The 71,887-nt window shown below is 45.8% G+C and overlaps 2 protein-coding genes and 1 long non-coding RNA gene across 6 annotated transcripts; 1 reads left to right on the top strand and 2 right to left on the bottom strand.

Moving 5' to 3' along the window:
• The first annotated feature begins 12,203 nt into the window (after positions 1 to 12,203).
• Positions 12,204 to 14,067, top strand: LOC119365264 (probable phospholipid hydroperoxide glutathione peroxidase). Its single transcript, XM_037630877.1, has 6 exons — positions 12,204 to 12,390; positions 12,676 to 12,752; positions 13,041 to 13,102; positions 13,282 to 13,400; positions 13,574 to 13,741; positions 13,836 to 14,067. The coding sequence occupies exons 1-6, from the start codon at positions 12,343 to 12,345 to the stop codon at positions 13,866 to 13,868; spliced, it is 507 nt and encodes a 168-aa protein (XP_037486774.1). The 5' UTR covers positions 12,204 to 12,342; the 3' UTR covers positions 13,869 to 14,067.
• A 191-nt stretch (positions 14,068 to 14,258) lies between these two features.
• On the bottom strand, positions 14,259 to 17,442 carry LOC119365263 (AT-hook motif nuclear-localized protein 1-like). The gene is made up of 5 exons (XM_037630876.1): positions 17,115 to 17,442; positions 16,412 to 16,471; positions 15,380 to 15,517; positions 14,982 to 15,143; positions 14,259 to 14,804 (listed from the first exon to the last, which is right to left on the bottom strand). Exons 1-5 carry the CDS (start codon positions 17,244 to 17,246, stop codon positions 14,601 to 14,603), a joined length of 696 nt encoding a protein of 231 aa, XP_037486773.1. The 5' UTR covers positions 17,247 to 17,442; the 3' UTR covers positions 14,259 to 14,600.
• Positions 17,443 to 26,263: 8,821 nt separating this feature from the next.
• Positions 26,264 to 35,599, bottom strand: LOC119365262. Of its 4 annotated transcripts, none has more exons than XR_005175423.1 (4): positions 29,128 to 29,167; positions 27,911 to 28,094; positions 27,241 to 27,761; positions 26,264 to 26,544 (listed from the first exon to the last, which is right to left on the bottom strand). It is a non-coding gene; the product is annotated as an uncharacterized LOC119365262 (long non-coding RNA). The 4 variants fall into 4 exon arrangements; XR_005175424.1 differs by having other exon boundaries at positions 26,264 to 26,541; XR_005175422.1 differs by lacking the exons at positions 26,264 to 26,544; positions 29,128 to 29,167 and adding an exon at positions 35,403 to 35,599 and having other exon boundaries at positions 26,830 to 27,761.
• Between the last annotated feature and the right edge of the window lie 36,288 nt (positions 35,600 to 71,887).

Below are 71,887 nucleotides of genomic sequence, written 5' to 3'. Positions count from 1 at the left end.
AGGTCGGTGTTCCTCTTCTTCGCGGCAACGTTGGTCCAGAGCAGGTCGAGTTTGACGGCGCTGTTCGCCATCAACGGCGACCATCGCGCCTCAGTTTTCTCTTCCCTCTGGGCGGCGCGGGTCTTGGCGTCAGCGATGCAGTGTTTGATGAACTCTTGCAAACGCGTGGTAGCCGGCGCGGCGTCCTTCGCCGACTTGGCTCATTAGTTGCTGTCAGGGCGCCCATCAGCCGCGCCCAGCGTGGGCGCGTCCGGCTTGTACTTCTCCTTGGTGTTGGCGAGGGTGCGTCAGACCTTCGCCCACTTCTCGCACTTCTCGATCCAGAAACACGTGGAGGTACTTGAAACTCTTGATCAGAACTGCTGTCCTGACGATACATGACGAACATCCGGACCATCTGCGCCGAGGAACAAGTGTGAGCGACGCACATGGTGAAAAATGAGTGAGAGACCGGCATCATACTTGACTCTCGTAGTTGACGCCGCTCTCCGGGCGACCCGCGATCTCCTCGACGATCCCATGCCATTTGTTACACGCAGTTTGGATGAGCGCCCAATGGTTGGCCATGGCCTTAGAGCCGTGCTGCATGTGGACGTCGACGAAGTAGGGATCGACTAGCTTGCGCTGGGACTCCGACTTGATGCGCTCCCAGTGTTGGGTTTCGTAGTAATTTCAAAAAATTTCCTACGCGCACACAGGATCATGTGATGCATAGCAACGAGAGGAGAGTGTTGTCTACGTACCCAACGTAGACCGACTGCGGAAGCGATGACACGACGTAGAGGAAGTAGTCGTACGTCTTCACGATCCAACCGATCAAGCACCGAAACTACGGCACCTCCGAGTTCGAGCACACGTTCAGCTCGATGACGATCCCCGGACTCCGATCCAGCAAAGTGTCGGGGAAGAGTTTCGTCAGCACGACGGCGTGGTGACGATCTTGATGAACTACAGCAGCAGGGCTTCGCCTAAACTCCGCTACAGTATTATCGAGGAATATGGTGGCAGGGGGCACCGCACACGGCTAAGGAATCGATCACGTGGATCAACTTGTGTCAACTTGTGTGTTTAGAGGTGCCCCTGCCTCCATATATAAAGGATCCAAGGGGGAGGAGGCGCCGGCCAGGAGGAGGTGGCGCAGGAGGAGTCCTACTCCTACCGGGAGTAGGACTCCCCCCCCCCCAATCCTATTCCAACTAGGATTCCCAAGGGGGAAAGAGGGAGAGGGGTGGCCGGCCACCTCTCCTAGTCCTACTAGGACTAGGGGAAGGGGGGAGGCGCGCAGCCCCCTTGGGCTGCCCCTTTCACCTTTCCACTAAGGCCCATGATGGCCCATATGGCTCCCGAGGGGTTCCGGTAACCTCCCGGTAACCCGGTAAAATCCCGATTTCACCCGGAACACTTCCGATGTCCAAACATAGACTTCCAATATATCAATCTTTATGTCTCGACCATTTCGAGACTCCTCGTCATGTCCGTGATCACATCCGGGACTCCGAACAACCTTCGGTACATCAAAATGCATAAACTCATAATATAACTGTCATCGTAACCTTAAGCGTGCGGACCCTACGGGTTCGAGAACAATGTAGACATGACCGAGACACGTCTCCGGTCAATAACCAATAGCGGGACCTGGATGCCCATATTGGCTCCTACATATTCTACGAAGATCTTTATCGGTCAGACCGCATAACAACATACGTTGTTCCCTTTGTCATCGGTATGTTACTTGCCCGAGATTCGATCGTCGGTATCCAATACCTAGTTCAATCTCGTTACCGGCAAGTCTCTTTACTCGTTCCGTAATACATCATCTCACAACTAACATATTAGTTGTAATGCTTGCAAGGCTTATGTGATGTGTATTACCGAGAGGGCCCAGAGATACCTCTCCGACAATCGGAGTGACAAATCCTAAACTCGAAATACGCCAACCCAACATCGACCATTGGAGACACCTGTAGTACTCCTTTATAATCACCCAGTTACGTTGTGACGTTTGGTAGTACCCAAAGTGTTCCTCCGGTAAACGGGAGTTGCATAATCTCATAGTCATAGGAACATGTATAAGTCATGAAGAAAGCAATAGCAACATACTAAACGATCGGGTGCTAAGCTAATGGAATGGGTCATGTCAATCAGATCATTCTACTAATGATGTGACCTCGTTAATCAAATAACAACTCATTGTTCATGGTTAGGAAACATAACCATCTTTGATTAACGAGCTAGTCAAGTAGAGGCATACTAGTGACACTCTGTTTGTCTATGTATTCACACATGTATTATGTTTCCGGTAAATACAATTCTAGCATGAATAATAAACATTTATCATGATTATAAGGAAATAAATAATAACTTTATTATTGCCTCTAGGGCATATTTCCTTCAGTCTCCCACTTGAACTAGAGTCAATAATCTAGATTACACTGTAATGAATCTAACACCCATGGAGCTTTGGTGCTGATCATGTTTTGCTCGTGGAAGAGGCTTAGTCAACGGGTCTGCAACATTCAGATCCGTATGTATCTTGCAAATCTCTATGTCTCCCACCTGGACTAGATCCCGGATGGAGTTGAAGCGTCTCTTGATGTGTTTGGTCCTTTTGTGAAATCTGGATTCCTTTGCCAAGGCAATTGCACCAGTATTGTCACAAAAGATTTTCATTGGACCCGATGCACTAGGTATGACACCTAGATCGGATATGAACTCCTTCATCCAGACTCCTTCATTTGCTGCTTCCGAAGCACCTATGTATTCCGCTTCACATGTAGATCCCGCTACGACGCTTTGTTTAGAACTGCACCAACTGACAGCTCCACCGTTTAATGTAAACACGTATCCGGTTTGCGATTTAGAATCGTCCGGATCAGTGTCAAAGCTTGCATCAACGTAACCTTTTACGATGAGCTCTTTGTCACTTCCATATACGAGAAACTTATCCTTAGTCCTTTTCAGGTATTTCAGGATGTTCTTGACCGCTATCCAGTGATCCATTCCTGGATTACTTTGGTACCTCCCTGCTAAACTTATAGCAAGGCACACATCAGGTCTGGTACACAGCATTGCATACATGATAGAGCCTATGGCTGATGCATAGGGAACATCTTTCATATTCTCTCTATCTTCTGCCGTGGTCGGGCATTGAGTCTTACTCAATTTCACACCTTGTAACACAGGCAAGAACCCTTTCTTCGCTTGATCCATTTTGAACTTCTTCAAAATTTTGTCAAGGTATGTGCTTTGTGAAAGTCCAATTAAGCGTCTTGATCTATCTCTATAGATCTTAATGCCTAATATGTAAGCAGCTTCACCGAGGTCTTTCATTGAAAAACTTTTATTCAAGTATCCCTTTATGCTATCCAGAAATTCTATATCATTTCCAATCAGTAATATGTCATCCACATATAATATCAGAAATGCTACAGAGCTCCCACTCACTTTCTTGTAAATACAGGCTTCTCCGAAAGTCTGTATAAAACCAAATGCTTTGATCACACTATCAAAACGTTTATTCCAACTCCGAGAGGCTTGCACCAGTCCATAAATGGATCGCTGGAGCTTGCACACTTTATTAGCTCCCTTTGGATCGACAAAACCTTCTGGTTGCATCATATACAACTCTTCTTCCAAAAATCCATTCAGGAATGCAGTTTTTACATCCATTTGCCAAATTTCATAATCATAAAATGCGGCAATTGCTAACATGATTCGGACGGACTTAAGCATCGCTACGGGTGAGAAGGTCTCATCGTAGTCAATTCCTTGAACTTGCCGAAAACCTTTTGCGACAAGTCGAGCTTTGTAGACAGTAACATTACCATCAGCGTCAGTCTTCTTCTTAAAAATCCATTTATTCTCAATTGCTTGCCGATCATCGGGCAAGTCAACCAAAGTCCATACTTTGTTCTCATACATGGATCCCATCTCAGATTTCATGGCTTCAAGCCACTTTACGGAATCTGGGCTCACCATCGCTTCTTCATAGTTCGTAGGTTCATCATGATCTAGTAGCATGACCTCCAGAACAGGATTACCGTACCACTCTGGTGCGGATCTTACTCTGGTTGATCTACGCGGTTCAGTAGTATCTTGATCTGAAGTTTCATGATCATTATCATTGGCTTCCTCACTAACTGGTGTAGGTGTCACTGAAACAGTTTTCTGTGATGAATTACTTTCCAGTAAGGGAGCAGGTACAGTTACCTCATCAAGTTCTACTTTCCTCCCACTCACTTCTTTCGAGAGAAACTCCTTCTCTAGAAATGATCCATTCTTAGCAACGAATGTTTTGCCTTCGGATCTGTGATAGAAGGTGTACCCAACAGTTTCCTTTGGGTATCCTATGAAGACACATTTCTCCGATTTGGGTTCGAGCTTATCAGGTTGAAGCTTTTTCACATAAGCATCGCAGCCCCAAACTTTAAGAAACGACAACTTTGGTTTCTTGCCAAACCACAGTTCATAAGGCGTCGTCTCAACGGATTTTGATGGTACCCTATTTAACGTGAATGCGGCCGTCTCTAAAGCATATCCCCAAAATGATAGCGGTAAATCAGTAAGAGACATCATAGATCGCACCATATCTAGTAAAGTACGATTACGACGTTCGGACACACCATTACGCTGTGGTGTTCCGGGTGGCGTGAGTTGCGAAACTATTCCACAGTTTTTCAAATGTACACCAAACTCGTAACTCAAATATTCTCCTCCACGATCAAATCGTAGAAACTTTATTTTCTTGTTACGATGATTTTCAACTTCACTCTGAAATTCTTTGAACTTTTCAAATGTTTCAGACTTATGTTTCATTAAGTAAATATACCCATATCTGCTTAAATCATCTGTGAAGGTGAGAAAATAACGATATCCGCCACGAGCCTCAATATTCATCGGGCCACATACATCGGTATGTATGATTTCCAACAAATCTGTTGCTCTCTCCATAGTACCGGAGAACGGTGTTTTAGTCATCTTGCCCATGAGGCACGGTTCGCAAGTACCAAGTGATTCATAATCAAGTGGTTCTAAAAATCCATCGGTATGGAGTTTCTTCATGCGCTTTATACCGATATGACCTAAACGACAGTGCCACAAATAAGTTGCACTTTCATTATCAACTCTGCATCTTTTGGGTTCAACATTATGAATATGTGTATTACTACTATCGAGATTCAATAAAAATAGACCACTCTTCAAGGGTGCATGACCATAAAAGATATTACTCATATAAATAGAACAACCATTATTCTCTGATTTAAATGAATAACCGTCTCGCATTAAACAAGATCCAGATATAATGTTCATGCTCAACGCTGGCACCAAATAAAAATTACTTAGGTCTAATATTAATCCCGAAGGTAGATGTAGAGGTAGCGTGCCGACTGCGATCACATCGACTTTGGAACCGTTTCCCACGCGCATCGTCACCTCGTCCTTTGCCAGTGCCCGCTTATTCTGTAGTCCCTGTTTCGAGTTGCAAATATTAGCAACAGAACCAGTATCAAATACCCAGGTGCTACTGCGAGCTCTAGTAAGGTACACATCAATAACATGTATATCACATATACCTTTGTTCACCTTGCCATCCTTCTTATCCGCCAAATACTTGGGGCAGTTCCGCTTCCAGTGACCAGTCTGCTTGCAGTAGAAGCACTCAGTTTCAGGCTTAGGTTCAGACTTAGGTTTCTTCTCTTGAGCAGCAACTTGCTTGCCGTTCTTCTTGAAGTTCCCCTTTTTCTTCCCTTTGCCCTTTTTCTTGAAACTAGTGGTCTTGTTAACCATCAACACTTGATGCTCCTTCTTGATTTCTACCTCCGCAGCTTTCAGCATTGCGAAGAGCTCGGGAATAGTCTTGTTCATCCCTTGCATATTATAGTTCATTACGAAGCTCTTGTAGCTTGGTGGCAGTGATTGGAGAATTCTGTCGATGACGCAATCATCCAGAAGATTAACTCCTAATTGAATCAAGTGATTATTATACCCAGACATTTTGAGTATATGCTCACTGACAGAACTGTTCTCCCCCATCTTGCAGCTATAGAACTTATTGGAGACTTCATATCTCTCAATCCGGGCATTTGCTTGAAATATTAACTTCAACTCCTGGAACATCTCATATGCTCCATGACGTTCAAAACGTCGTTGAAGTCCCGATTCTAAGCCGTAAAGCATGGCACACTGAACTATCGAGTAGTCATCAGCTTTGCTCTGCCAGACGTTCATAACATCTGGCGTTGCTCCAGCAGCAGGCCTGGCACCCAGCGGTGCTTCCAGGACGTAATTCTTCTGTGCAGCAATGAGGATAATCCTCAAGTTACGGACCCAGTCCGTGTAATTGCTACCATCATCTTTCAACTTTGCTTTCTCAAGGAACGCATTAAAATTCAACGGAACAACAGCATGAGCCATCTATCTACAATCAACATAAACAAGCAAGATACTATCAGGTACTAAGTTCATGATAAATTTAAGTTCAATTAATCATATTACTTAAGAACTCCCACTTAGATAGACATCCCTCTAATCCTCTAAGTGATTACGTGATCCAAATCAACTAAACCATAACCGATCATCACGTGAGATGGAGTAGTTTTCAATGGTGAACATCGTTATGTTGATCATATCTACTATATGATTCACGCTCGACCTTTCGGTCTCCGTGTTCCGAGGCCATATCTGCATATGCTAGGCTCGTCAAGTTTAACCTGAGTATTCTGCGTGTGCAAAAACTGGCTTGCACCCGTTGTAGATGGACGTAGAGCTTATCACACCCGATCATCACGTGGTGTCTGGGCACGACGAACTTTGGTAACGGTGCATACTCAGGGAGAACACCTCTTGATAATTTAATGAGAGATCATCTTATAATGCTACCGTCAATCAAAGCAAGATAAGATGCATAAAAAGATAAACATCACATGCAATCAATATAAGTGATATGATATGGCCATCATCATCTCGTGCTTGTGATCTCCATCTCCGAAGCACCGTCATGATCACCATCGTCACCGGCGCGACACCTTGATCTCCATCGTAGCATCGTTGTCGTCTCGCCAATCTTATGCTTTCACGACTATCACTACCGTTTAGTAATAAAGTTAAGCATTACATCGCGATTGCATTGCATACAATAAAGCGACAACCATACGGCTCCTGCCAGTTGCCGATAACTTGGTTACAAAACATGATCATCTCATACAATAAAATTCAGCATCATGCCTTGACCATATCACATCACAACATGCCCTGCAAAAACAAGTTAGACGTCCTCTACTTTGTTGTTGCAATTTTTTACGTGGCTGCTACGGGCTTAAGTAAGAACCAATCTCACCTACGCATCAAAACCACAACGATAGTTTGTCAAATAGACTCCGTTTTAACCTTCGCAAGGACCGGGCGTAGCCATACTTGGTTCAACTAAAGTTGGAGAGACAGTCGCCCGCAAGCCATCTCTGTGCAAAGCACGTCGAGGGAACCGGTCTCGCGGAAGCGTACGCGTAAGGTTGGTCTGGGTCGTCTCGTCCAACAATACCGCCGAACCAAAATATGACATGCTGGTAGGCAGTATGACTTGTATCATCCACAACTCACTTGTGTTCTACTCGTGCATATAACATCAACATCAATAACCAGGCTCGGATGCCACTGTTGGGTTTCGTAGTAATTTCAAAAAATTTCCTACGCGCACACAGGATCATGTGATGCATAGCAACGAGAGGAGAGTGTTGTCTACGTACCCAACGTAGACCGACTGCGGAAGCGATGACACGACGTAGAGGAAGTAGTCGTACGTCTTCACGATCCAACCGATCAAGCACCGAAACTACGGCACCTCCGAGTTCGAGCACACGTTCAGCTCGATGACGATCCCCGGACTCCGATCCAGCAAAGTGTCGGGGAAGAGTTTCGTCAGCACGACGGCGTGGTGACGATCTTGATGAACTACAGCAGCAGGGCTTCGCCTAAACTCCGCTACAGTATTATCGAGGAATATGGTGGCAGGGGGCACCGCACACGGCTAAGGAATAGATCACGTGGATCAACTTGTGTCAACTTGTGTGTCTAGAGGTGCCCCTGCCTCCGTATATAAAGGAGCCAAGGGGGGAGGGGGCGCCGGCCAAGAGAGAGAGGCGCAGGAGGAGTCCTACTCCTACCGGGAGTAGGACTCCCCCCCCCCAAATCCTATTCCAACTAGGATTCCCAAGGGGGAAAGAGGGAGAGGGGTGGCCGGCCACCTCTCCTAGTCCTAATAGGACTAGGGGAAGGGGGGAGGCGCGCAGCCCCCTTGGGCTGCCCCTTTCTCCTTTCCACTAAGGCCCATGATGGCCCATATGGCTCCCGGGGGGTTCCGGTAACCTCCCGGTAACCCGGTAAAATCCCGATTTCACCCGGAACACTTCCGATGTCCAAACATAGGCTTCCAATATATCAATCTTTATGTCTCGACCATTTCGAGACTCCTCGTCATGTCCGTGATCACATCCGGGACTCCGAACAACCTTCGGTACATCAAAATGCATAAACTCATAATATAACTGTCATCGTAACCTTAAGTGTGCGGACCCTACGGGTTCGAGAACAATGTAGACATGACCGAGACACGTCTCCGGTCAATAACCAATAGCGGGACCTGGATGCCCATATTGGCTCCTACATATTCTACGAAGATCTTTATCGGTCAGACCGCATAACAACATACGTTGTTCCCTTTGTCATTGGTATGTTACTTGCCCGAGATTCGATCGTCGGTATCCAATACCTAGTTCAATCTCGTTACTGGCAAGTCTCTTTACTCGTTCCGTAATACATCATCTCACAACTAACATATTAGTTGTAATGCTTGCAAGGCTTATGTGATGTGTATTACCGAGAGGGCCCAGAGATACCTCTCCGACAATCGGAGTGACAAATCCTAATCTCGAAATACGCCAACCCAACATTGACCATTGGAGACACCTGTAGTACTCCTTTATAATCACCCAGTTACGTTGTGACGTTTGGTAGTACCCAAAGTGTTCCTCCGGTAAACGGGAGTTGCATAATCTCATAGTCATAGGAACATGTATAAGTCATGAAGAAAGCAATAGCAACATACTAAACGATCGGGTGCTAAGCTAATGGAATGGGTCATGTCAATCAGATCATTCTACTAATGATGTGACCTCGTTAATCAAATAACAACTCATTGTTCATGGTTAGGAAACATAACCATCTTTGATTAACGAGCTAGTCAAGTAGAGGCATACTAGTGACACTCTGTTTGTCTATGTATTCACACATGTATTATGTTTCCGGTAAATACAATTCTAGCATGAATAATAAACATTTATCATGATTATAAGGAAATAAATAATAACTTTATCATTGCCTCTAGGGCATATTTCCTTCACCCAGTACGTACGTGTCGGCGTTCTGGTTCGTGCCGGTGATCGGGTCGAGGCAGACGATCTTCCACGCTTCGGCTCGCCGGTTCTGGCCGCCCGCCTCTTCTTTTACCCTTTCCTCGTCGGAGCAGGCGCCGGCTCCTCCTCCTCGCCGTCCTCCTCCTCCTATGGCTCCTCCTCGCCGTAGTCGAGCCTGTCGTCCATGTCGTCGTTGAGGTCGATTGTATCTTCTTGGGCATTGAACCCGGGGAAGGTGGCGGCGACTGAGCCGGTCTTGATGATGTCGTCCATGTCGGCCTCCGTCCCGTCGGGGTTGCCGAGATGCGACGGTGAGGCTTGTGAGAAGAGCAGCACGCCACGGTGCAGAGGTGGCGTCGGGGAGGATGCGTAAGCCGGCGCGAGTAGGTGTATGGGGGGTACTGGACGCCGGCGAACGCGAGTGAGGGCGTGCGCTGGGCGGGGTGGCCATGTGGAAAGGTGATGTTGGGGTTGAACCCGCCACGCGCGTCGCCGTCGGCGTAGCCAGGCGAGGGCGCGCACCCCTAGGGGTGTGTCGATGACTAGAAGCTGGACGCTCTGCTGGCTCCAGGGAACGTGCGGGCCGTGGCCGCCGGGCGGATTCATCGTCCCTGCGCGAGACGCCTCTGCTTGTTCCGCCGCGTGATCTACCTGCTCTGCCACGCCCGCCGCCGCCGCCCTGTCCCGGGCCTTCTTGGTGTTGAGCTTGTTCCACTGGTCGGTGGTGACAGCCTCCTGGCGCTGAACCTCCGCCTTCCAGTCGACGTTTGACATGCCTAGGGGCTTGGACGGCGGCGCCCTCGGCTTCCTCTGCTTTGGCTGGGTGGCATCGGCATCGGCAGCGGCGCGAGGGGCGGCGTACTTCTTCGGAGGCATGGCGGCCGGATGGAGGGGAGAGGGAGGAGAATGGCGGGAGAAGGGGGGGTGGAGGGAAACGGAGGGGGAAAAGCAGGGGGGTCGGTGGGAAAAGGAATTTCTCTAGCCGACAGAGCAGACCCACGCGCCTTTTTGCTTCGGCCGGCGCCTCCAGGCAACCCCCGGGGGCTTGGGTTCGGCTCGAGTTCGCCGACTGTTATTTTGGCCTAATCCGGCAAAAAATGAGACCCTGGGGCGCGACCGGGACGTTTTTTGGACGCCGACGCTAAAAAAATGGCCTTGGGGGCTGTTGGGGGCGTGGCTGGAGTTGCTCTAAGCCGGATCTGGCCCCATCCGAAAGTATTTCGGGATCAGACCCTTTTGCTAAGCCAGAGTCGAGACGGTAGAGTATAATAGCCTACCGCCAGTCTCTGAAGGTATGCAACTTATGCACGTCAGGGCAATGTTGCCCTACCGCCAAACAAGCTGACGGTAGCCTGTGTACCCATACCGCCGATGTGTCCGACGGCAGGTGAGTACACACAATGTATTTGTTACTTAGAAAAAATTTACGATAGGGTGTGCGCGTCTATCATCAAGACCCTTAGCGGTGGATTGTTATACCCTGCAATCAGACGCTAGAAAAAGGACAGATCTTGCTAAACTTTCGCAAAAGAGTGAAAACATGAAGGCCCTGTTTGATAGCTCTGTATTTTCGAAGTATTCTGGAAATACTACATTTTTAGGATTACCATGGTTTTAATTACTTTGAGCTGTTTGACAATCACTAAAAACTATGCTATTAATACTACAGTTTTTCCAATACTATGGTATTTTCTCTGTTTTAAAAAAAGAGCCTCGGACCCATTTTAAAAAAACCGAGCACGCGAAAAGAACGAGAGCTCATCGTTATCTTCGCTCGCTCCCAAGCCGCCGCCCTATTGTCTGTGGAGCTCGTCTTGATCGGGCAGCCATGAACAGATCAAGGAACGGCAGTACAAGTACAGTGCACTGCGAACTGCCATGGTCGATGGGGCGGAGCAAGCTGGTAGACTTGTCTCTTTCCACGCCGACGGCAACGCGGATGAAGGCCAAGCTGTTTTGGTTCACGAGCAGCTTCGCCGTATGGTCCACTGCCTCCATGCGCAGCTCCTGATTATCCCAGATGTGAAAGAAAACCAAGCGGCTCCGGCAACGTGCAGCTCTGCCATTGACCGCCTCCTCCTATTTGTTACTCCATCGGTAAACTAATATAAAAATGTTTAGATCACTATTTTAATAATCTAAACGCTCTTATATTAGTTTACGGAGGGAGTACTTTGGTAAGCGTAAGAGCGAGATTGTGCATGGCACGTTTAGCTTGGCCATTCAGTTAGTGCATGATCGTACGTCGGTGCCGTGCATAGCAGTTCATCAGTTTGCAGATGTCTAGCTAGCTCAACGCATAATTCGAAACTGCTTCCAATGGCTCTTGCCAAACAGGTCCAATGTATTCTAAATACTTCAAAATACTCTATTATGGCAAAACCGTGGTATTATGTACCTATAGACTAAATTATTGTAGTTTTCAATACTTTAGTTTTTTTAATGCTTTGTTATCAAACGGGGCCGAAAATCGGCCTCCAGTAGCGCTTGTGCGACATTTGCGGATTTGCCTTCCCACCACCGCCAGTTCCGCGTACGAGATGAGCGATCCGCCGAGACCACCCGATCCGATCGGACGGCGAGGCCTCAGCCGCCCTAAGTTGACCCCAGCGCCTCGATTCCGTTCGCACGGACGGGTCCCGGCGGCTACGTGCTTCCTCCGTCGCGGGCCACGCGCATTCATTATTTACTGCCGCGGGCGTTCACACCTCTGTCCATAACAAGATTCCAAGCCCCAACCTCCCCCCTGGCCGTGGGCCTGGCCCTATAAATCTCCCGGTGACGTCCCGGCCCACCTTCCCATCTCGTCGTCTCCACGCTAACGCCTCCTCCCCCCAAACTCCCAACTACCCGCTTACTCCTGAGTTCTGAGCCCGGTCGATCCCCGCCGCAGCCACCGACGCCGCCTCCGTCAACTCGCACGGGGAACCTCGCCATGGCCGCCGCGTCGTCCGCCACCTCCGTCCACGACTTCACCGTCAAGGTCATCCCCGCTCTCCCTCCCATCCCCTTCGGTCTCTGTATTTTGTTCACGCGCTGCTAGATCGCCTGCTCGGCCTGCTCCAGACTCCGGGCTAGCTCGAGGTGTGCCTAGTTTGCGCTTTGCTTGCTCGGGTGGATCTTCGTGTGAATTCCGCTGCCGATCCGTTGGATTTAGACTGCTGAACCGTCTGAATTCGCTGACCGGTATTTCGTTGCGCCTGATTTCTAGAAGCCGCTTAGGTGAATTGTGCAGTAGTACGACTGTATTGAACGAGTTATCGTGCAGGATGCAAGCGGCAAGGACGTCGACCTCAGCGTCTACAAGGGGAAGGTTCTTCTCATTGTTAACGTCGCATCCCAGTGGTACGTACGACCTGTAAACCTGGCATTCCAACTTCACTTTCAGCTCGGCTATGAGATATCTCCAACTTGCAAGCAGTGCGTTGAATCAAATTATTTTGTCTGGTCCGCAGCAAATGAAAAATAAGCACAGTCGAAATCAATAGGTTATTATATGCCGTGTCCTGCTTGATTGTCCAAAATAATGATCGTCTACGCCATTAAACATCGACTCTTTATTAAATGAATTCCATAGAAGACCTTACTTCTTCAGCTACGCTGCTAATTATTGTCTGTGACCAATTGTTCCAGTGGCTTGACCAACTCCAACTACACCGAGCTGAGCCAGCTGTACCCGAAGTACAAGGACCAAGGTTTTTTTCTTCATCCATGTTTTTTGTTCCCCTTTACCTTGTTATTATATCTATGTCATATGGATTACTGGGTTTAATCTACATATTGCTTCATGATGTACTAGTTAGTCGATTTACACAACAAACTCTGGTTATTGGATGCTAACCTCTGTGTTCTATTGCCAATTTGTGGTTTACAGGCTTTGAGATCTTGGCTTTCCCATGCAATCAGTTTGGTGGGCAGGAGCCTGGCACCAATGATGAGATCGTTCAGTTTGCCTGCACCCGCTTCAAGGCCGAGTACCCCATTTTCGACAAGGTACATTTGTGCTGTGATCTTCCTAGGCGAAAGCAATGCATTTATCTGTTTCAGTGTGATAATGTTGCAAATGTTTCAGTGGGATGCCCATGAATCTCCATTTTATCTTAAGAATAATCCATCCGAGAAGGTTTATGCTGCAGTATTGAGCCCTAGTTTGTATTGTCTGTCAGGTTGATGTCAACGGCAGCAATGTTTCCCCCCTGTACAAGTTCCTGAAGTCTAGCAAAGGTGGCCTTTTCGGCGACAGCATCAAGTGGAACTTCTCCAAGTTCTTGGTTGACAAGGAGGGTCACGTTGTTGACCGCTATGCCCCGACCACTTCCCCACTAAGCATTGAGGTAACTAACAGCACTGTGATTCACATCCCCTTGCACATGTTGACTCTTGAAGCGCTAGGCGGTCAACATAACACTTGCTTTGTATAATCTGCAGAAGGATATCAAGAAGCTGCTTGGGAGCTCTTAGACCCGCCGCTGGCTGGAGCCTCGAGAGAAATCGGCACTCTGTATTCTAGAAACAAGAATAATGTCGTATTGAAATAAAATCTGTACCCAGCATTTCAGAGGATGCATCTGCTATATTTTCAGCATCCTACTCTGTACTTGTTGTATATGTTGTGTTAATGAATGCATTCAAATATTGTAGCTGTTCGGTGTGCCTTTCATTGGATCGTGTTGTTGTCTGGTCAAGTTTCTGAATAACATAATTTCTCACATTGCTGCATCAGCTTGATAGCATGATTCATCTCTGCATTTAATAGCGGCAACTACCAATAGGTGGTAATGCGTAGCACAGAAACTTAGCCTAATTTTGTGCCAAGATCATGGATAGCATAGGTAAATCCCACGTATCGCAAATGTTCAGAAGGCGCTTCTGTCATCTGAATGTGCATTTCATAATCCTTCGACATAAAATGACTTGCTATTACTAGTTTATAGCTCCCGCTGATATAAGTCTGCGGAATTACACCGTTGTTCCCGACTTAGCAAACGACATATCAATTTTACATGTCTCTAGAAGTCTTGGTTAGAATTTAGAACTACTTTTCCTCCGCGAATTTGAGTTTGGAAGTACACTTCCGCCCACAAAATATCTTTGGAAATCAAAGTTTTTAATAGCTTGCCCTTACAACTGTTATGTTATATCTCCATCATGTATTATCTTCATGCATATGTCGCAGCATAGTGAAGCCAAGAGCTAACCATTGGTCAGGTCGAAGTCGTGGCGATCAAGTTTGACATCTTCAATCCTGGACCACCCAAACAGAGGCAAAGGTGAAAATGGTTCATAAGGCATTGCATCCAGCTCCCAAGGTACTTTCAGCTCATTAAGTTGGCTGTCACTGGTCTTTGGCTCCTTCTTTTCCTCTGTCACCGTGTAATTGAAGCTTCCAGCAATTACCTGAGGTAGCAAAACACTGTGTGAGCTTCTACACAAGAGAGAACAAAGGCGGAAAAGAACATCAGGAAGATGTCATCGACAGTGTCACCACAACTGTTTGGAGAATTTACGCATTAGTATTTTTTACTGTGGCATGTGCCTGCAGTTCCACTTGGTAAGTGGCAAAATTATATGTACCTGCACAGGGTCAGCAGCGATCAGCGGCCCTCCAACGCTACCTCCAAACAAGCTGCCGCAAGGAGTAGAAACCATAATGCTTAAACCCCCACTGCTGTTTCCTGAGCCACCCTCATCAGACAGCAGATAAGAGCCTTTTAGTGAAATTATCTCAAACTGACCCTGCAAAATCAGTTCAAAGTAAGACCAAGAGATGGAAATGCTTTGTTTTAGGATATAAAATGGACTGAAGGAGGGGAACCATTTTTTTTCCACGCTACATAAGCGGATTAGGAATTTGTACTGGTCTATTAGCACACATTGAACTGATATAAGACAAGCAATTCATTAATTGCTGAAAATGGGGTAATAGTAGTAGCCGCTAGCCAATGTTGGACACTGAGAACACTGAGGCGAACCTGGTAAACTGCATTGTCAAGGCCACCTGAATGTGAAGATAGACGGAGAGTTATAGCTGATAATGGGCCATTGGCTGATAGAATGCAGATGGATTTGGAGTGCAGCTCTGATAACAGCATAATCTTGGAGGTAATATCCTGTGCATAAAGGTACTTTCAGTATTGCTATTAAATTATCTACAACATATGAACAGTGTGTACTCAATGTATGGCCACGCTCATTTTCTTTAGAAAAAGGAACTGAGTGATAAAAGTAGAAAGCAAGTGATTTTTCTATCACATATTGAGACCAAACACAGCCACATCAAAGATCTGTGCAGAAGCCTGACAAGAGCAAAATTCTTTAGTCCATCATATACGGATCAAGGACCTACCCAGTGCATAAAACACGATGAACGGAAGATCCCGTACAGACTGCACTTCACTGCACGAGAACATACAGATAGAAGTACACTGAAGTTCTGTTTGAAATGCTATGGGCCTTATGGTAGTCAAATAAATATGTATTACGTTAATGTTGAGATCCTGCAGTTTGGTAGAATGAAGTTCACACTTGTCTAAATTTGGAAATTTGCTACTCCCTCCGATCTGAAATAAGTGCCATGGTTTTAGTTAAAATTTGAACTAAAACACCACACTTATTTTGGACCGGAGGGAATAGTGAACAAGGAGAGTGGACAAACATCAACGTTGATCATCTTGCAGACAATACACTCCAAAGAGCAGTAAACTAAAAATAGTACATGGCACTCTTTTCACACATCAGTGACATCACATAGTAAATTATCGCAAAGTAATTTTGTAATTTATTCACATCATACAGTAAATTATTTACAGGTTCAAGACCCAGAGAAACAGAAACAGAATAAACCAGGTAAGATGGAAAAAATGGGAACATTTCTCAGCAGCTGAAGCGCCATATTAATCTAACGTAATGAATAGTAAAACAACAAACATACACAAAGCAAAATAAAAGTTGGTATTGTTCTTGTAATTTGCAACTTAGATGGGTAGGTGCCTGAAGCTGCATACCTCTCCCCGATTGATAAGCAGTATATGTGGAGCAAATGCATTTCCAGGTGAGCACCCCCCCTGTTGATCATCAAAACATAAATTCAGGGGCACTTGATGAGCACACAGAAGGTCAAGCCTTCTATCGAAGGAGATGAAATTCTCGAGCAGTAAACTTCTGCGGCACCATGTAACATCCAGTTATACACAAGCACAAACACATCACGTGCTTTGACTGTCAAATTTCTAGACATTTAGAGTTGACACTCGTACCCGTTCTACTGTGCGAGAAGAAGCTAGACGACATTTATGATCACGTGGCGTTTGCACATCTCTTGGACATCATGGTGATACATTGCACATGGAAAAGGAGCACCTTTTATTCAGAACAGTTGCTGAGAACATTGTCCATGAACAATGTCATCTTATTACTTTGACAGTGGCAACCATTACATCTCGGCAGTAAAAAGCACGCGACAGGAAGCTCTAGTAGTTAGGATGTCGTTCTCTCGGTTCGCTTCCAAGATCACCTTTTCTAATTAAGGGCCCTCTAATTAATTCCCCAGGCACCACACCACATCCAAATCATCCCCACATCCTAACAACTCTAAATAAAGACTACAGGCACAGCACCAAAACAAGGTCCCGCCACTAAAATATGGAGCTCCAAAGCCGAAAGAGCGCAAACAAATCAAGTGGAGAGCGAGCAAACAAGGGGGCTCACTGTTCCTCGCGAACGGCACTCACCGAGGAGGGCGAGCTGCGACTTCCTCCCTCGGGGCCTCGGTGGTCCGCTCCGCTTCGCCGCCTTCTTCTCCGACGAGGAGGCCGTCATCACCGCGGGCGGCGGTCGCATTGCTGCGGGGAGGGGCGCCGACGCCGCCGCCGATTTCGATGGAGGGCGGTGCCGAACCCTAGGCGCGTGATCTTTTCGCCGTCTGCGTGCGGAACAGTGGCGTTGCAGAGAGCTGCAGGGTTTTCAGGCTGATGGTGGTGGGGGGTTAAAGCTGTGCGGTGTTTGCTGGTTCTGGATGGTTAAGTACAAGAAGGTGGTTAGCGTGAGTCTATCATCTCCGTGACGAACTAGTACTTAGGATGCGTTTGGTTGAAGGTGTCGTATGAATGGGTTGGGACCGTTCAATTTTTTTGGGATTGAACCATTCAATTCATGTGTTTGGCTGAATATAAGTGGTGAGCTAATTATTTAGGACGGGACCACCAGTCATGCTCACATAGTCATGCATGCAAAGGGTGGCCATTTGATTCGACCGATTTGGTTGGGTGGAACGGTTCAGGATCTTCATGGCATATTCTCTTTTTTTGGCTCGAACCATTCATGTGCTTTATAACCAAACATGTTTATTTTCTGAACGATCCCAACCCATTCATGACCGCCCTTGCAACCAAACGCACCCTACTGTCTGAGAGGGAGTACAAGAAAAATTACCGCTGAGAAGTCATGGGCATGGGTCTCGGCCATTTCTTATTTTGGGCTTCGTTGGGCTCATGTCCATCATGTATGTCCCCCCAAAAGAAGTCCATCCAATATCATACCACATGTTTCTCAAAATTGTGTAAAAAAACATGTTCCTCAAAAAAAAAAAGTCTTACCACATGTAAGCAGCCTCGATACCTAGCCGCCACCGCCTCTAAAAAGAAGCCTAGGATTCCTCTGCCTCCTGCCAGCATTGTCGTTGGTCCGCCTCATCTTCGATGGCCCTAGGGGCCATGGAGGCATGCTGGATTCCGGCCCTTATCGATCGGCGGGAGGGCTCCATTTTAAATGTTTCTTTGAGTTCTGTTAAGATTTGTGTCTGGCTCAGGAAGACGGTGGTTGCTTTCTGAAGATGGAATGATGTTCTCCTCGCCTAGCCCGTCTCAATGGTGCATCTAGCATCATCGAGGGCGTGTGGAGGTGTGTCTCTGGCGAATCTCGCGGGATTCAGCCGGTGGTTGTCTTTGGTGGATCTACTCGGACTCGATCTTTGTTTGTCCGTTCTTTTGTTTTCAGGTTTGATCCTTCCTATCTACGTGTTTCTTCATCGGCGGTGGTTGTTATTCTGTTGTGTTGGTCCTATGAGGCCTTAGCACGATGACTTCCCGACTGTCTATTACAACAAATTTTTCTAGCTCCGGTGAGGGAGGGCGATGACAGTGGCGTGCCTTCAGCTCACTTCAGTGCTTCTAGTCGTCGCTAGGTTGTCTATGAATCTGGATATAATTTTTATATTTTTTTATGTTTGTTGTCCTATCATGATTGAAGATGAATAAGTTGTAAGTTTCTCAAAAGAAAAAGAGAAGCAAAGTAAGCAGCGACAATTAATATGGATCAGAGGGAAGGGAAATTGGGCTTGGTGATGACTCAATATTTTGCCACTTTTATAAGAGGGTTGTGATGTGGTTTTCAACGGGTTTCAATATTTCTTGCGTCTTTCTAAAGCTAATTTTTGAGAAAGAAAAAAACTCATATTTTCCCTACTGTTGTGCAGAAATGGATGGAAACCAATCAAGATCCCATCAAATGAAGTCGAATGAAGCAACTTCCCTTTTTGGCAAAATTGCATCAGAGTGCAAGATGGTGCATGGTACGTGTGCATGAACTCATACCACCTGCCGCCAGCACCACCTCATCTACAGGAACAACATTCCTGAAGCCTCCCTACTTCTACACCACCAAACAACTCGGTAGGTAGTCCCCGGCATCCTCCATAGGGAACCTGCCTAATTGCGTCGACGTCATCGTGGCGCTGCTGATTTTCTCGGAGTCTGCATCACGCCACTTGTTTGGTTCTAGATGTTGGGTGTGGAATATCTCGGTGCCTGCATGTTGTTCACTGGTATGCCTCAAGAGGGATAGCCGTCATGTGATGACGTAGACAGACATATGTTTGAGATGATCCACGATAAAGGCGGAGGCTACTACGAGGACGGGTGGATGGATGGCTCGGATTCCACGTAGTCAGGCATGTACACCCAGTCCGACACATACAACTACTCGGGCACGGAGATGAGCACTTGGGCCACCGTCTAGCAGGAGCAAGAGGAGGACGGCGATGATGACCTTGATTCGGATGAATTTGTTGCCAATCTAAAGAAGAAGGTAGAGGAGAAAGCTTCAACATGAGGAAGGAAGAGTTGTTGTGCGATGCATGGTTGGCCAATAGCATCGATCACGGAGCAAACAGGCTCAACATTTTGAGCCAACATTCACACTTGGTTCAATGAGCACAAACATTTCGAGCCCTATGTCGACGAAATCATCTGCAACCATGGAGTGAAGTCTCTCAACCATCAATGGTACGTCATCCAAGAGGTTGTTGTCCAAATATTGCGGACACTTGAAGCCACTCATCATACGATGGCCAAGTGGTGCACAAATTTTTTAGCAAGTAAGTTGTTCTATGTGTTGATCATTTGGTTGGATATGCAACTTGTTGGCTAGACATGCTCTATGTGTTGGTCATTTGACCGGATCAGATATGCAACTTCTTGACAATGTTTTACTTTGTAGTCTTCTCGTGTGTTCAGTTTGTTCTCGAAGTTGGAGAAGAAGAACTTCATCGTCATGCATTGTTGGATGAAGTTGAATTGGCAACCCAAGTGGAATGTATTTAGTGCCAACTCCGTCAAGACCACCGGCATGGGCACCGAGGAAGAAATGGCTGATCCAACCAACCTAACAAAAGATTCGCCCAAGAAGGTCAGAAGAGGTTTCCAGGGAAAGAAGTGGGAGGAGGAGAAGGCGAGGCGAGAGGGGTGGTGGACAAGATGACAAAGAGGTTCAAGGACATCTTGGTGAAGAATAAGGAGGCGTGTGTCAAGCGCTCCGAGATCAGGGAGGCATGTAAGGCCAAGAGGTCTAACATGTTGATGGCGGCAACCGAGAAGAAGCTCAAGCTTGAAGAGAAGAAGACCGTGCTCGAAGAGAAGAAGGTTGAGAGTCGCTTCGAAGAAGGCGAAGATGTTGACCTTGAAGATGGAGAATTTGGTTGACGATGCAAGGATGATTGTGCAAGTCATCCATCTTAAGATGTTGAAGCGCACGAAGGGTCGACTGGAGAGGGCGGAGAAGGAGGCATTGGCAGAGTGAGCGTGGAGGCTCGGATTTATGTGAGGCATATGTGACTCCTTCCGGCAAGCAACTGGCGATGGAGTGGTAGCAAGACCACCGCCCCAAGTGGTTTCGTCCCCGAAGGCGATGGGCATGGTTCATGGTGGAGATGTTGTTCAGTACCGAATTGCGTTTCTATTTCATGTTCTTTCGTCCTTTTCTTTACAATGCATGGATTGGTTTGTAATTTTTGTTTTCTCTTGGGTCTTGTTGCTTGCTCTAATATGACATGTGTGATCTAATAACTTGTGCTAAAATGATGTCCAATCAAGTCCTTCGGGACCCTCCATGTGTTATCAACTCGTTGCTGGCAACCATTGTAGTAGTGGTATATCATATGCTTTCCTTGGATCTGTGGCAGTGTGTGTTCAAGTGCATCAACAAAATCCATCGAGGTTTCTTTTGGACGGGATCAGACAATGCAAATGGTGGTCAGTGATGTGCCTCAGAGCAAGTTTGAAGACCGTATCAATTGGGACACCTTGGAATTCAAAATCTTAAATACCTGAACGATGTGTTGTAGATTCGTTGGTTCTAGTTGGAAAGAGTAGGGCTGGTGTGTGTATGGTCTTGTACATCGGTCCAGATTAATGCACATGTGAGATCCTTATTCTTAGCGGCCACACGTTGACCATTGTTCTCTTGGCAAAGGGGTGGCATCAATTTCTGGCATGATTAATGGTTAGATTGCAGAAGCTCTAATGACATTGCATCAAATTTGCTTACCTTCATTAAGGCTCGAGGGGTAAGGCGACAGACTGTGGCAGAAGGGCTTGATAATGACGGATGTATTAAGGATATTCGAGGAACACCCTCGACGCGGGCTTTAGCGGAATTTCTTGAACCATGGAGAGTAATTCATGATGCTCCGACTCTATGGATGAGGATTGCTTCCTGTGGAGGTTCTCGATGAATGGGCAGTACTCTACTAGCTTTGCTTATTCTATCGTCTTTCTTGGATCTGAGGAGGGGATTATGCCAAGATGTTATGGAAGAACAAGGCACATTTAAAGGAGAAGTTATTCATTTGGTTAGCAATGAGAGACAAATGTTGGAATACAGATCGTCTGGAGCGTCGCAGGTTTCCTTGATGCATGATACGTCTCCAACATATCTATAATTTATGAAGTATTCATGTTGTTATATTATCATTCTCAGATGTATTACAATCATTTATAGAAACTTTATATCATTTTTTGGGACTAACCTATTGACCCAGTGCCCAGTGCCAGTTGCCATTTTTTGCTTGTTTTTTACATCGCAGGAAATCAATATCAAACGGAGTCCAAACACCACGAAACTTTTTGTGGATTTTTATGCACCAGAAGACATCCAATGGGCCAGAGAAGCACCTGGGGGTGCCCCGAGGGGGGCACAACCCACCAGGGCACGCCTGGGCCCCCAGGCGTGCCCCGGTGGATTGTGCCCACCTCGGTGGCCTCCCGCACCCCTCTTCACCCTATAAATCGTCAAATGTTCCAAAAACCCTCGCGGAGAACCTAGATCAGAAGTTCCACCACCGCAAGCCTCTGTAGCCACCGAAAACCAATCGGGAGCCCGTTCCGGCACCCTGCCGGAGGGGGAGATCATCACCGGTGGCCATCTTCATCATCCCAGCAGCCACCATGATGAGGAGGGAGCAGTCCACCCTCGGGGCTAAGGGTTTGCACCAGTAGCTATGTGTTTAATCTCTCTCTCTCTCTCTCATGATCTTGAGATGTCACGATCTTGATGTATCATGGAATTTGTTAACATAGATGGATCATATGATGTTTCTCCCCTCTCTACTCTTGTTGTGATGAAATGAATCTTTACCCTTTGAAGTTTTGTCTTGTCAGATTGGATGTTCAGATATGAGAACACATGATGTATGTCTCGCGGTATGAATACTTGAGGTGACAATGGTGTATCATATTGATTCACTTGATGTATGTTATGGCATTCAACTTGCGGATTCCCGAGGTGACATTGGAGGAATCTATGCATAGGGGTTGATGAATGTTTTTATTATCTTTTCTCCGGTAGAAACTTTGGGGTCTCCTTGTAGTTCTTTGTGTGGATTGAATATTATGATCATGAAGTTGTTTGATGCATATCGTAGAATTAACTCACAGATACTTGTGGTGACATTGGAGTATCTAGGTGACATTAGAGTTGGTTGATGTGTGTCATATGTGTTATTTTAGTACAAACTCTTGGTTAGATTGATCGGAAAGAATAGCTTTGTGTTATTTTAGTACGAACTCTATGATAGATTGATCAGAAAGAATAGGTTTGAGGTGGTTTCTTACCCTACAAACAATTTCTATCTTTTGTTCTCCGCTAATAGGAACTCGGGAGTGAGTCTTTATTGCACTTTGAGGGATAATCATACGATCCAACTATGTTAGCATTGTTGAGAGATTGCACTAGTGAAAGTATGCACCCTAGGCCTCATTTTCCATCATTGAAATACCATTTGTGCTTTGTTTTACTATTTACTACCTTGCTGTTTTTTATTGTTCGCACTACAAAAACTCATATCTACTATCCATACTACACTTTTATCACCATTTCTTCGCCGAACTAGTATTTGATTGCAGGGTTGCTTGAGAGAGACTATCTTCATCCTACACCTCCCATGGACTGATAAACCTTAGGTCATCTACTTGAGGGAAAATTGCTACTGTCCTACAAAACTCTACGCTTGGAGGCCCAACACGAGTCTACAAGAATAAAGTTGCGTAGTAGATATCAAGCTCTTTTCTGGCGCTGTTGCCGGGGAGGTGAGTGCTTGAAGGTATATCTTTAGATCTTGCAATCAAATCTTTTAGTTTCTTGTTTACCACTAGTTTGGTTTATAAAAGAAAACTACAAAAAAATGGAATTGAGGTGGCATCATATTATTCGTCTTTATCATGTCTTTCTCAAAAATAATGGAAAGGAAAATTGTGCTCAATTGATAGAGGAAGAGTTCTATAAAATGTTTGACAAAAAATCTTTGAATGATGAGCATGATTGCAATATTGTTGGTATGAACTCTTCGAATATCCATGATGCTAACGATATGCAAAGCCATAAGCTTGGGGATGTTATGTTTGATGAAGATGATATTTTTAGTCCCCCAAGTTTTGATGTGCAAATTTGTTATAATGATTGCATGCCTCCTATTTATGATGATTATATTGATGAAAGTGGGTTTGTAAGAGTGTCAACTCTAGGTAGTGATCCCACTATTTTGGAGGGTGTTGAATCTTGTTACAATATTGAAAAAAGTGGATTTGGAGAGGTCATGACTTTATTTAGTGATGAATCCACTATTTTGGAAGAGGTTTCAATTGATTATTAGAACAAAGTCGCTATCTATGATGATTATGACGATGACATGTTTGCTATAAAGAATAATGATAATCATGAAACTTGTCATCATGATTTTAATTTTCAATCTCATGATAGTTATTTTGTTGAGTTTGCTCCCACTACAATTTGATGAGAATAAATTTTCTTATGTGGAGAGTAAGAAAATTTCTATGCTTGTGTGGATCATGAAAAGAATCCTTTATGTGATAGTTATATTATTGAATTCATTCATGATGCTACTGAAAATTATTATGAGGGAGGAACATATGCTTGTAGGCTTCTCACTAATATCAAGTTTCCTCTCTTTATGTTGAAAGTTTTGAAGTTGCACTTGTTTTGCCTTCCTATGCAAGTTGATTCTTGTTTCCATAAGTTGTTTGCTCAAAAAATCCCTATGCATAGGAAGTGGGTTAGACTTAAATGTGCTAGTCATATGCTTCATGATGCTCTCTTTGTGTTTCAATTCTTATTTCCCATGTGAGCATCATTGAACTCATCATGCCTAGCTCAAAAGGCATTAAAGAAAAGCACTTGTTGGGAGACAACCCAACACTTTTACCTACTGTTTTTGTGTATCCACATGATTATGCTACTGTAGTAATCATGTTTTATTGCTTTTGTTTCAATAAAGTACCAAGTAAAGCCTTTGGGATAGTGTGGATGATAGTTGACTTGATTCTGTGCAAAAACAGAAACTTTTGCGCTCAGTCCAGGAAATTTGAAAATTCATTGGAACGTGCATTTGATCTGAAGTATTTACATGTGGTAGATATACAAATTCTCCGTGTTGTCCTAATTTTCAGAATTTTTGGAGTAGCAGAAGTATGGTTGGAGTACAGATTACTACAGACTGTTCTGTTTTTGATAGATTCTGTTTTCCATGCTTAGTTTGCTTGTTTTCTAGTTTCTATGGCTTATATTGCTCAATATAAATTGTGGAAATGATAGGCTATAGTGGGAGTTGTGTGAAAACAATTATGAATCTTGTCTTTGGCAGTACCAAAGTGAAATGGTTTGCTCTTTATCATACTAACATATCTCACGAAGTTCCGTTAAGTTTTGTGTGACTGAAGTTTCAAGTTTTGGGTGAGATGTCGATATGAGGAGAATAAGGAGCGAGAAGACCCTAAGCTTGGGGATGCCCAAGGCACCCCAAGATAATATCCAAGCAACTAAGCTTGGGGATGCCCCGGAAGGTATCCCCTCTTTCGTCTTCAACATTATCGGTCAACCTGGGCGTTCGGTCTTTTTGGTTTGTTCGGTTCGGTCTTTTCGTTCTTTCAAGAATTTGGTCCTCCATAATTGAAGACCGGAATAATTTCAGTCTTTTCAGTTTTCCACTATTCGGTCTTCAGTCTTTACATACCAATGTTCGGTCCCGACCAAACAAACCAAATTTAGTGACACAACTCAGATTCATATACATTACTTCCAGTATCTGTACATATTTATTTATGCAAATTTGAGACAACAAATGTATGTACAGAGGTGCGTGTGTGTGTAAGAAAAATTAGACAAGTGTTAGACAACAAAAGTATGTAACGGGCTAACATCACAAATTCTGAACAATATAGCTTTGCACATACATAAGTATGCGTTAACATAGGTACGCATACACATTCAATAATCTGGACATGACACAAGGCTCTGCACTTAGGCATTATTGGCCGATCTGATGCACTCATGCACATACATAAGAGTCACTTGCTCATCTTCAAGCTTTAGTTATGAGGTGAAGCACCGGAAAAGGAGAGTAGGCGGCGGCCAGCTTGGAAGAGACTGTGGCGACGGATTGACGCCAGTGCAGCAGCGTGGAAGGGGACGGGATCTGAAGCACCGCTGGCGGATGGCGATTCGCAGGCTGTGGATCGATGTATGGGAGGTTGGGTTGCTGGGCGGTCGTCACCGGTCACGGCAGCGGATCAACACGGACCGCGGATCTCACCGCTCATGGCCGCGGATCGGAGCGCTCCTTGGGGAGGTGGTCGTCACGGGGCCTTGGCTTTATGGACGGCTAGGGTTGGTCCTTGGCAGAGAAGGGGGAGGAACGAGAGTGAGGCTGCGGTTCGTGCCTCTGTGTCGCTCGTCGTGAGGAGGTGAGGTAGTGTCTCGCTCGTGAGGACTGGGCTAGCCAGTTGGGCCTTAGGTAAACATTGTTGTGCGTGTGTGCTTTTAAAATAGACTAGTAAAGTGCCTGTGCGTTGCCACGGGCCTTAAAAAATTAAGAATATTCTTTTGTTGATATTGGGTTATTCATAGCATTAGTATGTCTTCCTATTCGTTGTAGGTTGGTTGTTACTGATTGCATATCAAATTTCGCATGTATAGAAAAGATAGCCAATAACATACAAAAAACAATTGGAATCCTCTTCACTTGTAATCTATTTCAATAAAAACGTAATTCATTAACATATACTGTCAGATCTAATGCAGAAAATAAAGAAAGTGGTACAAAAACATAGAACTCGGTATTGTGCATTACAAATGATAGGTGGCACATGGATGGCTTTTTATGCTTAAGACCAATCATCCCATGAAAGAATACAGGTTCCGACACATACCTAACCATTTAGAACCATGGCATCACAAAATATTTTAACATTCCCCCATCTACTATTTAAAGCTTGGACAGGCCCCATCTACTTTTCTTGGCTCAGAAGGACTAAGGCCCCTCCAACTGCACTCAACTTCTAGTATATCTCTTCTTTGAAGGCCATGAGAACGTCATTCAGTAAGATCATTCGTGATCATAAATGGCAAATATAATAACTTTGCATAAATTTTTTTAAGTAGGCTTTTAACCTAGTGTTTTCCTAAAAAAAGATACTTAAGTGAATAAAGCATTGCTCGAGATAACATTGTGAGTTGGTTCGTGCTAAGATCATGCGAACTTTCACAAGGATGTCGACAACGACCACCTCATCTAGTAGATTCTCAAGGAAAAATATCCTGTTCTACACATATACCAAACCTATATTATTTTTAGTATTAATTAAGGCTTGAGATTCAACTTTGGCTTATATTTTGTTCAATCTATAATTCCGTATACATGGAAGAATATTGCATTTACAAATCAGAACTTTCTCATTATTAGCAGCAAATATTTTCCGTACAAAATTAAACAGGTCAAACTCTCGGCATGAAATTATGTGTTGGGTCTTGCTTTATTTAGCAAGCTACCATCGACCATATTGAAGTCCATAACAAAAAGACACAAACTATCATGTTCAGCTGAAAAACAACAAAGTGAAGTTTATGGATATACGATATTTCTCATTGCAATTAATGCCACTAAATTTATTGATCCATCAAAATCATGCATAATTACAAAATAAAATTAATCTGAGTTGAGAGGAATAAGGAAGGATCAAACGGAAGAATGAATGGATCGCGCACATACCGTTCATAAGTTCTCTCTGGTTGGAAATGGAACCCAGTACGTGTCGGTGTCGCTGCAGCATCCTTCTCTTCGGTGCCGAGGAACCCCATTTGGCCATTACCTCCGGTGCCACCCTCAACATCTTCTATAACATGTCCGCTTCCACCACTGACATCTTCGCCAGCTCAGTCACGAAGCCCTGTCCCCCATGTTTCATTTTGTATTACATTACTCTCACATATGACACATAGTACTATTCAACCATGCATATCAGTGAAAATATCGGAATGGATCTCTAGTACAACAATAACTACACACTTTTTCCAGAGTGACTTATATGCTTGCTAACTATCTTCTACACACCACCCTTGCAGCAGAATCGGCTGCGGTCTCAGGTTCCTTCTCCCACTAACCACCTGTGTCACAATTTTGTTGTGGTTATTCTGAATAGTTGTCGCTGTCTGCCTCTCTGAGACTTGTGCGTGAGAAGAGGCTACCCCAATGAACACGCATTGTTATACGCCAGGCAAGAAATCTCCGCACTGCACCATGCATCGCCGACCACAATGTCAAGTCCATGATCAAAATTAAGAAGTGTTCTTGGCTTCCAGCCTTGGCCAAAAACTGCCACCAGAACGTCATGTGGTCTCTCAAGAGGCGGGAAAGATTCTGGGGAAGCACCAGGACATACCTTGTACAACTCGGTGGTCGTGGTGGGTGGCGTTGATCTCGTCGCCCCCTAGCAATGGCTCCATGGAGGGTTAGGGATTTTTTGGAGCGTGCTTTTCCATTGGATGAGATGTGTGCCTCCCTCCGGTGAGCTTGCGACAATGCGCTCGTGACCGTCGTCCTCCACGCGTCATTGCCACATGAAACTGAATGAAGAAAAAGTAAGCATATTGCTTCATGAAAAATCAAATACTATTGCAACTAAATATATAACGCATTAATGAGAGTTTCGAGGTTCTTGTGTGTATAGTCAGCCAGCAATAAGGTACAAATATGTTCTTCTTTCATCAGTTTTACGTTTGTAGCACCGACAATACTTTTAAGCCACAGACTATTATAATCTATGAGAGAAACCTCCTGAGCAAACAAACTCGAGCCATGTGAGTCTATTTTAATTTTTATTTTGCAAGAAACCATGTAAAGTCCATTGATATTTGATAGATGAAAAATTGGAAACTAAACATTAACATATTCTAGGGGACCAACACAAGTGAGATATGTGGCCAGTGGTAAAGAATATTTACCACACTCACAACATAAACAAAATTGTTCAACCTGATGTAGCAGGAAATTATCGGCTTGGACGATGTCTGTTCAAATTTTCCTAGAGCACAAATTCAAATTCCTAGTATACTGCTTACTGGAGAAATCATAATATTAGATTATTCTATAATTAAGGCATGTAAAGGTTGGAACACGCTGAATAAATGTCACTTTAAACAAATAGCCTTGATTTTTTCTATAGTTAATTGCCTGTGCGTTGCAACAGAGACATACACATTTGAGTGGCTCAACAACAATTGTCCTGTAAATCTCCCCTCCCTCTCTGATCTTCCTCTCTCTACATATATGCCCATCTCCCTTCTTTTGATCTCCCTCTCTCTACATATATCCCCATCTTCCTTCCTCCGCTCTCCCTTCCTTCCACCCTCTCTCGCTCATTGTAGGCGTCACAGGGGACAGACATTTTGTAGAGTACTAATAATTTCCAAGGACCATTGTTCGCCTACATCTATAGCACAAGCCTCCCTTCCTCCCACCCGCTCTTCCTAAGGTCTTCCTACCTTCCTAAGGTATTCCCTGCCGATAACTATTTTAACCAATTTGCCTGCCCATGACAAATGAAAGGGAACAGAGAAGTAGCAGAGGTTTGCTTCGGATATTCTTCCCTTAACATACCATGCTGAACGGGAGCTTCTTCGTTGACTCCTTCACCTATATGACAATCATTAAGCATATCAAATAGGGCTTGGTGTTCAGTAAGCAACTCGAAAGGATTAAATGGAGTCGGCCTTTCACGAAGTCCCTACCCATGTATCCCGTCGGATGTCTCTTGCGTCAACTCTATAAAATGCTTGTAACAAACTTCTTCCCTGCTCAATATATTGGAGCAACTATGCTGCGCATTTGTAGAAGAAGATGACTCACAAGGAACAATCATTTTCTATAAATAAAACATAAGAAACAAGCTGTATGTTGACTTACTCCTTTTAATCAAACATGCTCCATGGCATGGCACAAGTATTCATGTTCCTATCAAAACTGCAACCAAGTTGCATAAGCACTTGGTTTTATCTTGTAATCTAGCAAATAATCAGAAGTACTGTCAAATGTGACTACCACGGTACCACATATGCTATGTCATGGGATCGCATATCAATCTGTCATGAGTCATAAGACAATAATAATATTAGAGCCAAGATCTAAATGGGGCTTCACTGCAATCTACAACTGGATTTTCAAAGAAGCATAACTGAAGCATGTTGAATAAGTACCATCCGTATCTCAACACCTAATTTTTATAGACTTGCAGTGCAAGTATGCATTGGTAGATAGAAACGTATTACTGTTGTATGTTATTTGTGGACAATATAATTATGCAGTGCACAAGCAAGACGTGAAGACAAGATATTATTTTTTAGAGCATTTTTAAGTGCCACATACACCATCCCTACCAAAACGCTTAAAACAAATAAATTTGAACTAATCAGCCCGTGTGTTGCACCTGGGGTATAAGTATGCTAACACTTGAATGTTAATTGTCTGAAACATACATCTTTGTTAGCTAGATCAGGAAGGCTAAGGTTTTCAACAATTCCAATTTGCAAGCTCAACCAGACCTCATAGCCTACAAAAAGAAATAAAAGTCAATCTAACCATTGGCAAGAACTCGTGATTGCAGCTTTGAGAGAGATCTAGTCCATTTGTAATTTGACTAGAAATAAAATCAATCAAACAGAAAAACATCACTTCAGGCTGGGAATGCACTACATCTTGATATAAACATGCTTTTTGTTTGTATGCCAGGCTCTAAGTTTGTATTGAGAAAATAAATTTAGAAATATGAACCTCAATATTACCGAAAAAGGGTTTCCCCCCGCTTTATAAATAAAGCAACTTCCACCAATCACACGGTAACTGCTGGGGCGCACAGCACATCAAGCCCAAAAGAGAAAAAAGAAGAACAAAATGCCAACAACGGCAACTCGGCAAAGCTAAGATGATCCGCCTCCGCTGCGCCCTCCGGATTCGTCCCACCACACACCAAGGCTCCGAATCGCCGCGTAACCAAGCAGCACCTCCAAGAAGGGGTGCGACGTCGACGACGCTGCTGCCCGGACATGTCCTACGGTTTCCCCCGGCACGCGGAGAGGAGTGGAGGATGGGTAACAGCTACGCCCCTCAGGAAGGAAAGGCGACGCCCGCAGGCGACACCGCGTCGGCGCCGGAAGAACCGGCAGGGATTTCTCCCGCATCCCAACCACCACTATCCGTCCGATCCGGAGCCAACCAGCCAGCCAACCGCCAACCAGCATACGCCACCACGGTCTTGAAGTCATCCATGCCGCCTCATTGAGACCGCCATCACGAGGCCTAGAGGATGGAGAGAGGAGCGCCAGAAATCGGGAGGGGGAGCACCGGAGCCGCGCCGGAGGGAACCACCTCCACCACCATTGTGCGGGAGGCCTGTGCCTCCAGCACCGTCGCGGGTGCCGACCGGACGTGGCCGCAGTGGCACACCAGGCCACCCCAGGCCCGGCCAGGCCCATCTCGGGCCCGCAAAGCCGCTGCCGCCCCGCTGCAGCAAGCCGGCGACGGTGCCGCCCCCACCCAGCCTTCCTACGCCCGAACTGCACCTCCAGGGGGCTCCGCCGTCGATGAGAAGCCGCCGGCCCGCCGCGGCCCAGATGGGCCCGAAGGGGCCCAGATCTGGGCCGAGCAGGCGCCGCCACCCCCCACCACTACGAGCTCCGCCGCCAACGGCAGCGCCACCGTGCAGCCAGCCTCCCACGCCTGCGCCAGGTTGCCCCGCCGCCGCGCCGAACCGCCGCCGCCTGAGCACACCACCAGGAAACGCGCCGCCCCGCGCAGGTCGCCTCCGGGAGGGGAAAAGCAGGGGCCGCCACCACCGGCGCCGCCCGGGGCAAGCCCGGCACCGCACGCCGGCGGCGGCGGGGGGGAAGGTGGCGGGGGAAGGCCTCTGGAGAAGGGGGACGGAAGCGCGGCCGGCCGCCCGCGGGGAGGCGGCGCGGTCGCGAGAGAGGAAAGGGGGGAATTGGTTCGAACCTCAATATTTACATGAGGATTATGCTCGACATGACTCTTTTTCAGAAAAAAAAACATGTGTGCATTATTTCAATAATATACATGAAAGGCAAAATTGCAAAATGATACAAGTAATCCCAACGAACTGGTGTAGTCTGGACCAAGCATGCCATTTCTAATGTTTTTGTAGACCTTGAACTGATCATTCTTTCAGAAGTATTTAAGACCTCTTCCCAAAGCTGCACTCTCTCCTCCATGAAATATATTTCCTTCTCTAACTACGCACATACGCAAACAATACCAACTATAACATATAATTGCAAAAAAAATATCTACCAACGTAACATATCTACTAACGTAAAATGGAATATTGATTATTAGTAAAATACAATTACCTGGACCTAACTTTGCCACACTTAGACCTAGTGACTCCAGAGTAGGTATTGTCCCCCACCCTCCAATCTCATCCACCATGAAAAATAGGGGGCGACCTGACCGAAGGAGACAACTTGCTTCAGCTCCAAACAGAGGAATTGGACTCGACTGCGTGGCGGAAACACTTCATGAACAATAGCCACCAACATTACAATTTACCGACCAATCAAAATGAATGGAGCTCCTAACTTTCTAAACAGTGTGTATACCTCTGTCAAGTTGCTCACAGGGAATGGAGATCATCAAAATGGTACATTGTTGGTCCCCATATGAGTTGGAGCTTTGGGCTAGAATGTTTATTCTGGTTAGAAGATCCTCCTTGAGGAAAACCTAACTTCTCAAAGCCTCTCCACATGAGGCACCTGACAAGAAAGTTCTTGAAGTTCGGGTCTCTGGGATGAGTCGGCATATGCACTTCTCATGGTGCAGGTGTGCACCTCGTCCTGCAACCTACGTGGCAACAAAGAAAGAAAGAACAAAACACATCAAGCCTATCCACCCATACAAGAGGGACCAAAAGGCACCCTAAACCCTAACACTAACGGCGAGCACCATGCCTGGAGGGAGAGGAAGACAAGAGGGTGGTGGTACTGACCATATGTTTGGATGTTGCGCATCCTTGAAGAGGGAGATCTCACAGATGGCGATGGAATTGATGCATAGTCCTCCTGCTCGGAGCAAATCGAGCATGATCATAGTGGTCCTTTCCATGTACACACCCATACGTGCCCTCCTGGTCGCCTCTACTTCTGTAGAAACCAGGAGCACACTGACCGGCATCGACATATGGAAGAGGGGCAGACCAACCCTGGAGGCAATAACAGGGACGGTTGGTGCCACCCATACAGCCAGGCATCCCAAATAATTTACTGGTTGCATATATAAGACATGAGATATGACAGGTCAGTGGATATGAGATACACAGATGTGGACTGGATATGAGATACACGGATGTGGGCGGCGATTTTTGAGGAGTGGCTGGACAGTGCTCGCAGACACATCCGTAGGGCGTTTGAGTCACAAGGATTTGCTAGTCCAGCTATAGGTGCTTTAAGGCACGTCAAATTTCCAGCTTGGCATAAAAAGTGATCATAGTCTAAAATTTTCAAGCCTTGCAGTATCATTATCCTTGTTGAATCAAATTAGGCATTGTATAAATCTGCAAAAAGAAAGCTCACTACCTAAACTGCATAATAACATGAAGAAAAATTTGCTTAGTTATTATGATAATCTTCCTTGTACAGATATGATAGCCAGGATAATCACCTAGGTGTTTTAATTTTTGAAAGAAAAATTATATCAAGTACTTGTCATATGATCTTTAGGATGAGGATATGAATAAGTTAACATCCAATATCTCTGCAAAATCACTGTTACACAGAACACTGAATTAGCTAAAACGAGGAAGATCTCAAGAACTCACAAAGCTTATACAGTTGGACAATATGGCCAGATAACCAATCATCTGGAGATGTCTCGTAATCAGTAAAACCAGGCACAAGCATAGTTGCAAAAGTCCAAATAGATCCACACCTTGGAGAAGAATGACCAAACCATCACCTACTGGATGAACACATTTTGTGGTACATACCAAATAAAAATATTCCTTATTCAATTTTTAAGGCAATACTAATGTGTATAGTCACAAAAACATATAATGCTTTCAACTTTCAGCTTCCTTTCTCTGTTTCTTACATTACATGTGTATCTCATTCCTACATTTGTGTCATTGGTAGAAGATCACTATGAACGAGCTCTGCTCAATTAAGCATACAAAAACAATGAATTTCTAAAACCATAGAAGGTGGAATCAACTAAAATAAAAGTTGGTTTGAAGTTGCCAAGGACAATACTAGTAAGCAGATGCATAGGTTGCAGCATATTTTCAATAAATGATGGTCACACCAGCTTAATTACTCATAGTGCATTGCTATCAGTAAAAATATGCTACATTTGTGTCTGCTGAAGCACTTAATAACACCAGAATGAAGTGTTGAGTGATATCTCCAAAGCTCGCATTAAACCAAACACCAAACATATTTGCTCTAGTTGAATGAACATGGTAGGAAAAATAATAATTGGGATCATGCGTTGTATTCCTACTGACCATTGACTGTAGCACTTGATGCACATGTCATGGCTGCAGTTGGGCAGCACATACTTCTTCGAGCAAATAACCCTCTACCTCCGGTCGTCGGAGTTGCTGGTCCCCTGTTCCAGTTACACGAGGGAAGGAAATATCACAGCTGTAGTAGATAAATAGTGTGAATTTTTCAGTATCACATATCCAAACCACAAATGCTTTTTTGTCCTGTGTTTCTACATTGTGCAGGACGTTTGTTTAGTTGCCATAGAACTCCCTGATGTTGGCTTCCCTTTTTTGGGTGGACATGGTAGTGGTTCCTTCCAGCTAAACATGCTGAAACAATGTAATCAGAGGATGGATTTCACGAGAACACAAGTAGTCACCAGAATATGCCTGTCAGGGAGTCTCGCCAGTGCCCCAGTGCACACACCGGCCGTCTCGCCGCACTGGACTTCTGCCGCCATCGATAGCGCGTTGTTACAAAAAAAATGTATGGCCAGATAACTAAACCAAATAAAATATTTTAGATGTGTCATTATCAGTACAAACTCATATGCCCTGCTCCCTTTTATTTTCCACACACAACAACAGCAACAAGTACATATGCACATATTAGACAATGCACAAAATTCTGAAGATAAGTACTTAGTATATAATTATGTGTGTTGTAGCATCAATCATAACATGGCTACCCGTACATACATTTTATAATTTATCTATTGCTGAGAATGGCAGGAGTAGAATGAAATATAGCTTACTTATAAAAACAAACCTCCATTTCCAGACCTTATCCGTAACCAAATATGCCAACAATTTCTCAGTGCTAGCGTCTCCACAAAAGATGTAATTTCACACCGCTAATACTACTTCTATAACTGACTAAGATAGTTACCAATTTACACAAAGTCCCCAAGAGAGCGGGCATCCTGAAGGGAGAGTCGAAGCCTTCCTTGGGGCTTTGGCAACGTGGGCAGACGCGAGATTTAGAGCTTAGATAATGTGGGCAGTTGGGATTGTATCTCTTTACCCCCATCCCCTCCTTTAATATTGTACACACACTCATGTGTATTTGAGGAAAAAAATTACACAACCATGTGTGCATTTGTAGTATCAATCAGAGTTAGTGCATGCATGAATCAGTATGTACATTTGCTAAAGCTCTATAGGTGCAGAGATAAACAACATAAGGAACAGAGCACCATTTGCTAAAGCTCTATAGATGCAGAGACAAACAACATAAGGAACAAAGCACCATCAGTGATCTAGCAGTACTCACGGCTGGCAAATCCAATATATTAATTTCACACATCCACCCACCCTACATTACTTTTCAATTCAGCAATTTCAAGCATGCCAGACACAAGACAAAAAGTTTTTGGGAACACACCTCTTTGTCCACCACGGCGCTTGTGGGTTCATCTTGCTGGTGGACAACTCAGGCAGCTAGAGATAGGTCTCCCATCTTCCATCCATGTCTGCATGTTGCTTCCCCACAGATCTGCGTGACTGTGCTCACGGATCACACCCACGGTTCTTCCGCTGCCCCTAGAGACGCCGCGGCTCAGTGAATTGTAATAGCTTGAGTTAACTGAACTGCAACAAAAGAATGGTTGGTTTCAGACTGACAGTTAAGCCAACTGATTGTTCCTAAATCTTGAACTGAAGATATTTTCTAACAACTGAACTGAAGTTGGTGCTGTTAGAAGAAACTTCAATTATTATTTTTTAATAACTTCAACTTGTTACAACAGAAATCATAACAACAATTTAGCTTATTGTATTGTCAACTCACTACTGCCTGTTATGTTCTTGGCACTTTCTGGTTCTAGGTGTGCTACCGAATCTGTATGTTCTCGTGTAGATAAAAAATCTGCCGTTGTGTCATTTAGTCGTGAGAAAAATCATAACAATCCTTTTACTCTCTTAAGATTGATTACCCATCAAAATTCTTAGCACATAAGTACCTACTGTGTATGCTCTCAAAAACTGAAGCCGGTCATCAAAAAATCATCAGAGATACACACTAAAAGGGACAACAAATACAAGCACCAATTGGCATACATATTTGACGCACCTCTGGCTTTTGAACTGCATGTCTGTGACGCACACGACGCCCATCGAAAGTTTGGCGAAGTTCCTATAGGCAGAGGGGAAGCAAAGAGTAAGCCCAATTTGAGCGATTTCAAGAGGAAATTCATCGTCTCTTTCTTTTTCTGATGGAGCGAGACTCAAAAGAATAGAATCTTGCACTCACTGTGTCACGAGGTCGTGCGTGGATGCCATCCGCGATGACCAACACATCCACCTCCCGAAGCGCCGCGCCCGGAGCGCGCCCATGTAGGCGGTCGCGTCGAAGCCCGCGTCCCCACTGGCGTCGAGCGCGAGGGAGACGACGAGCTCGCTCCCGCCCTCCCCCGCCCTCCATCCAGACCCGCCAGAGAGATCGGGCCCTGACCACCAACACCACGACTTCAGCAAGAGGTAGGCCAGAAGATGGGGCGCGGATCTGGATCGGGGAGAGGGTGGCGGCGCTCGACGGGGATGGAGGAACGAGAGGTAGGGAGGGTTCGACATAGGGTCTCCCTCCGCCAGATCTGATAAGGGGAATTCCTTGTGAGGTCCGCGGCGGCGAGACCGCCCCTCCGCTGTCAGGTCCGCGGTGGCGAGAGGAGAGTGCGTCGAGGGGATCCAGAGAAGCGTAGGTTTTTTTAGTGCGTGGGTTAGGGAAGGACGACGAAAAAAACCAGCAAAAAAAACCGGACAAAAATGGTGGGACGAAAATGATGGGACGAAAATAAAACCCGGAACGCGACCTACCAGCTGAGACATTAGGAGTTTAGATCGGTCTATATGGTCTTTTCGGTCCTGTAGGGTAGAGGACCGATTTGACCGTATTAAATTCGGTCATCTAGTTTTGCAGACCGAAGTTTATTTGGTCTTTTTTAGTTCGTTCTTTTCGGGTTCGGTCTCGGTCTTTTCAGGTTTGGTTTTCAGTCTTCGGTTTTTATGCCCGGGGTGAATTATCGGTAACCTCACTTGGAGCTATGTTTTCATTCTTCACATGATATGAGTTTTACTTGGAGAGTCATTTTATTTTGTTAGGATTTTGAAAGGATCGAGAAGAGGTGTCTAGAGGGAGGGGGGTGATTAGACCCTCAACAACTAAAGGTAGCAGTTTTTAAGTTTTTCAAGTTGAGGTTGGAAATTAGCATAATTTCAAACATTCACAATACATTTCAAGCCATCATGGCAAGAGTATATGAGCAGCGGAAAGTAAAGCATGCAACTTGCGAGAAAGTAAAGGGATGGAATTGGAGTGTGCAAACGCAATTGGAGACACGGAGATTTTTGGCGTGGTTCTAATAGGTGGTGCTATCGTACATCCACATTGATGGAGACTTCAACCCACAAAGGGTAACGGTTGCGCGAGTCCACGGAGGGTTCCACCCACGAAGGGTCCACAAAGAAGCAACCTTGTCTATCCCACCATGGCCATCGCCCACGAAGGACTTGCCTCACTTGGGTAGATCTTCATGAAGTAGACGATCTCCTTGCCCTTACAAACTCCTTGGTTCAACTCCACAATCTTGACGGAGGCTCCCAAGTGACACCTAACCAATCTAGGAGACACCACTCTCCAAAAGGTAATAGATGGTGTGTTGATGATGAACTCCTTGCTCTTGTGCTTCAAATCATAGTCTCCCCAACACTCAACTCTCTCTCACAGATTTGGATATGGTGGAAAGATGATTTGAGTGGAAAGCAACTTGGGGAAGGCTAGAGATCAAGATTCTTGTGGTTGGATTGGAATGTCTTGGTCTCAACACATGAGTAGGTGGTTCTCTCTCAGAAAATGAGTAGTGGAAGTGTATGCACGTTCTGATGGCTCTCTCCGAAATGGAGAAGGGGGTGGAGGGGTATATATAGCCTCCACACAAAATCTAATCGTTACACACAATTTACCAAACTTGGTGGGACCGAATAGTGAAACTCGGTGAGACCGACTTGGTTCAAAATGTGAATGTTAGGCTTTTCGGTGGGACCGACAATATCAACTCGGTGAGACTGATGTGCTAGGGTTAGGGCAAAACCTCATCTCGGTGATACTGATCACATGAACTCGGTAAGACCGATTTCAGTAATAAGCAAATAGAGACTTGGTCAGGCAAACTCAGTGGGACCGATTGCTCATTTCGGTTAGACCGAAACATTACAAAGGGAAACATAGAGTTTGCAATCCCATCTCGGTGAGACTGAGATCCCTATCAGTGAGACCGAACTGATTAGGGTTTCTGGATATGGCTATGTCAAGTGAACTCGGTGGCGCCGGATAGATCAAATCAGTGGGGCCGAGTTTGACTTTAGGTTTAGGACATATGTGGAAATGAGAAAGTGGTTGAGGGTTTGGGAGCATATCACTAAGCACTTTGAGCAAGCAAGTCATTAAGCAACACCTCATCCCCTTTTAATAGTATGGGCTTTCCTATGGACTCAATGTGATCTTGGATCAGTAAAGTGAAAATGTAGAGTATTGAGCTTTTGCCAATGTTTGTCCTTAGCATCTTGAAGGGGTTCCACATCCTCTTGTCCTGCCACTCCAATGTTGAACTCATCTGAAATATACTAGGTAGAAGTATTAGTCGAACAAGAGATATGTTGACATTAATTACCATAATCAGCCAGGGAGCATTTGTGCTTTCAATCTCCCCCTTTTTGGTAATTGATGACAACATACATCAAAGCTTTAGATAAAGATATGAAGTATAACAAGTAAAGCTTTGGAAGAACATGCAACAGGCATTGGCTCCCCCTACATGTATGCAATCATGTGAAGATAGATTATGAAAGTATGTGAATGCATAAACATGTAAGAGCAGGCAATGAGTTACATGTATCTTGGCTATATGCATCAGAGCAAATGATGTGAAATGCAGAAAATATACCTACATGTTCATGAGTCCTTCTTGCAAACAATATGTACATCGGCAAGAGATCCTCATGCACATGATTGTGATGCATATACTTACCTTGTGGTCTTGAGCTGACTTTGGAACGGATGAACCTGAGAAAACAGGGTTAGATAACACAGGAACATCTACTAATCAGAGCAAGAACGAGAAACCACAAGAGTACCAAGACTGGGATGACATGTAGAGAGTGAGTACTTAGTACTCTAGTTGGATATTCACATGTCCCCAGGGGTAAAGATATGCAATGAATTCCAAAGTTTTTCTTCCCTTAGATGTCTTTCTCCCCCTGAATCTGATATTGGATAATGGGAGAAGATAGGGTAATAGAAAATCAAAGAAAAAAAGGAACATAAAGAAACATCTTCTACTGACATGTCTTTCCCGTCTTAAAGACATGCGACTTCTCTCCTCTTTGTATACCAAGCATCTGGGAATATTCCAAGCATCTAGGAAGATTAAGAATTCTTTTTTCTCCCATAGGGTCTCTCTCTCCCTTTGATGTGATTAAGCTTTGATGTGATCTCTCTCTCCCCCTTTGACATCAATTTCCAAGAAGGGATCTTCTGGAGTATAAGTCAAATAGGTTTGGTCCTGGAGTCACATGACAAAGCAGCATGTAGGTTGTGATGCAAGTAGAGGATAAGAATCATCGAGTAGAGCTGGATTAAAAATGCAGGATGCAAATGGCAAAAATGTTTCCACAGTAGTGAAAATCGGTAACACCGAGTCCTTTTCTTCGGTGACACCGAGTTGTTTTGGTCTGGCCGAAAAGAAAAGATCGGTGAGGCCGAGTTCAACACAGAGAAATATTTTGTCATCTCAGCTCACTAGGCAAATAGGATCTCACAAAGATTTGCAAGGAATTAACTAAAGGATTTGCAATGAATTAAATGCAGGGAATGCAGAAAATAACAGAGAAAAGAAATGAAATCTAGATGAAGTTTTTTTTGAAAGGGGAAACAAACATGCAGGAGACAAATGCAAGAACACAGAGAAACACTAGAGAACTTCATGTAGAATTGGTCAACGACAAAGTCACCTATGTTAGAGTATATTAACTTAGGAGTCAAGTGAAGACACTTGATCATAGGTCATACTCATCGTTTAAGCTCAAAATGGGGTTGCCATTTTTTGTTTAAGCATTTTTGATGTATTCATATCTTGTTGAGTTGCTTTAACCCATGTATTGGAGTAAAGCTTCTCTAAGATGGAATGACATACCTTGGTGGTGGTGTTGATCTTGATCATGTAGGTGAACTTGTGTAGGATGCTCAATGTTGATATAGTTCATCAAGAGTTGGGAGCATCGCTTGTAGTTGGAGTTCATCTTCCTACATGGGTTAGTTTTGCAAGGAAGAGAACTTGTGTATCAAAAATGGCAATCATGATGTTTGATACCAAATGAAATTTGATATATAGAAATTGTCTAGAAAGGATTCATGCTTCCTTGTCTTCAACCACCATATTGTAGAGACTTGGCGATGTAGAGATCGCTTTGGATGTGAGTGAGTTGCAATCTCATAGAATTGAGCTTATCCAAGTACCTACAAGGATTAGATAGCATGCAAGGGTACAAGTATATCCAAGACATACGATCATCATCATAAGAGAAAATATCAAGGATTAGTCATGTGAAGGCTCATGCCTTGCATGCATCCAAATGGAGTTTCTACTCCAAGTTTGAGGCATCAATGATGTTCAATTCACCTCTTAAACGGCAAAGTACTTTCTCATCAAGCGGTTTGGTGATTATATCCGCCAATTTCTTATCAGTTCGAACATGTTTAAGATTGATATCTCCCTTGGCAACATGATCTCGAATGAAATGATGATGAACTTCAATATGCTTAGTTCGAGAATGTTGTATGGGATTATGAGCAATCTTAATAGCACTTTCATTATCACAAAGCAATTATCCCATAATCTTTAAGAGTTTGGGTCATCCAAAGTAATTGAGCACAACATGAACCGGCGGCAATGTATTCCGCTTCGGCGGTGGATAAGGATATCGAGTTTTGTTTCTTGGAGGACCAAGACACAAGAGATCTACCAAGAAATTGACAAGTACCCGAAGTGGACTTTCTATCAACCTTTTCACCGGCATAGTCCAAATCGGAGTAGGCAACAAGGTCAAAGGAAGACCTCTTAGGAAACCAAATGCCAAAGTTTGGTGTGTGAATTAAGTATCTCACTATCCTTTTCACAGCCTTAAGATGACATTCTTTGGGGGCCATTTGATATCGTGCATAGATGCACACACTTAGCATAATATCGGGACAGGAGGCACATAGATATAACAATGAACCAATCATAGAACAGTAAACCTTTTGGTCAACCGGTTCGCCATCCTTTGTCAAGTCAAGATGTCCACTAGTAGGCATGGGGGTACTCATACCTTTGCATTCTTGCATGTTGAACTTCTTGAATAATTCCTTGGTGTACTTTGTTTGAGAAACAAAGGTACCCTCCTTTGTTTGCTTGATTTGCAAACCAAGAAAGAACTTGACTTCACTCATCATAGACATCTCAAACTTCTCCGACATTAGCCTTCCAAACATTTCACTAAAATGAGGGTTAGTCGAACCAAATATGATATCATCCACATAAATTGGCACACTAATAATTCACCATTAACCCTTTTAGTAAAAAGTGTAGAGTCAATCTTTCCAATATCAAAACCTTTTTCAATAAGGAACTTAGTCAAGCATTTATACCATGCTCTAGGAGCTTGTTTAAGACCATAAAGAGCTTTGTGAAGTTTGTAAACATGATCGGGTTTCTTGGGATTAACAAAGCCGGGAGTTTGTTTGACATAAACTTCCTCCTCAATTTCACCATTAAGAAAAGCACTTTTAATGTCCATTTGATATAAAGTGATATCATGATGATTGACATAAGCAAGTATGATGTGAATGGATTAAAGTCTAGCAACAGAGGTATATGTCTCACCATAGTCCATACCTTCGACTTGAGTGTAGCCTTGAGCAACGAGACGAGCCTTGTTGCGTACAACTTGTCCATCTTCATCTTGCTTGTTCTGAAACACCCATTTGGTTCCAAGGACATTGTGCTTCTGCTACCTCTTGAGCTTGCGTTGGTGTTTCCCTTGAAGAGGAAAGGGTGATGCAGCAAAGTAGCATAAGTATTTCCCTTAGTTTGAGAACCAAGGTATCAATCCAGTAGGAGACAATGCACAAGTCGCCGAATACCTGCACAAAAAATCAACAACTTGCACCCAACGCGATAAAGGGGTTGTCAATCCCTTCACGGTCACTTGCAAAAGTGAGATCTGATAGAGATAGATAAACGGTAAAGTAAATATTTTTGGTTTATAGATCGAAAAGTAAAAGATTGCAAAATAGTAGATCAGAAACTAGTAAGATGTAAAAGAGATTCAATATAATGGAAAAGAGACCCGGGGGCCATAGGATTTCACTAGTGGCTTCTCTCACGATAGCAAATATTACAGTGGGTGAACAAATTACTGCCGAGCAATTGATAGAAAAGCGCATAGTTATGACGATATCTAAGGCAATGATCATGAACATAGGCATCACGTCCGTGTCAAGTAGACCGAAATGATTCTGCATCTACTATTATTACTCCACACATCGACCGAGTCCTGCCTGCATCTAGAGTATTAAGTGCATAAAGAACAGAGTAACACAATAAGTAAGATGACATGATGTAGAGGAATTAACTCAAGCAATATGATGAAAACCCCATCTTTTTATCCTTGATGGCAACAATACAATGCGCGCCTTGCTGCCCCTTTTGTCATTGGGAAAGGACACCGCAAGATTGAACTCGAAACTAAGCACTTCTCCCATTGCAAGAAAGATCAATCTAGTAGGCCAAACTAAACTGATAATTTGAAGAGACTTGCAAAGATATCAAATCATGCATATAAGAATTCAGAGAAGAACCAAGTAATATTCATAGATAATCTAATCATAAATCCACAATTCATCAGATCTCGGCAAACACACCGCAAAAGAATATTACACCGAATAGATCTCCAAGAACATTGAGGAGAACATGGTATTGAGAATCAAAGAGAGAGAAGAAGCCATCTAGCTACTAGCTATGGACCCAAAGGTTTGTGGTAAACTACTCACGCATCATCGGAGAGGCAATGGTGTTGATGAAGAATCCCTCCGTGATCGAATCCCCCTCCGGCAGGACGCCGGAAAAGGCCCCTGGATGGGATGTCACATGTACAGAAGGTTGCAGCGGTGGAAAAGTGGTTTCGTGGCTCCCCTGGATGTTTTCAGGGTATAAGAGTATATATAGGCAAAGGAGCTCGGTCAAGAGACCCTCGAGGGGCCCACGAGGTAGGGGGCGCGCCCTACCCCCTAGGGCGAGCCCTCTTGCCTCGTGGCTGCCTCTTTGCATCTCCGACTTCATCTCCAAGTCTCCTGGTTTCCTTCTGGTCCAAGAAAGATCATCGTGAAAGTTTCATTCCGTTTGGACTCCGTATGGTATTCCTTTTCTGCGAAACTCTAAACTAGGCAAAAAATGGAAACTGGCACTGGGCTCTTGGTTAATAGGTTAGTCCCAAAAATAATATAAAATAGCATATAAATGCCTATTAAACATCCAAAACAGATAATATAATAGCATGGAACGATAAAAAATTATAGATACGTTCAAGCATCCCCAAGCTTAATTCCTGCTCGTCCTCGAGTAGGTAAATAATAAAAACAAATTTTTTGATGTGGAATGCTACCTAACATATTTATCCATGTAATTTTATTTATTGTGGCATGAATGTTCAGATCTGAAAGATTCAAAACAAAAGTTTAATATTGACTGAGGGAGTCCTGGACTAAGGGGTCCTCGGATAGTCGGACTATATACTTTGGCCGGACTGTTGGGCTATGAAGATACAAGACAGAAGATTTCTCCCCGTGTCCGGATGGGACTCTCCTTTGCGTGGAAGGCAAGCTTGGCGATTCGGATATGTGGATTCCTTAATCTATAACCGACTCTGTGTAACCCTAGCCCCCTCCGGTGTCTATATAAACCGGAGGGTTTAGTCCGTAGGACAACAATCATAATCTCATAGTCTAGACTTCTAGGGTTTAGCCATTATGATCTTGTGGTAGATCATACTCATATTCATCAAGATCAATCAAGCATGAAGTAGGGTATTACCTCCATAGAGAGGGCCTGAACCTGGGTAAACATTATGTCCCCCGCCTCCTATTACCATTAGCCTTAGACGCATAGTTCGGGACCCCCTACCCGAGATCTGCCGGTTTTGACACCGACATTGGTGCTTTCATTGAGAGTTCCACTGTGACATCGAAGATATGATTGATGGCTCGCCTTGTTATCAAGGACAACATCACCTCCGGAGGAGCCCTGGCCTCAGGCTAAGCCCTCCGACTGGGCGGCTTCACTATGACCGCCCCTTTAGCTCTTGGGCCAACGATGACTTCTTGTGTCATCAAAAATCGCCTCCGCATCAGCTCGGAATACTCCGAGCATATGGATCCGACGGAGTTGTCGTCTTTAAACGAACTCCTGGATCGCATCGCCGCCTTGGGAGTCGCTATGTACTATGATCGGATTGGGCTTAAACCCGATCAAAGGGAGATTGAATCTCCGCCGATCACCCATCAGATAGCGGTAGTGGAGGAACAACGCGACAACTCTCCCTCTGTATCGAGGACGGATTATGTTCGGATTTCCAAGCTCACAAAGCCGGATACCCACCCACAGGCAGATACGCCTCCTATCCTGAACCTAGAGTCGGACTGTGGGCCAGACAAGTTGGCCTATACTTCGGAGCCCGAGCTGCTAAGCTCGGAAATTTCTCAAACTCCGGATCTCAGATTGGGCCAGGGTTCGGATTTAAAGCCACCCACCCACCCAGAGACAAGCGATCTTATCCACATCAGGCAGTAGTCCCAGGAAATGGTCCATTACTTCTGTGCCAGATTCCGCCTTGTCAAGGACAGGATCAAGGACTGCCGCGATGAGGACGCAATCTCATTATTCTGCAAAAACTGCATGGACGAGGGAATCCTCAATGCAATCAATCGCCGTCGCGTATCACACTTCGCTGACTTGGCAGCAATAGTACAGAAGTACTGCACAATGGAAAGCGCCTGGAAAACTCAGGCAGCCCCTTGGGAGCTGCCGGTTTCTGCTAAACCCCTCGTCCGGACAGAAAGGATGCACCCTCGTAGGTCGCCTGATCCAATAAATAAAAAATCGAAGCCCATTACGGGGCGCAGAACCGTCCTGGAGGGATGGCTCGATAGGCCATGCAAAATACACACAACACCGGATACTGTACCAACCCATAGCCTTCGAGCATGCTGGATACTCCGGCAGGTGGCAAAGAGCGGCGAGGATCTCCTCCCCAAAAACACCGCAGAGCAACATCCTATGGAAGACAACAACCCTACAGTATTGATAGTCTTCAAGAATTTTGCCTCAAACAATAGGCGCAAAAGGGCACTCCGCGGCCTCGCTGAAGTCTGCCAAGTTGCAGCAATAAACCCCTGGAACGACACGGCCATAACTTTCAAAGCCAGTGACAAACCAAAATTCAGAATAGTCCAGGCACCTGCCGCATTGGTCCTTAGTCCAATTGTGGACGGCTTTCGACTTACCAAAGTGCTCATGGATGGAGGCAGCAGACTAAACCTCATTTACGAGGAAACTCTCAACAAAATGGAAATAGACAAGAGCCGCATTGAGCAAAGTAATATGACCTTCCGAGGAATTATTCCCAGTCGGGAGGCGCGATGTGCGGGAAAAATCACACTCGATGTGGTATTCGGCACGCCGGAGAATTATCGGTCCGAAGAAATAACCTTTCAAGTGGCCCTTTCAACAGTGGATATCACACCCTGTTAGCTTCCAACCTGTACCCCATTACGGGTACATGAAGCTCAAGATGCCCGGGCCGAATGGAATTATCAATCTTGCCAGTGATCCGGATATAGCACTCCACGCCTAAAACAAAACCGCCGCCTTGGCCCTTGAGGCATTGTCCGAAGCCCTCACGGCTGAAGAATTAACCGCATTGCGCTCCACGGTGGATAGGGACGATGTGATACTTGATAAGCGATCCAAATCCACCTCCTTTAAACCAACAGACGAAATAGTCAAATTCCAAGTCCACCCAACGGACTCCATGAAGACAACATCCATCGGGGCATAGCTGGACCCCACGGTCGATGCCGCACTGCGTGCGTTCCTACGTGAAAACTGGGATATATTCACGTGGCACCCTTCGGATATGCCAGGAATCCCACGCAGACTGGACGAACATAGCCTAAACATATTGAAGGGACATAAGCCGAATAAACAAACATTACGGCGCTTTTCCGAACCCAAACGAGAAGCCATGGGAGAGGATCTAGCCACGCTACTCGAGGTCGGATTCATCAGAGAGATAAAACACCCATACTGGCTAGCAAACCTGGTGATGGTACCAAAGAAGGATAAATCCTGGCGCCTATGCGTCGATTTCAAAGACCTCAACAAGGCTTGCCCTAAGGATCCTTTCCCCCTCCCCCGCATTGATCAGATCATCGATGCTACCGCATGACACGACTCACTGTGCTTCCTCGATGCATATTCTGGATACCATCAAATCAAGATGAAGGAGTCCGATCAAGACGCAACGACCTTTATCACCCCATACGGGCCTTTCTGCTTCAACACTATGCCTTTCGGGCTTAAAAATGCCGGTGCCACCTATCAACGCATGATTCAAAAATGCGCGGAGAAACAAATCGGAAAGACAGTTGAAGCATACGTGGATGACGTAGTCATCAAAACCAGACACGTCGAGTCATTAGTAGACGATCTGTGTCTTACATTCGACAACCTCCAAACTTTTGACATTAAGCCCAATCCGAAAAAATGTGTCTTCGACGTTCCCACCGGAAAGCTTCTGGGCTTCATCGTTTTCAATAGAGGAATTGAGGCAAACCCAGCTAAAATCCAAGCTTTGTAACAGTTGGCTACACTAACGGACCTTAAACAAGTCCAAAAACTATCCGGATGTGTGGCAACTTTGATCCGCTTTATCTCCAGGCTAGGAGAAAAGGCATTGCCACTCTATCGCCTTTTCTAGCGCACCGATCACTTTGAGTGGACGGACGCGGCAATGGCCGGACTGGAAGAAATAAAGGCTCTTCTAGCAAGCAACCCAATCCTGGCCACTCCAAACGTCGGCGAACCTATGTTATTAGACATATCGTCCACACACCAAGTTGTGAGTGCGATACTCGTTGTCGAACGAGAGGAGGACAGACACAAATTACTGCTCCAAAAGCCGGTATACTATGTATCCACTATCCTCACACCATGCAAATCCCGTTACCCTCATTACCAAAAAATAGCATACGCGGTTTTCATGGCATCCCGGAAGCTATGACACTACTTTGAAGAGTGCTCGATACTGGTGGCCTCTGAAGTACCTCTTAACAACATAATAAACAACAGCGATGCTACGGGCCGGATTTCCAAGTGGGCCATCGAGCTCCTCCCATTCGACATATCATACAAACCGCGTTGGGCCATTAAATCCTAGGTATTGTCCGATTTCATCGCTGAATGGACAGAGGCCGAACTCCCTAAAGAGTATGGCACATATTCCAACTGGGTCATGCACTTCGATGGCTCAAAAATGCTGGCAGGCCTAGGGGCAGGCATTGTCCTAACATCCCCTATCGGGAATACTGTTCAGTACGTCCTACAAATATTATTCACGGACTCCAACAATGCAGCCGAATACAAGGCCTTATTGCATGGTATTCGGATGGCCGTCTCCATGGGCATACAACGCCTGGAAGTGCGCGTGGACTCAAACCTTGCAGTATCTCAAATAAATGGAGACTTTGATGCCAAAGATCCAAAGATGGCGGCTTATCGCAACACCATTCTCAAAATGTTGGCTCGCTTCGAGGGGCTCGAGTTCCACCATGTGGCTCGTGAAAGTAATCAAGCGGCGGATGTCCTCGCTCGCATCGGCGCCAAGCGCGACCCTGTCCCACCTAACATCTTTCTGGAAAGGATCTTCAAGCCATCTGTGGTGTGGCAAGGGGAAAGCAGCAATACCAATCCGGATCCGAATACAACCCAAGATTCCGAACACACCGATATCATCGGCGGCTCAGCCACCGAAATTACACCATCGGCCCATCTCATCATGGCGATCATCGCCCCATGGACCGAACCCTTCCTGGCCTACCTTAATAGGCGAGAACTTCCCGAGGACCAGAATGAAGCACGTTCCATCATGCGGCGCTCTAAAGCCTACAAAGTCCACGAGGGAGAACTTTACAAGAAAAGCGCTACCGGAGTACTTCAAAGATGTATCTCCAAGGAAGAGGGATGACAGCTCTTGGCTGAAATTCATGCCGGCCTCAGCGTCACCACGCCGCGGCTCGGGCCCTTGTAAGCAAGGCCTTCCATACAGGTTTCTACTGGCCGACAGCCCGAGCAGACGTACAGGACCTTGTCCAACATTGCGTTGGATGCCAGCTTGTCGCCAACCAAAGCCATATGCCACCCACCGCTCTACAAACAATCCCCATTACTTGGCCTTTTGCAGTCTGGGGGCTTGATATGGTCGGACCCCTTAAAGGAGGAAGCCATAAGAAAAAATACCCGTTGGTTATGGTGGATAAATTCACCAAGTGGATAGAAGCCAAACCAGTTAAAACGGCCGAAGTCGGGCTTGTGATAGATTTTATATCCGGTGTTGTGCACCATTATGGTGTTCCACACAGTATCATCACCGACAAACGGCTCCAGTTTCACAGCCGATGAGGTGAAGGCCTGGTGCGCTAATATGGGCATCAAGCTCGACTATGCTTCCGTCTATCACCCACAAACTAACGGTCAAGTTGAACGAGCCAATGGTCTTATTATGAGCGGCATTAAACCCCGACTAGTGCGGTCTTTGAAAGAATCAGACAAGCACTGGGTGGAGGAGCTCGACTCCGTACTCTGGGGGCTACGGACCACACCCAATCATTCTATCGGATACACACCTTTCTTTATGGTGTACGGTGCAGAGGCTGTGTTACCCTGCGACATTATCCATGACTCACCTCGAGTGAGCATGTACGAAGAGAGAGAAGCCAAGTTGGATCGGTAGGACAACTTAGATGCCCTGGAGGAGGAGGGCGACGTCGCAAAGGCCTGTTCCACATTTTATCAACAACAGGCTCATAGATATCAAAGCAGAGAAGTACGTGCCAAGACTTATAATGTTGGTGAACTTGTTCTATGCTTACCGGAGAACAAAAAGGACAAACTCAAGCCCAAGTGGGAGGGTCCCTTCATCATCGACGAAGTCCTCACCAGAGGTGCGTACCGCCTGCGGGATGCGTTAGACAATCGCCTAGAGCCGAACCCATGGAACGCGGCCAGACTCCAAAGATTCTATGCCTAGCGCCGGACTCTTTGTTCGTCTCCTTTCCCCTCTTTTTTTGTTTTTCGTACTTATTTTTCCTCTCTTTTCATTTAATTTCTTAAGCGTTAAAGCTTTTGTGCGGGTAAACCGTGAACCTTCGGTGCACACATTCTAAAATTTGTATGTCGAAGTATACCTAGGGGCTTCTTGTACAGAAGCTTATTATTATTATTATTATTATTATTATTATTATTACTTTTAGAGCATCAAACTTGCCACATATGTGTCTTTTCCGCATATGTACCTTTTCTTTGCCATTATATGCATTGATATGACTTAAGTTTTGTCCAAGATGGGTTGCCTAGCTCCTGTGCTTATGCCCTACGTTCCCATTAGTTCGGCTAGGGCATAAAGGGAGCACCTCTGCGATTGTTACTGCCGGGTTATCCGGACATGTACCTCAGACTAGGTGAAGCCGAAAGCTAGCATTCTTAAGGGAATATTCGGTCGGCGAACTAAAGATGTTATTTACTCATTACACTATGAACCCCCAGATGTTAGGCATGCTGCGATCTTTTCAATCACAGTACAGACATGCATGTTAACACATGTCGACCGAGCGAAAGGAACCATTAACGGAACTATTCTCTCTGGAAGATGTTAATTACAATCGAAATATAATATAGCATAACTAGCAAGATACTTGTCTGTTCAAGCAACTATGACCCCTACGCCTGGTTTCCACGCATACCCTGGTATATATTACTGAGCGGGTATTCGGAAGCACTCCTCACCCTCGGGTCCAGAGGTTGAAGCGAAAAGGCCTGCCGTGATATTTATAATTCATCTAGAGACATAATTTGTCATTTGAAGTACATAGTCGCTTAGACTCAAAAAACGTCTTCTTCTATGCCATCCAAAAGGCTATCTAACCTACAATCCTATTGGGAATACTTGGCGGCTACCTGTACCTGGTCATATACCAAACTAACAGGAATTTCTTCTCCATCTGACCCTAGAGGTCTGACCCGGGCCATGTGATTCGGGTCGAGCTTGGTATACCGTGTCTTTACCATGGCCCAGGCCTCTTGCGCCCCTTCACGGCAGTCCGATATCTTCCATAGTCGGAAGCGCCACCACGCTCCCCTAAACAGCTGTACAAGCCCCTCCACATTTCCTGGAGGGGAGTCGGATGGCCACAAGGCCTTGGCAATACTTTGCATCGCCTGCCAAGCTCGCTCGTGCATTTGCGACAGCTCTTGTAGCAGATCGCTCGACGATCCGGACACGTCCTCTTCAGGACGGCTCCATCAATATACCTATAGACATAATTATAGTCAGTTTATATTCTTGCCGAGCTATGTAAAGGTAAGTCTAAACACATACTAAATATGCCGCCTCGCAGCTTCTTATTCTCCTTCACGGAGTCAGCTAGCTGGGCTCACACATCTTTTAGCTCTTCACCGAGCTTGGTGTTGGCATCTTGGAGTTTGTTTTTCTCCGTCCTGACTTGTGTCAATATACGTTCGCTCGCAGCCAGTTGCCTTTGAGCTCCTGGATTTTCCGCTTGTGTGACCTCTGGTGCCTCTGTCATAAGATTCACACCTGTATTAATAATTCTGGTATATGATCATGTTTTCTCGATAGAGGGGAACATTACCAGATGCTGCCTTCTTGGATTTCTCCAGTTCGGTGGTAGAAACAGTTAGCTAGGCTTGACACCTCTTCAAATCTTGAGACAATAGTTCGTTCTTCTCTTTGAGCACCTGGGTATACAACGATCCTTAAATCAGTTTCTTAAACTGCTTCAAGTCTCGGGGGCTACTGGTATATACTTATCAGAATTGTGCAAGTACGAACTTACCCGCATGTCCTTCAAATACTGATCTGTGGCTCTGGAAAGACCATCTCGAGCAGCTCGGATGTATGCATCACCCGAGTTGAAGGCATTGAAATCCTCTTCTGAAAAACCAGGGTCGTGGAGAGCGGCCCGCTGACGCCGATGATTCATGGCGCTTTCCACTTTGCAGTTTGTAGCCGATACTTTATTCGAATCCTCCACAGAAGGACAATCCGGTGTCGCTTCCACGTTAGCCTCAGCCCTCGCGACAGGATCTGGAATCCGGCTAGTAGAGGCGTGACCAGCAGGATCCCCGGACACAGTCCGACGGATGTTTTTCCTGATAAGACACAACAGATAGTGTCATAATTTAAGATGACGACCATGGGGCATTTTTAAAACTATACCTCTTCAATGAAGGCCCAACCACATCTCTACTTGCCTTCCTCTTTGAAGGCTTGCTCATTATAGGTGCCACTCTCTTATGCGACACCTTAGGTGCAGCGTGGCATGCCGACCGCCTCCCCTTTAGAGCATGATATAATGCGGTGGGTAAGGCGGAAGGGGGAAATTCTCCCAAAGGACAAGTCTCCTATTTACTTACATGCAATGCAGGGAGGTGACCAGGGTAGGCAGCAATGATGGCCACTTTGGTGCCATCACAGCTTGCCTGGTAAAACACCCCTTCCCCGAGCTCCACGAATATATCTAGATCCTCTTCGAATCCGGGATCAAGGGCCTAGTTGTGGTCCTCTGGTTGTGGTGCGGGGCTGTGGATCTCCCTGGCGACTTTCCGCCATTCCTGTTATAAATGACGGATTAATATTTATGGAAAAGGATTCAAGGAGTTGATGGAGTAGAATAGTGGGACGGAAACTCACCCAGCTGGGAGGGTTGTACATGGAAAATCCATCCCTAGGCTTAATGTGGATGAACTCCTCCTCCTCCCCTTTGTATAATCCGGATAGTATTTTCGCCAAAGCAGCGGAAGTATCCGGACCCTTCCGACCATAGCGGGTGGCATCATCTTCTCCATTGAAGTGCCACATAGGGCGCCCTCAGTATTGGAGTGGCTGAATCCCTTGCATTATGGATATTGCCATAACCTCGACTATTGACAATCCGGATTGAGCGAGCATCTTTATGTTGCTCATCAGCTAGTAGACTTCCATATTATCTTCCTCCTTGAGGCTCCGAGGACGCTAGCTAAGTCGCTTCTTCAATGGAGTACTTGAATATTCAGGAAGACCCCTCCTAATTGGGTTAGGAAGGGAGACGTCTTCGACATAAAACCATTCAGAAGGCCATTCTTCAGATGCCTTCTTCGGCGTGCCAGATAGGTATCCGGTGCCGGCAATGCGCCATATCTTGGCTCCGCCCACTTGGAATATTGATCCCTCCTGATTGCGAGGGACTAGGCAAAACAACTTCTTTCATAACTCGAAATGAGCCTCACAACCCATAAATAGATCGGAAAGAGAAACATAACCCGCAATATGCAGGACGGAGGCAGGTGTAAAGTTGTGCAGTTGGAGGCCATAGTGCTCCACAAGCCCTCAAAGGAATGGATGGATTGGAAATCCGACGCCTCCCAACAAATAGGGAACAAAACATACCCGTTCCCCCTGGATGGGTTGGGGAACTCCTCCGCCTGCTCCCCACCGTCAATGGAAGCCAATCCGGCTAGAACGGGGACTAGATCTGCGGGGGGAAGAAATCCCTGGGTCTGCAGCTTCACCAGTTGGCCGTGGGATACGGAGCACTTTACCCAATCACCCTGTTTGGGGCCGTGAGAGCGGGAGGAATAGCTGGGAGCGTTAGCCATGTTGGGGTGGGTTTTGCGGGTAAGCTCAAAGGATTCCTCGGTGGGGGGGGATGGTGTGGATTAGATCTGAAAATCCCCGTCTCCTTAAATAGGCAATTTTCTCATGGGGTCAAGGTGGTAAATGCAAAAATGCCCCGACCTCTCGCATTCGCTCGACACGTGGAAGCCGAAATCATGAAGGTGCAGAAGCCGAGGAACGCGACTTTAAATGGAAAGCCGAATATCGCTCTTTAAGTCAGGTACTTTGAAGTATTCGAAAAAGGAACCCGCCTTGCAATGCCAAAGACAATCTGCGCGCCTGACTCATCGTCATTGAAGCCTGGTTCGGGGGCTACTGAGGGAGTCCTAGACTAAGGGGTCCTCGGACAGCCGGACTATATACTTTGGCGGACTGTTGGGCTATGAAGATACAAGACAGAAGATTTCTCCCCTTGTCCGGATGGGACTCTCCTTTGCGTGAAGGCAAGCTTGGCGATTCGTATATGTGGATTCCTTTCTCTGTAACCGACTCTGTGTAACCCTACCCCCTCCGGTGTCGATATAAACCGGAGGGTTTAGTCCGTAGGACAACAATCATAATCTCATAGGCTAGACTTCTAGGGTTTAGCCATTACGATCTCGTGGTAGATCAACTCTTGTAATACTCATATTCATCAAGATCAATCAAGCAGGAAGTAGGGTATTACCTCCATAGAGAGGGCCCGAACCTGGGTAAACATTGTGTCCCCCACCTCCTGTTACCATTAGCCTTAGACACACAATTCGGGACCCCCTACCCGAGATCCGCCGGTTTTGACACCGACATTGACATAAAAAAAATACTTAAAGCATACTAACAAGGCAGATATCTCTTCTCAAAATAACATGGACAAAGAAAGCTTATCCTTAAAAAATCATATAGTTTGGCTATGCTCCATCTTCGTTACACAAAATATTCAAATCATGCACAACCCAGGTTTCAGCCAAGCAATTGTTTCATACTTTAGTATTCTCAAACTTTTTCAACTTTCACGCAATGCATGAGCGTGAGCCATGGATATAGCACTATAGGTGGAATAGAATGGTGGTTGTGGAGAATACAAAAAGAAGGATATAGTCTCACATAAAATAGGCATATCAATGGGCTATGGAGATGCCCATTAATAGATATCAATGTGAGTGAGTAGGGATTGCCATGCAACGGATGCACTAGAGCTATAAGTGTACGAAAGCTCAAAAAGAAACTAAGTGGGTGTGCATCCAACTTGCTTGCTCATGAAGACCTAGGGCATTTGAGGAAGCCCATCGTTCGAATATACAAGCCAAGTTCTATAATGAAAAATTCCCACTAGTATATGAAAGTGACAAAGTAAGAGACTCTATAACATGAAGATCATCGTGCTACTTCGAAGCACAAGTGTGGAAAAAGGACAGTAACATTGCCCCTTCTCTCTTTTTGTTTCATTTTTTTGATTGGCTTCTTTGGCCTTTTTTTACTGGCTTCTTTGGCCTCTTTTTTTTTATTTCCTCACATGGGACAATGCTCTAATAATGATGATCATCATACTTCTATTTACTTACAACTCGAAAATTTACAACTCAATGCTTAGAACAAAATATGACTCTATGTGAATGCCTCCGCGGTGTACCAGGATGTGCAATGAATCAAGAGTGACATGTATGAAAGAATTATGAAAGGTGGCCTTGCCACAAATAAAATGTCAACTACATGATCATGCAAAGTAACATGACAATGATGAAGCGTGTCATAATAAACGGAACGGTGGAAAGTTGCATGGTAATATTATCTTGGAATGGCTATGGAAATGCCGTAATAGGTAGGTATGGTGGCTGTTTTGAGGAAGGTAAATTTTGGGTGTATGGTACTGGCGAAAGTTGCACGACACAAGAGAGGCTACTAATGGTGGAAGGGTGAGAGTGCGTATAATCCATGGACTCAACATTAGTCATAAAGAACTCACATACTTATTGCAAAAATCTGCAATTCATCAAAACCAAGCACTACGCACATGCTCCTAGGGGAAGGGTTGGTAGGATTTAACCATCGCGCGATCCCGACCTCCACACAAAGGATGACAATCAAAGAGATACCTCATGCTTCAAATTTATTACACAACGGTCACCATATGTGCACGCTACGGGACTCACAAACCTCAACGCAAGTATTTCTCAAATTCACAATTACTCCACTAGCATGACTCTAATATCACCATCTTCATATCTCAAAACAATCATAAAGAATCAAACTTCTCATAGTATTCAATGCACTTTATAATATTATATCCCTCTTGGATGCCCATCATATTAGGACTAGTTTTATAACCCAAGAAAATTACCATGCTATTGAAAAAGACTCTCAAAATAATATAAGTGAAGCATGAGAGTTCAACAATTTCTATAAAATAAAGCCACCGCCGTGCTCTAAAAAGATATAAGTGAAGTAGTAGAGCAATATTGCCTAGCTCGAAAAATATAAGTGAAGCACATAGAGTATTCTAATAAATCACGATTCATGCGTGTCTCTACCAAAAGGTGTGTACAACAAGGATGATTGTGGTAAAATAAAAAGCAAAGACTCAAATCATACAAGACGCTCCAAGCAAAACACATATCATGTTGTGAATAAAAATATAGCCTCAAGTAAAGTTACCGATAGACGAAGACGAAAGAGGGGATGCCTTCCGGGGCATCCCCAAGCTTTGGTTGTACTTGAATATTACTTTGGGGTGCCTTGGGCATCCCCAAGCTTAGGCTCTTGCCACTCCTTATTCCATAGTCCATCAAATCCTTACCCAAAACTTGAAAACTTCACAACACAAAATTCAACAGAAAAACTCATGAGCTCCATTAGTATAAGAAAATCAATCACCACTTTAAGGTACTATTGAAAACTCATTATTTATTTATACTGGTGTAATATCTACTGTATTCCAACTTTTACATGGTTCATACCCCCCCCACCGATACTACCCATAGATTCATCAAAATAAGCAAACAACACGCAAAAAACAGAATCTGTCAAAAACAAACAGTCTGTAGTAATCTGTAACTCTCGAATACTTATGTAAATCCAAAAATCCATCCGAATTAGGAAAACCTGAGAAATTTCTGTACCAATCTATAGCAAAAAGAATCATACCAAAAGCACGTTTTTGTGAAATTTCAAAACTAATTTAGTAAGCCCAAAAGTTTCTAATTTTCAGCAGGATCAACACAACTATCACTGTAAGCTATCCTAAAGGTTACACTTGGCACAAACACTAATTTACTAAGCGCAAAAGATTTTCTTGCTACCTCTTGAGCTTGCGTTGGTTTTTCCCTTGAAGAGGAAAGGGTGATGCAACAAAGTAGCGTAAGTATTTCCCTCAGTTTGAGAACCAAGGTATCAATCCAGTAGGAGACAACGCACAAGTCACTGAATACCTACACAAATAATCAACAACTTGCACCCAACGTGATAAAGGGGTTGTCAATTGAGGGAGTACTGGATTAGGGGGTGTCCGGATGACCGGACTATGACCTTTGTCCGGACTCCCGGACTATGAAGATACAAGATTGAAGACTTCGTCCCGTGTCTGGATGGGACATTCCTTGGCGTGGAAGGCAAGCTTGGCGATACGGATATGTAGATCTCCTCCCATTGTAACCGACTCTGTGTAACTCTAGCCCTCTCCGGTGTCTATATAAACCGGAGAGTTTTAGTCCATAGGACGAACAACAATCATACCATAGGCTAGCTTCTAGGGTTTAGCCTCTCTGCTCTTGTGGTAGATCTACTCTTGTACTACCCATATCATCAATATTAATCAAGCAGGAGTAGGGTTTTACCTCCATCGAGAGGGCCCGAACCTGGGTAAAAACATCATGTCCCTTGTCTCATGTTACCATCCGCCTAGACGCACAGTTCAGGACCCCCTACCCGAGATCTGCCGGTTTTGACACCGACATTGGTGCTTACATTGAGAGTTCCTCTGTGTCGTCATCTTTAGGCCCAATGGCTCCTCTGATCATCAACAACGACGCGGTCCAGGGTGAGACTTTTCTCCCCGGACAGATCTTCGTATTCGTCGGCTTTGCACTGCGGGCCAATTCGCTTGGCCATCAGGAGCATATCGAAAGCTACGCCCCTGGCCATCAGGTCAGATTTGGAAGCTTGAACTACACGGCCGACATCCGCGGAGACTTGATCTTCGACGGATTCGAGCCACGGCCGGGCGCGCCGCACTGTCGCGATGGGCATGATCTAGCTCTGCCGCGGAACAGTGCCCAGGAGGCCGCCCCAGTGCCCGCTCCGACCCTTAGTTCGGAGCCGACTGCACCAATCGAGGACGGATGGCTAGACACCGCCTCGTGGGGCTGCGACCTCTACGGCGATCGAGCTGAACACCAGTCTTGTCCTCTGCGAAGCTCGCGACTCCAAGGTGCCGGACTCCTCTCTGGACTCCGAACCTTCCGCGCCCCTGCCGATCGAATCTGATTGGGCGCCGATCATGGATTTCGCCGCCACGGACATCTTTCAGCATTCGCTCTTCAGCGACATTCTGAATTCACTAAAGTCTCTATCCTTATCAGGAGAGCCCTGGCCGGACTATGGTCAGCAAGGATGGGATGCGGACGACGAAGAAATTCAAAGCCCACCCACCACCCACTTAATAGCCACTGTCGATGATTTAACCAACATGCTCAATTTCGACTCCGAAGACATCGACGATATGGACGACGATGCAGGAGACGACCAAGACCCAGCGCCTCTAGGGCACTGGAAGGCCACCTCGTCATAGGACATATACATGGTGGACACCCCAAAACAAGGGGATGGTGATGGAACAACGGAGGACGACCCCTCCAAGAAGCAGCCTAAGCATCGGCGTCAGCGGCGCCGCTCTAAATCCCGCCAAAGCAAAAATGGTGATTCCGACACGGGAGATAATAACACCCCGGACAATGCCAAAGACAACCCCCTCCAGCAGGATTAAACACAGGAGGATGGAGAAGCCAGCCCTCATGAGAGAGCGGCAGACAGGGAGGTCGAGGATGATAATTACATGCCTCCCTCCGAAGACGAGGCAAGCCTCGAAGACGACGAATTTGTCGTGCCTAAGGATCCCGTTGAACAAGAGCGTTTCAAACGCAGGCTTATGGACACGGCAAGCAGCCTGAAGAAAAAACAGCAGCAGCTTAGAGCTGACCAAGACTTGCTAGCCGACCGATGGACTGAAGTCCTTGCGGCCGAAGAGTATGAACTCGAACGCCCCTCCAAGAGCTACCCAAAGCGCAGGCTGCTACCCCGATTAGAGGAGGAAGCACCTAAACCTACATCACTAGCATACGACGCGGCCGACCAGCCACCTCGTGGCCGCGACAGAGAGGCCTCTCGGCCATCGACTCAAGCCGCACCCCGGCGTCACTATGCCAAGGCACGGGGAAACGCGCCAGACCTGCAAGACATATTGGAGGACAAGGCAAGCAAACAAGATCGATCTACGGATCGCGTGGGCGCCCCACGACACGTGGCGATAACCGTCATGCCGGACATGGAAAATACGACCAGGCCGAACACAGCAGACAAAGCTCATTTGAGCTACGTCGTGATATAGCCCAGTACAGAGGCGCCGCGCACCCACTATGCTTCACAGATGAAGTAATGGATCATCAAATCCCCGAGGGTTTTAAACCCGTAAACATCGAATCATACGATGGCACAACAGATCCTGCGGTATGGATCGAGGATTATCTCCTTCATATCCACATGGCCCGCGACGATGATCTACACGCTATCAAGTACCTCCCACTCAAGCTTAAAGGACCAGCTCGGCATTGGCTTAACAGCTTGCCAGCAGAGTCAATTGGTTGCTGGGAGGACCTGGAAGCCGCATTCCTTGACAACTTCTAGGGAACCTATGTGCGACCACCAGACACCGATGACCTAAGCCACATCATTCAGCAGCTAGAGGAATCGGCCAGACAATTCTGGACACGGTTCTTAACCAAGAAAAATCAAATAGTCGACTGTCCGGACGCAGAGGCCCTCGCAGCCTTCAAACATAACATCCGTGACGAATGGCTTGCCCGGCACCTAGGACAGGAAAAGCCGAAATCCATGGCAGCCCTCAAAACACTCATGACCCGCTTTTGCGCGGGAGAAGACATCTGGCTAGCTCGTAGTAATAACATGACCAAGAGCCCTGGTAATTCGGATACCAAGGACAACAATGGCAGGTCGCATCGCAACAAACACAAGCGCCGCATTAACGGTGACAATGCGGAGGATACGACAGTTAACGCCGGATTCCGAGGCCCTAAACCCAGTCAGCGGGAAAAGCCATTCAAATGAAGTACTCCGGGCCCGTCCAATTTGGACCGAATACTCGATCGCTTGTGCCAGATACACGACACCCCCGAAAAACCAGCCAATCACACCAACAGGGACTGTTGGGTGCTCAAGCAGGCAGGCAAGTTAAGCACCGAAAACAGAGACAAGGGGCTGCATAGCGATGACGAGGGGGAGCCCCGGCCGCCGAACAATAGAGGACATAAGGGCTTTCCCCCACAAGTGCGGACGGTGAACATGATATACGCAACCCACATCCCTAAAAGGGAACGGAAGCCTGCACTCAGGGACGTATATGCGTTGGAGCCAGTCGCCCCAAAGTTCAACCCATGGTGCTCCTGCCCGATCACCTTCGATCGAAGGGACCACCCCACTAGCATCCGCCATGGCAGATTCGCCGCATTGGTTCTAGACCCAATCATTGACGGATTTCACCTCACCAGAGTCCTTATGGACGGCGGCAGTAGCCTAAACCTGCTTTATCAGGATACAATGCGAAAAATGGGCATAGATCCCTCAAGGATTAAACCCACAAAGACGACCTTTAAAGGCGTCATACCAGGTGTAGAGGCCAACTGTACAGGCTCAGTTACACTAGAAGTGGTCTTCGGATCCCCGGATAATTTCCGAAGCGAGGAGTTAATATTCGACATAGTCCCATTCCGCAGTGGCTATCACGCCCTACTCATACGAACCTCATTTGCAAAGTTCAATGCGGTGCCGCACTACGCATACCTCAAGCTCAAGATGCCAGGCCCTCGAGGAGTAATTACGGTCAACGGAAACACCGAACGCTCTCTCCGAAGAGAGGAGCATACGGCGGCCCTAGCGGCGGAAGTACAAAGTAGCCTCTCAAGGCAATTCTCAAGTCCGGCTATTAAAGGTCCGGACATCGTCAAGCGCGCCCGGAGTAACCTACAACAAGACCGCCTGGCACGTTCCGAGCAAGCGTAGCAGTGCGGCCCCAACCCCAGCCCTCAGGAAATTGTGCAACCAGTGTTACGCGTACATAATTACGCTCTGGAAGTACCATGGGCATAAGGGAAGGGGCACAACCACGGCACGCCCAACAAGCGGCTCAACCGCACTAGGGGCTCCAAATTTTGCCATTTCTTTTTTCTTACTTTCAGGACTGCATTCTCTGGAAGGCCTGTCCGGCAGTACAATCGCCGAACACACGATGCAACATCCAGGGAGGCAGCAAGCTACGTCGAATGTCCAGGTGGTCTCTTTAACGAGCTAAATACCTGTCTTACATAAAGTCCCGCAGCTTGCCCCTGGAGGGGGACATACCAAATAATCCCATCTCTTGCTTATCGCACTATTTGTATCGTTCTGCTTTCACAACAGCCTTTTAATAAATAATACACAACTCTTGTCTATTATTGCATTCATATTTTATGTAAGTATGTTCAGTTATGACATCATGCAACCGTACACTTTGGTACGGCCAATACACCAGGGGCTTGAGTACCCCAGAATATGGTGTGAGAAGTCCGAACACTCTCACGAGTGCGGCACCCCGAACTTATAGCATTATATGCATCGGCTCCGAATCATGTCTTGGGTCAATAGTTGGGTTTGCCCGGCTCCCATGTTTTGGTACCTTACGTTCCGTTATATCGGCTAAGGTAGCGCTGGGAGGACTACTGCATTGTGCCCCAGTTGAGCTGGGCTAAGCACCTCAGTAGAGAAAGCTAAAACTGACCGTCATGATAAGGCGAGAGTCGGTCGCTGTTCGAGAGGTTTTTCGAGTCCCTAAAGACTTATGCCGCTTAGAGCGAGGAGCTGGCTTTGTCCGGCCTAGGCGTGGATAGCGCCTCGAACTCGGTCTTCCGAATACTAGGGGCTTCGCCGAAATTTAAAATTATAGAATTCTATGGCTAAGTGAGAGTGATAAAGCATTATAGTCCAATTGCCTTGTTCGTTGTGCTGAGCGCCTCCCTCGAAGGACCCAAGAATGGGAACAAGAGTGCTCAGGTTCATCCGGAACACCCCAGCACTCGTGGCATGGGGGTAGAAGCCGACGACTTGCATCTCTCAAATTTAATAAACGACCACACATAAGGTAATATTTTAAATTCAAACAGCATTGCTTAGCGCATATGAACAAGTTTTCAGCGCACAAGATAAACACGATCGAGTTTACTCAAAAATTACATCCCTGATACATTCATTCACCACAAGGCGGGCACCCTTCAGAACGCCCTCATAATACATTTCGGGCCTGCGATGCTCCTTCCCCTCCGGTGGCCCATCTATCACCAGCTTCTCAGCATCCAGCTTGCCCCAGTGCACTTTAGGGCGGGCAAGGGCCCTACGGGCGCCTTCGATGCATATGGAGCACTTGACGACTTCAAGCCATGGACAGGCATCCACCAGCCGCCTCACCAGTCCAAAGTAGCTCGCAGACAGGACCTCCCCAGGCCACAGCCAGCCTATAAGGCCCTTCATGGCCTGTTCGGCTACCTTATGGAGCTCGACCAGCTGCTTCAGCTGGTCGCTCAAGGGCACCGGGTGTCCAGCCTCAGCATACTGGGACCAGAAGACTTTCTCCGCCGAGCTCCCTTCTTTGGCTCAGTAGAATGCGGCGGCGTCGGAGACACTGTGGTGCAGATCTGCGAATGCTCCCGGAGAGCTCCGGACTCAGGTAAGTAACAAGTAATTCCCTTTCACGTGCTTACTTTGCATAAAGAATGCCTTACCCGCCGCTATCTTCTTCATCGCCTCAATTTCTTGGAGGGCTTTTTGGGCTTCGGCCTTGGCGGATTTGGCGCTTTCAAGGGCCGAGGCAAGCTCGGACTCTCGAGTCTTTGAGTCAAGCTCCAATCTCTCGTGTTTCTTCACAAGAGCATGGAGCTCTTGCCGCACTTCCTCCACCCGCGCCTCCTGCTTTTCTCGCTCGGTGCGCTCCACGGCCGCATTGTCTTCGGCCTTGGACAACACTTCCTTCAGGGTTGCCACCTTGGTTGTGGCCCCTGTAACATTCACGTTGGTCCTGTCATTATTTGCAACCAGGTATTTTTATATACTTAAATAAGGTACTACTTACCTTCCTTGTCCTCGAGCTGCTTCTTGGCAAGGCCGAGCTCGTTCTCGGACCGCTCAAGGCTCTACTTCAATGCATCGACCTCCGCAGTCAGTGCGGCAGAGGTCAGCAGTGCAGCCTGCATTCCCATATTGACATATTTCTGTTAGACTCCTGCGTATATCTTTTCAGATCCTCAGTCCGGCTTTTCTTTCCGAACACCGAACTGAGCATCAGGGGCTACTGTCTATGCGGTAATATTTTTACATGTCTTAAACACATACCTCAAAGCCTGTTAGAAGGCTGGCACAGGCTTCTGTCAGCCCACTCTTGGCGGACTGAACCTTCTGGATCACCGCACTCATAATAGTGTGGTGCTCCTCGTTGATGGAGGCGCCGTTAAGCACCTCCAGCAAATTATCTGGTGCCTCTGGTTGGACGGAGGTCTCCGGCGTCGTAGGCTTGCCCTTCTTACGAAGGGGCCGCCTGCCGGACTCCGGAACCGCTGAAGGTTCTGGTGCGGCGTCCGGCTCAGGACCGGACTTAGATCCCTCTGGGGTTTTATCCCCTTTGCGCCTGGAGCCTGGAAGGTCGCCTTGCGCCGCCTTCGGGGCTAACTCCTTCTGGCCTGGCCCCTTCTAGGACTCCACCTCGGCATCGTCCGTGGGGCGAGGGGTGGTAGCAGTCAGAAGTGAAAGACTATTCACATCCGACAAATCCAGGGATCCACTCGACGAAGCGTCGAGCTAGGCCTTGGGCGGACTACATGATTATGTTCGGCGTTAGAAGATACTGTGCACTAAAGGAACGCCATGAGTTATTCTAGTATCCGAATACTTACGATGTTGCCAGGGGCTTGGCCCTGATTGGCCACTCCTCTCCGCCGTCTTCGGCGTCGGTGGCGTAGTCCGGAAGAAGGGTCTTCCCCTTCTTGGACCCTCCGCCCCCCTAGTTGGGGTAGCCTTCCTTTTCTTTCCTCCCCCCGTTGGAGGGGGAGATGCCTCTTCTTCCTCCTCCTCGCCTTCATGGGAGGAGTGCGCTTCGGAGTCATCGGACGAATCCGACACTACCAGGCGCCGGGAACTCTTTCGAGTTCCCGTGGCCTTCTTCTCCGGCACCACGTGAGGTGCCGGGACCAGCAGCTTCGCCAAGCGGGCATCTGCTGGGTCTTCGAGCAAAGGAGCCGGACAATCGATTTGTCCGGACTTCTTCTGCCAGTCCTGTTAAAGGAATGGGAGCTTAGATCCCGCATAGAGTCAAACTATGAAAAACAAATATCCTATGATGGATAGAATAAACTTACCACACTGGCTTGGCGCTTCACGCAGAATCCGCGATCCTCGGTGGTGGGAGGGTGAACCTCGGAGCCCTTGAATAGCACCTTCCAGGCATCTTCGTGCGTTGTGTCAAAAAGTCTGGACAAAGTTTGGTGCTGGGCCGGGTCGAATTCCCACAAGTTAAAAGCCCGTCATTGACACGGGAGGATGCGGCGGAAGAGCATGACCTGGATTACGGTGACAAGTTTAACCTTCTTGTCCATCAGGTTTTGGACGCAGGTTTGGAGTCCAGTCACCTCTTCCGAATTACCCCATGACAGGCCCGTCTCTTTCCAGGAGGTGAGCCGTGTGGGGATGCCAGATCAGAATTCGGGGGCCGCTGCCCATTCAGGGTCACGCGGCTTGGTGATGTAGAACCACCCCGATTGCCACCCTTTGATGGTTTCCACAAAGGAGCCCTCGAGCCATGTGACGTTGGCCATCTTGCCCACCATGGTGCCTCCGCACTCCGCTTGCCGGCCGCCCACTACCTTCGGCTTGACATTGAAGGTCTTTAGCCATAAGCCGAAGTGGGGCTTAATGCGGAGGAAGACCTCGCACACGACGATAAACGCCGAGATGTTGAGGATGAAGTTTGGGGCCAGATCGTGGAAATCCAGGCCATAGTAGAACATGAGCCCCCGGGCAAATGGATGGAGTGGGAAGCCTAGTCCGCGGAGGAAATGGGTGAGGAACACCACCCTCTCATGGGGCCTAGGAGTGGGGATGAGCTGTCCCTCATCTGGGAGCCGGTGCGCGATATCATTGGACAAATATCCGGCCTTCCTCAACTTTTTGATGTGCCCCTCCGTGACGGAGGAGGCCATCCACCTGCCTCCCGCTCCGGACATGGTTGGAGAAGGTTGAGGTGGGAAGTGCGGACTTGGGCGCTGGAGCTCAAGTGCACGGAGATGGATAAGCAAAGGAGGAAGAAGGCGTAGATGGAAAGGGTGGATCCTTATCCCCTTATATGGGCGGACGAAACTATGTACCCCCACCAGCCTAGTAAAACTCGCTTATCTCCCAAGCACCGTGATTAATGGCGCGGTTGGGTTACCCACGCCCGTATTGATGAGAATCCCGGAATAAGGGGACATGATCTCTGCTTTGACAAGATGTGCCAAGGAAACCGCCTCACTAAACGCGCTGAGGTGGGATGTAAAACGACTCGAATAAAGGCTTGGCCATGGCATGATGTCACGCTGCAGAATACGTCAGCATATTAGATTTGTACAAATATTATTCTCTCTACGGTGGTATGTGGAACTTATTTTGCAGAGCCGGACACTATCCTTGTGTTCAGCATCTTCTATGAAGTATTCAAAGGAGGAACCCACCTTGCAATACCGAAGACAATTTGCGCTCCGGACTCGTCGTCATTGAAGCCTGGTTCAGGGGCTACTGAGGGAGTCCTGGATTAGGGGGTGTCCGCATGACCGGACTATGACCTTTGGCCGGACTCCCGGACTATGAAGATACAAGATTGAAGACTTTGTCCCGTGTCCGGATGGGACATTCCTTGGCATGGAGGGCAAGCTTGGCGATACGGATATGTAGATCTCCTCCCATTGTAACCGACTCTGTGTAACCCTAGCCCTCTCTGATGTCTATATAAACCGGAGAGTTTTAGTCCGTAGGACGAACAACAATCATACCATAGGCTAGCTTCTAGGGTTTAGCCTCTCTGATCTCGTGGTAGATCTACTCTTGTACTACCCATATCATCAATATTAATCAAGCAGGAGTAGGGTTTTACCTCCATCGAGAGGGCCCGAACCTGGGTAAAAACATCGTGTCCCTTGTCTCCTGTTACCATCCGCCTAGACGCACAGTTCGGGACCCCCTACCCGAGATCCGCCGGTTTTGACACCGACATCAATCCCTTCACAGTCACTTGCAAAAGTGAGATCTGATAGAGATAGATAAATGGTAAAGTAAATATTTTTGGTATTTTTGGTTTATAGATTGGAAAGTAAAAATTGAAAAATAGTAGATCGGAAACTAGTAAGATGTAAAAGAGATTAAATATAATGGAAAAGAGACCCGGGGGCCATATGTTTCACTAGTGGCTTCTCTCAAGATAGCAAATATAACGGTGAGTGAACAAATTACTGCCGAGCAAATTATAGAAAAGTGCATAGTTATGCCGATATCTAAGGCAATGATCATGAACATAGTCATCACGTCCGTGTCAAGTAGACTGAAATGATTCTGCATCTACTACTATTACTCCAGACATCGACCGACTCCTGCCTGCATCTAGAGTATTAAGTCCATAAAGAACAGAGTAACACAATAAGTAAGATGACATGATGTAGAGGAATTAACTCAAGCAATATGATGAAAACCTCATCTTTTTATCCTCGATGGCAACAATACAATACATGCCTTGCTACCCCTTCTGTCACTGGGAAAGGACACCGTAAGATTGAACTCAAAGCTAAGCACTTCTCCCATTGCAAGACAGATCAATCTAGTAGGCCAAACTAAACCTATAATTCGAAGAGACTTGCAAGGATATGAAATCATGCATATAAGAATTCAGAGAAGAACCAAATATTATTCATAGATAATCTGATCATAAATCCACAATCCATCGGATCTCGGCAAACACACCGCAAAAGAATATTATATCGAATAGACCTCCAAGAACATCAAGGAGAACATGGTATTGAGAATCAAAGAGAGAGAAGAAGCTATCTAGCTACTAGCTATGGACCCAAAGGTCTGTGGTAAACTACTCACACATCATCGGAGAGGCAATGGTGTTGATGATGAAGCCCTCCATGATCGAATCACCCTCCGTCAGGACGCCGGAAAAGGCCCCTAGATGGGATCTCATGGGTACAGAAGGTTGCGACGGTGGAAAAGTGATTGCATGGCTTCCGTGGATGTTTTCAGGGTATAAGAGTATATATATAGGCGAAGGATCTAGGTCAGGAGACCCTCGAGGGGCCCATGAGGTAGGGGGCGCGCCCTACACCCTGGGGCGTGCCCTCCTGCCTCGTGGCCACCTTGTTGCGTCTCTGACTTCATCTCCAAGTCTTCTGGTTTCCTTTTGGTCCAAGAAAGATCATCGCGAAAGTTTCATTCTGTTTGGACTCTTTTTGGTATTCCTTTTCTGCGAAACTCTAAAATAGGCCAAAAAAAGATACTGGCACTGGGCTCTCGGTTAATAGGTAAGTCCCAAAAATAATATAAAATAGCATATAAATGCCTATTAAACATCCAAAATAGATAATATAATAGCATGGAACAATAAAAAATTATTGATACGTTGGATACGTATCAACTTCTCATCGGGCTTTTCAACCAACATCCACACTTGGTTCCTCTCGAAATTGTGTAGCTCTTCATGCATGGCGTTCACCCAATCTAGATCATCAAGAGCATCTTCAACCTTAATAGGTTCAATACTAGAAATGAATGAGTAATGTTCACAAAAATTAGCCAAACAAGTTTTATAGCGAGTAATTCTCCCGGTTTGAATATCATCATAGACTTGTTTGACGGGATGATCTCTTGAGACCCTTGCTCGAACTCGTGAGAGCTTTTGTTTGGGTCGGGGTGGAACATCCTCTTCATTGTCTTGTTCTTCTTCTTGTCTTTCTTCGTTGGGGCGTTGTTGTTCTCTCGTGGAGGTGGAGAGGGAGGTCGACGGGGTTCGTCTTGTTGTACATCCTCGTTTCCATCGTCTTGATGCGTCCCACTTGTGGATGCCTCTTAAGTCAACTTTTGTTTCACCTTGGCGTGAAGTTGAGGCTTCCACTTGGACAGACGAGGTACTCTCCTTCACCTCCGTTGGGCAAATCTTGCCAACAGACAAGTCTTGTATTGCTTCTGAAGGATCTTTGTCACCTACATAAATTTGCAATTGCTCCACTTGCGAGCCGTTAGATTCATCAAACTTCACATCTACCATCTCATCAACCTTTCGGGTGAAACTTTTGTAGACATGGTATGTGTGAGAGTTTGAGCCATAACCTAGTAGGAAACCTTCATGAGATTTAGGAGCAAATTTTGAACGACGATGCTTATCAAGAATGTAGCACTTTGAGCCGAATACCCGAAAGTATCCAACTTGGGGTTTGTTACCGGTGAGAGGCTCATATGCCGTCTTGACGAGTAGATTGTGAAGATATAGACGACTCGTTGCATGTCAAGCTGTCTAAACTGCTTCTGCCCAAAAGTGTTTTGGTGTCTTGTATTCATCAAGAATCGTTTTCCCCATTTCGATGAGCGTACGGTTCTTCCTCTCAACAACTCCATTTTGTTGAGGCGTGTACGTAGCCGAGAACTCATGTGAAATCCCTTCTTCGTCAAGAAAGGTGTCCACATTGGTGTTCTTGAACTCCGTTCTGTTGTCACTGCTAACCTTCTTGATCTTCACTTCAAATTGATTTTGGGCCTTCCTAGCGAAATTCTTGAAGATCTTTTAGACCTGTGATTTATCATCAAAAGAACAACCATGTAAATCTTGAAAAGTCATCAACAATGGCCAATCCAAATGAGTTACCACCGAGACTCTTGTAGGCGTTGGGACCGAAAAGATCCATGTGAAGTAGCTCGAGTGGTCTTCTCGTGGTCTGATGTTCTTCACGGGATGACTTCATCCAACTTGTTTTCCTGCTTGGCAAGTACTACAAAGTCTATCCTTGTCAAATATAACATCTTTAACACCAAAGATATGATCACCTTTAATAAGCTTGTCAAGATTTCGCATGCCCACATGACCTAACCATCTATGCCACAACCCTCCTTTTAGAAGATTTAGCAATTAAGCAAGTTCTAGGTTGAGCCTTCTTAGTGAAATCAACAATATATAGATCACCTCTATGTATGTCGGCAAAGATATTATGATTATCTCTTCGAAACACTTGGCAATCTTCTTTAGTAAATAGGGCATTGAAACTGAAATCGGCTAGTCTAGATACAGAAAGTAAATTATAGCCAAGAGATTCAACAAGCATAAAATTTTGTATGGAGCTTCCATGTGAGATGGCCACCTTACCGAGGCCAACCACCTTACCCTTTGAGTTATCACCAAAAGTGACATACTTTCAAGGGTCGTCGTTTTCAGCAAGCTCACGAAACATATCCTTGTCTCCGGTCATGTGATCAGTACATCCACTATCAAGAACCCATTCCTTTCCTCTAGCCATGTAGCCACGAAGGTTAGCCATAAGACCAAAGTGTCTCATAGACTCATCGAGATCATAGTCGCTATCATCATCCTCATCATAGTATCGATGTACAACATCATCTTGTGATTGATCATTTCCTAGAGAGAGAGATTCATTAGTTTTGTGATCATGAAAAATGTGCATCTCTATGAATTCTAATGACTTCGGAAATGATGTTGCTAATGATTCCAACATCTACTTTGGCACGCTTAAGGTCACGAAGATCAAATATACAATCACCAAACTTAGGATCATTGGGACTCATCTTATTCAAAGCAATAGACTTGTGAATAATCTCATCTAAGTTTTTTAGGCAATAGTTTGGAAATCATTCCTCAAGAAATCTCCACATAGTGTAAGCACATTCAAGAGTAGGCAAGCAAGCAATCAAATTTCTAGGTAATCCTCTAGTGATAAGATTGATAGTTCTAAGATTGCGAATCATATCAAGAGACTCATCACGGGTAGGATGCAAGGGGTCAACAAGGGGCTAATACGTCTCCAACATATCTATAATTTTGATTGTTCCATGCTATAATATTAACCATCTTGGATGTTTTATATGCATTTATATGCTATTTTATATGATTTTTGGGACTGACCTATTAACCTAAAGCCCAGTGCTAGTTTCTGTTTTTTTCCTTGTTTTTGAGTTTTACAGAAAAGGAATACCAAATGGAGTCCAATTGACATGCCAATTTTTGTGGATTTTTTATGGACCAGAAGAAGCCCGTGAAGCAAAAGAGTTGGGCTAGAAGAGTCCCAAGCCATCCACGAGGGTGGACGGTGCGCCCTATCCCCCTGGGCGTGCCCCCTGCCTCGTGGATGACTCGGAGATGCCCCTGACGTGAGACCGGTGTAAAAAGTTCCTATAAATATAGAAACCCCCGAAAAGAAACCTAGATCAGGAGTTTTGCCACTGCAAGCCTGTGTAGCCACGAAAAACCAATCGGGACCCTGTTTTGATACCCTGGCGGAGGGGGGATCCATCACAGGTGGCTATCTTCATCATCCCGGCGCTCTCCATGACGATGAGGGAGTAGTTCACCCTCGGGGCTAAGGGTATGTACCAGTAGCTATGCGTTTGATCTCTCTCTCCCTCCCCCCTCTCTCTCTCTCTCGTGTTCTTGATATGACACGATCCTGATGTATCATGAGCTTTGCTATTATAGTTGGATCTTTTGATGTTTCTCCCCCTCTACCTTCTTGTAATGGATTGAGTTTTCCCTGTGAAGTTATCTTATCGGATTGAGTCTTTAAGTATTTGAGAACACTTGATGTATGTCTTGCGTGGGATACCCGTGGTGACAATGGGGTATTCTATTGATTCACTTGATGTATGTTTTGGTGATCAACTTGCAGGTTCCGTTACCTTGGGAATCTATGCATAGGGGTTGGCACACATTTTTGTCTTGACTCTTCGGTAGAAACTTTGGGGAACTCTTTGAAGTTCTTTGTGTTGGTTGAATAGATGAATCTGAGATTGTGTGATGCATAGCGTATAAACAAACCCGCGGATACTTGTGGTGACATTGGAGTATCTAGGTGACATTAGGGTTTTGGTTGATTTGTGTCTTAAGGTGTTATTTTACTATGAACTCTAGGGTTGTTTGTGACACTTATATGAATAGCCTAATAGATTGATCGAAAAGAATAACTTTGAGGTGGTTTCGTACCCTACAATAATCTCTTCATTTGTTCTCCGCTATTAGTGACTTCGAAGTGACTCTTTGTTACATGTTGAGGGATTGTTATATGATACAAATATGTTATCCTTGTTGAGAGAACTTGCACTAGTGAAAGTATGAACCCTAGACCTTGTTTCTAAGCATTGCAATACCGTTTTCACTCACTTTTACCACTTGCTACCTTGCTGTTTTTATATTTTCAGATTACAAAAACCTATATCTACCATCCATATTGCACTTGTATCACCATCTCTTCGCCGGACTAGTGCACCTATACAATTTACCATTGTATTGGGTGTGCTGGGGACACAAGAGACTCTTTGTTATTTGGTTGAAGGGTTGTTTGAGGGAGACCATCTTCATCCTATGCCTCCCACGGATTGATAAACCTTAGGTCATCCACTTGAGGGACATTTGCTACTATCCTACAAACTTCTGCACTTGGAGGCCCAACAATGTCTACAAGAAGAAGGTTGTGTAGTAGACATCAAGCTCTTTTCTGGCACTGTTGCTAGGGAGGTTAGTGCTTGAAGGTTGAAAGTGCTAGTTATCGACTAGAGGGGGGTGAATAGGCGATTTTTATGAAAGTCTTCAAAACACGGTGGCTTTGAAGTCAAACAGGTAAACTGAGCCTATATAGTAAGCAGCGGAATGAAGACTACACTAGGCAAGCACTAGTCATGCATATAATACAGGGAAAGCACGAAGACTAACTGCAACTAGGTAGACAAGATCAGTATGGACTATAGTACGAAGCTAAACAGCTAAAAGTCTTCACACAATGAAGTCAAACGAATCAGGCAGGCAAGCAATGACTTCATGAAGACAAACTGTAAAGTAAGGAGAGAAAGGGATAGAACTAGTTGCTTGGTGAAGGCAAGGATTTGGTATACTATTTCTAGTTGATGTGACAACTGTACATCTGGTTAGGGAGGCTGAGATTGAACTCAAAATACTGTGTATTCACCTTATTTCCCTTGAGCTAAGGACACCCAGTACTCGCCCAATCACTCTGGTATGTCTTCAAGGTAGACTTCCAAACCTTCACAGACTTCGTTCACTGGCGATCCATAATGACTCTTGGATGCTCAGAATGCAACGCCTAACTGACTGGAGGATTCACAGCCCTCAAGTGCAACAAGTCTTCAGATCACTCGGACAGAAAGACTTCAGTGATGCCTAACACTCTTTGGCTCTGGGTGTTTTGGGCTTTGTCCTCGCAAGGATTTCTCTCTCAAATGCCTCGGAGGTGGGTTGCTCTCAAACGATAGAAGCCGTGCACTAACTCTGAGCAGCCACCA

The sequence above is a fragment of the Triticum dicoccoides genome, chromosome 2B (genome assembly GCF_002162155.2).
Source record: "Triticum dicoccoides isolate Atlit2015 ecotype Zavitan chromosome 2B, WEW_v2.0, whole genome shotgun sequence".
NCBI lineage: Eukaryota > Viridiplantae > Streptophyta > Magnoliopsida > Poales > Poaceae > Triticum > Triticum dicoccoides.
This window is presented reverse-complemented; position numbering and strand designations above follow the sequence as displayed.

What these genes read in the sequence shown, in the direction of transcription:
- LOC119365264 (XM_037630877.1), top strand. Translation starts at nt 12,343, where the DNA reads ATGGCCGCCGCGTCGTCCGCCACCTCCGTCCACGACTTCACCGTCAAG. An exon ending in CCCGAAGTACAAGGACCAAG is followed by an intron (nt 13,103 to 13,281) that starts GTTTTTTTCTTC and finishes TGTGGTTTACAG; the next exon opens with GCTTTGAGATCTTGGCTTTC. An exon ending in CTTCCCCACTAAGCATTGAG is followed by an intron (nt 13,742 to 13,835) that starts GTAACTAACAGC and finishes TATAATCTGCAG; the next exon opens with AAGGATATCAAGAAGCTGCT.
- LOC119365263 (XM_037630876.1), bottom strand. Translation starts at nt 17,246, where the DNA reads ATGCGACCGCCGCCCGCGGTGATGACGGCCTCCTCGTCGGAGAAGAAG. An exon ending in AGTGCCGTTCGCGAGGAACA is followed by an intron (nt 16,472 to 17,114) that starts GTGAGCCCCCTT and finishes GATGATCAACAG; the next exon opens with GGGGGGTGCTCACCTGGAAA. An exon ending in TGCTTATCAATCGGGGAGAG is followed by an intron (nt 15,518 to 16,411) that starts GTATGCAGCTTC and finishes CTTTATGCACAG; the next exon opens with GATATTACCTCCAAGATTAT.